Source organism: Tribolium castaneum, chromosome 10, assembly GCF_031307605.1.
Source record: "Tribolium castaneum strain GA2 chromosome 10, icTriCast1.1, whole genome shotgun sequence".
Lineage (NCBI taxonomy): Eukaryota > Metazoa > Arthropoda > Insecta > Coleoptera > Tenebrionidae > Tribolium > Tribolium castaneum.
The window spans coordinates 2,120,634-2,172,796 of record NC_087403.1 but is presented as its reverse complement, the minus strand read 5'-3'; the positions used below and the strand labels follow the sequence as shown (position 1 = coordinate 2,172,796).

The 52,163-nt window shown below is 38.3% G+C and overlaps 1 protein-coding gene and 1 long non-coding RNA gene across 2 annotated transcripts; both read left to right on the top strand.

Annotated features, from left to right (window-relative positions):
* Nucleotides 1-259: 259 nt before the first annotated feature.
* LOC655978 (ephrin-A4) lies at nt 260-44,857 on the top strand. The gene is made up of 4 exons (XM_008201813.3): nt 260-658; nt 42,584-42,894; nt 42,947-43,204; nt 43,264-44,857. The coding sequence occupies exons 1-4, from the start codon at nt 498-500 to the stop codon at nt 43,395-43,397; spliced, it is 864 nt and encodes a 287-aa protein (XP_008200035.1). The 5' UTR covers nt 260-497; the 3' UTR covers nt 43,398-44,857.
* On the top strand, nt 23,364-24,765 carry LOC135267234 (uncharacterized). The gene is made up of 2 exons (XR_010335608.1): nt 23,364-24,105; nt 24,162-24,765. It is a non-coding gene; the product is annotated as an uncharacterized LOC135267234 (long non-coding RNA).
* Nucleotides 44,858-52,163: the final 7,306 nt, after the last annotated feature.

Here is a 52,163-nt window from a genome sequence, read left to right as displayed (position 1 = left end):
GGCATATATGCCGTCCCCATAAACAAGCTCGCATTCTGATCGAACCGGCGATTGCAGCGAGCAGCAGCCGTTGCAGGATAGCCGTGCTGTACCATCTACCTGCAGGCTTTGGGCATCGAGAGACGGAGGACGGAGCCGGCCGCCGCCACCGGCCCTCACCTGCTGATCCTCGTCGATTTTCGTCGAGAAGCGACGACCGGAGGCCGAGGGCCGACCAACTGCCGCGTTGCCGATCAGCGCACCACGCCGGCGAGGCCGAGTCCAAGAGAAATAGAGAGTAAAGAGTAGAGAGTAGAACGCGTTGGGCCGTTGGAGGAAGAAATCACGTCCGCGAGCACTTCGGCACTTCCACGTCGCGATTCGAACATGTGCCGGGACAATGAGAGTTTCTGGTGGCGGTCGGCCGGTGATTGTTGAGAATGACGACAACCCCTCCATGGTAGAAGGGTGGTCTTGGTGTTCAGTGCAAGAGTGCGTTTTGGTGGCCGGCGCGCGAAATGGCCGTGTTAATAAAGAAGTGCAGTTTGATCTTGCCGGGGTTTAGAACAACCTCCTGCCTGACCGTTGTGTTGCTCGTCTGCATGGAGACCGTCTTCTTGTGCACGCAGTCCACCTGCTCAAAAACATTCCAGGTTCACTGGAATACCAGCGATAGCATGTAAGTCCATTGTTTTGCGAAAATTATCAATTTGGATAGGACGAGGGGTCCGTTATTCGGCCGCTGGCGACGTTACCTCTAGCTGTTAATTTCAAGAGTACAAATTTGCTAACATAAATTAATACTGCGTATTGCGGAATGGCTTCATTGTTCTGGTTGTGCCTTCGAGTTGCGAAGAACAATCAGGGGAAGCGGTCAATCAAATGGGGTGTGTGGAAGGCTCCAGACTGGCAGTCGCGGAAATCGCCTTTTTACACAACCGGCGAATCTTCAAACTGAAGAACATCTTGAAAGAATGCAGGTTTTGACATCTTACAACACGTGTTTTACGGGCGACACGCAAAAAGCTGCATAGTAATGAATTCGGAGAACATCCAGGTAGCTTTTTGTCCTGGTGGCCAGGGTGAAATTGAAAGTGTTGAATATCACAGTGCGGTTGAATTTCGTCGAGGATGTCTTTGTCCGAAAGTTGACTGAACCGAGAAAAACTATTCTTTCTCATTGATGGCGATAAAAACGTTTTGTCAAGTGCTCATTTAATAATAAAGCGCGAAATCCACTTAGACATTCAAGTTTTTCTTGTTCTCAGGCGCGACTCTGCATAATTTCGCGTTTAAACTTGGCCAAATTTAATCCAATTGATGTGGGTTATTCGATTCGATTTTCAGCGTTCAAATCACGCGCTAACATCTATATTCAATTCCTCAGACTAAATGTTATTTAAATTTCTTGATCTGTCTGAATCGATGCCTCTAGTCAATCTTAATTTATACCGTACCAAAACGAAATTTGACATTTAGCCTCAAATTTGCATAAATACGTTAAGGAAATGTATCATTTCGAGAAATTATAACCCCACCATTTACAATTTTGCATTAAATAAACACCGAAAACCCAATTCGCTGCCGGCTTTTTCTTATAATCACCACTCAACCCAGCCCTATCCCATGCAAATTATTCATTTCGCTAATTCTAGACGCCGTTCCACCGCAACATTTTTTTAATAAAACTTTTTGCGGTATTTTCAAATCACCAGCTTTCTGCTGCCAATGCACTATTTTAAGACAGACTATTTTGCCGTTATTGTTTGTTGATTTAGGCGATTTTAATGTTGTTCCCATATCTGAAGGAGTAATTTTAGATAATCCGAATGTTTATACCGTCACTAATGGACATTTTATAGGACCACTCCTGCGATTTTTGTCACACAAATGAATATAATCTTTATGCTATTTTCGATCAGTTTATTAGTAACCATAAAATACTTTGACAGATAATGGGTTTTCCATTCATTGCAACAAAAATCGATCTGACTACGATTCGGCAACTTTTTTGCATATCTTTGCAGGACCCAAGTTTAACAACATTTTATCATTAATAATAAATAATAATTATTCGTATTTTATGGAAGGCTGATTCCGATCCTCTGTATGAATTAAAGCGATTTTCAACTTTTTATCCTCAGCAGTAAATGCTACGGAATCATAATTTACGAGGATAATCTCTAGAACTTGCCAACTTCTTATTTAATTTAGACATGTCTAGTACTAAGTCTGTTTGATCAACAATGTATTCTGGGCTGCACATTTATTCCTGCATTTTGGATTAAAACAGCGTAAAGATTTCCTGTAGGTACAAACCACAACACGCGAACATTACACAAAGCGATTTTTTGCCATTAAAATTATTACAATTTTATTTCTTGTTGCAACAATTGCTTTCAATTTGAATCGACTAGCAGACTAGTCTTGGAGGCGATTTTTATCAGCGGCTTAATACTTCATTATCATTTGTAAACAAATAATAGTGCGTTGTTAGTCGACTGCTTATCTCATTCATTGTAACCGATTATTAATTAAAATAGTTGTTGTGCTGGGGATGACCCGGTGCGGAGCTGTTTATCTTAGGATTTAGCGCTGAAATATCGATTTTAAATTATGAAGTGCCGATTCGTCAAATTATTTACCGGGCGGGCAGGTCGAACAGTCATGAGATGTGGGTTAAAACAGAGTTCGTGAGTTAGCTTTCTCCACCAAGAGCTCGGTTATCGGCAAGAGAACATTGTTGATATCTGATCAATTGCCGTCAAGAATTTCGTCATTATTTAAATATAGACTTTCAAATTGCAGGGAAGTGTCCTTGTAATTTTTCACAGCACGTTTGGAGTGACGGCTGATTTCTGAATTTCTTTGTTCATGTTGGGACTATTGTATATGATTGTTTGAAATAAAGGGAATTTGAGATATTTGCAGGTAAAATTCTTCAATTAAAATCCAAACCCGAACCAGTGAATTCCTGAATACTCGAAAATGAGCGGAACACGCAGATAATTGTATTAAATTTTCGTTTATTATTCAGATAAATAAAGAGCAGCGTGGACTATAAAATTTACTCTATAATTTCGAATTCTAACCACAATAAATTTCTAAAATTATCAAATTAGGAGTATTATGTAGAGAGTGATCCTCAATAACGTTTTCAGTGAATTGAAACCCGACATGAAACATTTAATATCTCCCAACCGTTGAATTTACCTCATAATTAAAATTAAATTACTACCTGATGGCAGCAGGAATTAGGCCGAATGGGAGACAAAATCCCCGGAAACTGATGCCAACAATCTGAAAAACATAATTCAGCTGATGCTGGGCATTAACAGGTATTCCGAACGAGAGCTTAAATTTAATAAAAACTCTCGATACAAAGTTGTTTGTTTCAATTCAGTCAATTAAGATTTGCGAGAATTATAGCTATGCGAAATAATACATTTTTTAAATATGGTGCTGGTATTTATTACAGGCACAGTTGTTAAATACAAAATGTGAGATATGTGAAGCTTACGTTATTAGAGTTCTTTGTTCGTGTCCGCGCCCGCGACCATAAGGCCTTCTAGGTATATATTTCTATAGTTATGACGAGTTGCAAGCGGTCCCTTTCAATGGAAACAACTTTCCACCTCCTCATGATTAATAGCGTATTAATTATCTTCAGAGTTTGTAATATTGAATAAAATTTGACCGCAATGGCTCGAGAACAAATGTTTCCAATATGTATTGTCTCCAACTTCCATCTATTTTCTAGATAAAACTGTTCAAATCGTACAGATTTTAGTTCTTTTATTATATGAAACGTAAGCTTTGCGCTGTTTGAACCGTATCAAAAATCAGTTTCATCACTTAAATTTTTCAGCTAAAAATCGATTTATTCCATCCATCCACCTCCAAATCTGGAGTAATTAAATAATAGCTTTTTGAATTCTTTGTCATTTGCGATTATGTCTCCATGTTCGTGCTGCTTTTTGTTATATTGTAATGAGCTTCGCAGTTATTTTTTTATTATCTTTATTTTATCTTTTGACGCCATTTGTGTATTGATTATGACAGGGAACAGCAAATGGCGTAGTAACATAACTCTCCAACCTTTTGCAACGAATTTTAGCTTCCGCCCTTATGTTTACTGACCATCTAGTCCATTTGACCTTTCTAATAGCAAAAAGTCAAAGGTAGTTTGTCACAAATACACAGTCGTCGAGCATCTTCTATTATTCCCCTTTGGAAATATCAGACGCTTTAAATGAATTCATAAAGTTCGAAAGGAGCTTTTCCATCGCGGAAATAACATAAATTGAGCAAAGTCCTGAACGAACGAACAAATCGGTTGTTACGCGAATAATTTTAATTGTTGAGCATTTGTTGAGTATTCATACGTATACGGCGATGCCATTAATATGATAGGGACTTGTTTGCAAATCAGCTTTTGAGCTCAAATCGACTCACGATGATGCTCCGGGGAACAGACGTCTAAAAGATGACGTGACCAGATCCCACCTTCTCGAGATGCACACACAAATGCGAACAAAGCCAATCGAATCGCAAAATTGTTCTTAATGTACGCAGGGCATGCACCGTCAATTGGATTAATTTGTGCATTAAAAGTGCGGGAAAAAGTGACCAAGGCGTGTGATTCGCATAAGCAGCCCGCGGGGCGAGTCTTCGCGAAATCCGGAACATTGCCGGAATAATAGAGTTTAATTTCTCATTACGAGTGGAGAAAACCCGGTTAGACCGCGGTGCAGCCGAATACAGACCATTTGTAATTCGTCGGATCGGATTCACTGGCGAGGCATTTTGATCGACTGAATAAACATCCAGGCTGTAACTTGCTGGGAAAACTGCAAGAAATTCTTGTTTGTTTTCAGATTCCGACGGCTGACAATTCGGAGAGACAATGACGATTTTCATCCACAAATATTTTCCTCCGTTCGGAAGAAGTGTTGAAATTATGTTTGACTTTCACATTGCGGCCTTTCCAAATATTTAATTTCATGTCGGCCCGCTATTTTTCCATTTAAAATCAATAACGCGCGCATTTTTTACACACTTCCAATTTTCTCTAATAAAACCAATTTTTCAAATAATACTGTTATTTTCATCTAGGTGACACTCGAAATGATTTAACGTTTTTATCGCTTCATTTAACCATTTTTTATCCAATTTGCATCGCCGCTTCGGTCGAATACAATAACCATTTTCATATTACAGCTTACGTCGATAAATTACGATTCATTTGCAGTCATGAATAAAAGAAGCTCTTAAACATATACATTTTGATTTGCGTGATTTTTTTCAAATTAAGCCATTTACAAAATTTATTTCATACACCCTGGAATCAAATAAATAATAAAAGTAAATATTTAAATGCCATTTTCATGTCGTGTCTAAAATTTCACTTTGCGCCGAAACTAAACGTCAAAATTTAGCTATCGCTGGCGATTCTAATGTTTTAAGCATGCATAAGTGGATAAAATATAGAGGAATTCCATTTAGATTTTGAATTTATTTATTCATTACAAGTCTCCGGTTAGTATTTGCTACGCTTTGTATGAATCAGTACCAGATACAACAATACAAAATAACAATGATGCGGTATAAAGCCAAAAGCTACGAGCTATTGTTTTTAGATAAAAATACCTCTTAAAAGGATGCACTGATTTTTCAGACACCATTATGGTCGCGTGCAGCTTTTAATTTTTGATTTATGTCATGTTAACACCTTTTATCTTAAACTTTTTTAATTTCTTTTAAGCCTAACAGGAGAAAACTCGACCTGGCATACTTTTTTAAAATAAGCACTAAAAGCATACGTGTACACTGTTAAAGTGTGAGCGTGAGATAAATCAAAGATAATAATGAAAAAATGCTTAGTCAGTGTTGTAGTGTATGTAGCTATTTTCGTTCGATAAAAAAGTTGGAATAACACTTGTTACAATATGAAGTTTGTGAATTTACTCTTCCAGTGCAAAGTTTTTAAATGTAATTAAGTGTAAGTTTAGTTTCAAGTTGATTCTGAAAACAAATGAAACAAGTACCTATGTATTGCAATTTTACGGAAGTAGGCCAGCGAACACAAACTGAATCAACTTGTGCAGTAGGGAGAATATTAATTAGTGACACTTTTATTTATTTGGGAGTTGTTGTGTGTTTGATGTAGTTCAATTAATTATTTAACGAGAAGAAAAACGTAAAAGGTATTTCACTATTTGAGAAAATTTTTCACTCCACAAAGAAGCTAACTAATATCGAGTGGTTTAAATGTAGTTTCGAGGTGAGTGGAATGGTAAAGAAATTCCCATTTTATGAAAAGTTGTTCAAAGAGAGTGTGTGCAAGATATCTTACATCTTAGACACACAGAGGTAGCGGTATTTCATCTATTTTAAAAAGGAAGTGATGCTTATGGTACGCAATTACCCTGGAGACATGTGGAAGTAATTTAATTAAGTGGAGAATTATAAGCTTTCCAGCTTTGAGCTGGTCAAGCGTCGATTATTGGCTGGAGGGTGAAATTTAACTTAATAATGTAGTCAGTAAAATATTCAATGATTCTATTAGTCTTTATTGACAATCGACAAAAAATTAGAGGAGTAGTAAGCGAAGTTGATGGTGCATTATTGGGCTTGCATTAATTATGAAATTTCAAATGACTTGGTTGTAGAATCAAATATTGACCGGCTCTGGATTATCGACTGGGGTTTGTCAGCTCGGTAGAGTTATTTATTTAGAGCAGTGTGGCATTTGTATTAGACCAGAAATAGCGCTAGTATCTAGTACAAAAAGCAAAAGAGTCTAACAATGAATTTGGGCCAGTTTGCCGTTGCGTGCCTTTAATCTTGCAGGTAATATGTCTAACAATGTTCCGCGATAAAACTTTTCCTATCGTGATTGAACATTATAATAATTATGTCGACCATTATTTATTATGCCTTTTTTATGCAATATTTCTCGGGTTAAATGTGTTAAACATGATAATTTCGTTCCAACTAATTCGATTATTCAAAAGTGGAGAGCGCCGGAGTATCAGTTTCTAATGTGAGCTCGGGGTTGGAACATAAAATAATGAGAATGGGAGCAGTAACTCGAACTCGAGTCAATTTCCTCAAACACGAACGGTTAAAAAGCAATCCGTTTTATTAAATCGTATACGTAATCTTTTCCCTCGCTATCTGCTCCAGCGTTTATGTCCAGGTCGTCGATTTCTCGATCTGGATAGAGCGCGTTGGTGTGGTGGCAAGCTGGCAAGTAAATGCAAATCCCCAGGTGCGATTGATTCTGGATTATAGATGAGGCTCTTGAAGGGGAGTTCGCGTGGCCAGTGTGCGTGTAGAAGAGGCAATAGTATCAACTGACGGGATGTTTTAAACCCCACAATCCAGCGGAAGCCCCGATAGTACAAGCCTAAACCCTCCTCAACCTCAGATTACAACTACATCATCCGCATCATTCACCCTTGCTAAAGGCGACGAGGACAGACTCTGCTTCTGTTTATTTATTTAAAGGCACCCACCACCCGAGTCAATATCCCAATTATCAGCGACTTACTCTCGGAAGCGGGATTTCTACACATTGTTGCAACTTTTGTTCAGGCATCTTGCTTCTTTTGCTCGTATTGAAGAGCGCTATCGTGAAATGGCCGACAATAACTCATGTTATAATCTCAAATTTATGAATCATTTTGAAGTCACGAATGCTGGATGCCCGACTGGGACCGCTCTTGTACCGCTCGAACTAACTACACGACCCTTTAGATTATGTATTTAAATTTTGTACATCTTTTCTTTGATTATTGGTATTTATGACTTTACTCTTTTGTACTACTATATAAAAGAAAAAATATTGCCGCTACATTGCTTCATACCAACATTCTCAAATCGATGGCCAACTAAATTATTACCAAATATTAATAACTTGAATTATTACGTCATTCCTCACGAGACAGTAAACACTGCTCAGGACCAGTATTAACCAAATGGGATTTCAATAACTAATCCTTATCTCGCTCTAAATATGTATTACAATTTCTCCCCGGCCTTACACCGCGGTGCATGTAATAAGAGTCACTTACGGGAAAATTGCCGGAACGTATTTATTATTCTTGTGATGTATTTATGGGGTATTAAAATTATTGATTGAATTCGTTTTAATTATCCTTGTAGGACGACATGGTGTCCTACTCCCGTGTAATTGCTAGTTTAATTGAATACGCACCGAATAATTTACGAATGTCGCTGGAAAGGTCAAACGGGGGATTCTTAGATGTCCGTCGCCTTATTTTAAATTCAAAGTAACAAATTTAGCGTCGATAAATGTCAACCGATTTTACTAATCTCCCAAACCGAGGTAATTCTTGCATAGAAAGAAATGATTTACTTTGTGGGATAGCATCTGGGAGTAACGGGATTAAAAGAGATTTTTGATTGGTGCATATAAACTGGCTGTTTGCTGATTAAATGCAGTTTTACGCTCGTGAAAATTCGGCCGAATTTGTTTCAGCTTTCTAAACCTGATGCGGCACGGGCAAATATTTGGTTTTCTCGTGGTATGGGCCAATCAAAGCATCACCTAATAAGGCGGTCCACGTATTTAGTTCAAAGCAGAATTGCGTCGCAATTTCCTCGTTGTTTTGTCAGTGATTTACTAAGTGCATTACAACAGGTTGTCTGTCATTCCGGAATTAGAAATTCGTTGCGAATTTTTCCCGGACCCTGGCGGGCGGCTCACAATGGCGTATATGTTTGTTCTGTTTTTGGAAGTTGCGCATTTGCATGTTATAATTATGGCAGTTCTGTATGGCGTTTATGGTCCGTATTATAATGCATGTGATGTTTGGTGGCCTCCATTATTTATCCTCAAGTAGATAGTGTGGCTTGAAGATGTATGACAAGCCCTGTACTTTCCGGCATGTAACGAGTAAACAGAACTGTTTATTGCAATCAATATTTCAAACAGGTTGGAGAAGAATATCTAACAATGCATCGGGTAGCCTGTCATTACAGACGTTTATTAATAATCGGGCTCTGTAAATTAATAATTATAGTTAAGTAGTATTGATTTTGCGTTGTTCATTATTGACAATAGGCAAGTGATGCAACGTAATGAGGGTCAGGCCGAAGAATGTCGTGTCGTTTCTTAAAAACAATCCTTTCAATAATAGCCTTTCGCATAAATCTTTCAATATCACAAAGCCAGATAGAGTTTGCTTTATGATCCCACGAAAATCGACGAATAATAACGATCTTTTGCAGAGCCAAACTTGAGTGTATCCGCCGGAATAATTTTGTCGTTTCGTTTCGTTTCTTGACTTCATTATTCTTTTCGATATTTTCCTGTCAGATTTCGTGCCGTTTTTAAGTGATTTTTCTGCTGTGTGCCATTTTCAAACTACGCTAGTCTCAAATCGCTACAGCACACCAGAAATTTCCTTCGGTAGTAATAATGAACAGAAAAAAAATCAATCGATGCCACTGATTTTTACAATTAATTTTTGATGCACTTTGTTTCCGTGACAGCAAATTCAATCATACTGCTCTCTGCTGGATTTTTTATTGGCGCTTTTCTCGCCGCGCTTGAAATGTACCTATCTATAGGTAGGAATTTGTTCGAATCTGTTTGTGATTGCCTAATTATTGGCGATGAATGGGATTATTAGTTGGTAATACATTTATCACTTGCATTTCTGACAGTGATGTTGATGGTTTCGGATTCAATATGTGTAATTAATAACGTGCATACCTACTCTAATCTTAATTTCTTCAAGATATATTACCGCAGAACAATAAAATGAAAAAAGAGTAGTATTTTTTTCAACTGTAATTAAAGTGTATTATAAGTATCGGGCCGGAGTAAAAAATCCTCTAACTCATTATAATTATTGTTGTGGCAAGAATAAGGCATCTACATTATCAAATATAATTACTACTAATTGTATTGCCACTCAGCAAGATATTTTATTCTCTCAGTTGGAGCTCGAACGTGAGTTCTATTTATAATAATACTTTTGTATCTGCGTTGATTGATACTAACATATCATTACCGACATATGGTGTACGAATTATTCTTCCTAATGAAATTCGACAAACAAAAAACAGCTCGTATAAATCGCGATTATGCTAAAACGGCCTGGTTAGCTCGCTTGTTCGCTAATGAATTAATATTGTCAGGTTTACAGATCGTTATAACGAGTCGATTTATTAATTAGGTGATTTTCTAATGAAACGGTTCCACTTCTGATGGCCCATCAGCGGGTCCATTTGTGGCGAGCGTCATTTGGTTTTTATGATGTGACAGTCTTGGAGCGCTAAGCTACTTGTAAACATTTCACGCGAGCGCCGTGATGTTGAAACAAAGGGGTCGGTGTGAAAACTAAACAGAAATTCTGACACTTGTCTGTAAACACCGAGTCCGGCCTCTTCGAAATATGAATACCCGATCTATCCAGAAATTCGTAGAATCGCAACTAGCAACACGATGCGAGCCGCTAACAACACGAACAACACGGCTAACATGACGACGTGAGATCGGCCTTGTTTCCGATTTTACTGAGCTCGCTACTATTACCATACAATGGAATCGAACTGGAACTACGATTCACATCAAATCGTCTATATTATAATACGAATTATTTTGAATACCTCATAAATAAATCAGACCGTCAAAAAATCTGTTCAAACACAAAGGGAGAACCCGAAACATCGGCGAAAGCCAGCCGAAAACGACATTTTTGATAGTCGTCAACACCGACAACTCGCGCCTCCAGACTTGATATCTTCAGCCAATTGTTCATTTCTATTGCGAAAACACCACGGGCAGACCCACACTGGTAGGCGTACCAAAGCTCATTTGCAAAACATCGAAATTGGCGAAACTTGTTTGTGATAAATAAGGAAGATCCCCGAGCTGTCGCTCTTTCAATTTACACCTCGGCCAGATGGCCACGGACTTAGACATGCGAGAACGACATTATTACATTAGGGACGACAAAACTAATCACTCTGATATTTACTTGCTTGTTGGGACTAGAACTTTGTTATTTGATGCAAAACTAGCTCAAGACCATTATTTCTAATTTATTATGGTCAGGTTTTTTGCTCGTAGGCGTCAGAGTACAAATTCGGTTTCATTCCAAGTCTCATTTCACAATTTAAAAAGTAAAAATCGTAATTACTACTAATGCGAACCGCCGCCAAGAAGTAGTAATAATTGGACTTCGTCAAAAACACATTGTCATTACCACGCTATTAGTAGTGTATTAATTATCATAGCTCCGCTGCAGATGTCGAAATGTATACATACCTACAGATATCGTCTTTCATAAGTTCAGATACACGTGTTAAGAATTTTATCTTATAATATAATAACGGGTCAGCTTGTGCGGGAAGCTGAACAAGTCCGGTGTGAATGTTTTGAGTAGGAAATTTGCTGACTGTTTGACGACGAATGATTCTTTGTAACGAATAAGATCCAGTGTCGAGTTTTCCCAAGACGTGTGTTAGTTTATTTGGTTAGATCAGGTATAAGCGCTTCCGTAAGTTGACGGAGAGGATTTATAGCACAAAAGCGTAACGCTGAGTGGTCTAATTTTGGCCGATGTGAGATAATTGTAAACGGAAAAAACAACGAGCCGAAAACATTTTTGTTTGACATGAGATGGTAATTAAAAATATTTTATTGGAAGCCCCGTCTGATGTCATTAATTGTGGTAAGCAGGTGATTAAATGAAAAAGAAACGTTAATTAATTTAATAAAAAAGCTTAAATGTTGCAAGCTATCAAGTAGATTGTTAGTGAGTTTTTTCTGGGTGTTTAAGATCGACGCATTCACCACATAGGTAATAGATGAGGCATTCAACTTCGCATGCACTAGGTCAGTTTAATAATTTTGTCGACACACTTTGTGTAACCTCTCCCATGCGAACTTTTAACCCTGAAGAAGTTGTCAGCGTTTGGATGGAGACCACGACTAGCAATCATGCAATTTGAAATGATTTAGTGCATATTTTAATTGTGATAGTACAGCACGATCTGTGCCATACATTGTTGAATTAATTAAAAATCTTTCCCCTTCGATTAACATCAAGCAAGATAAAAAAGTTCCACCGTCGCAGAAGATTACCTGTACAGGCGAGCTTACTGTACTAATTCATAACTGACAAAATAAATACACTTTTAAGCTGCCGTATTTTTTAATCGCAGCATGTGATGACAATGTAAATTAGATGGGCGATTAGAATTTTCATTTACGAAATAAAAATGCTGCCCAAGAATGTTACTGGTTATTATAATCAGAACTTTTATCTAAAAATTAACATATTTCGTTTGTATTTTATTAATGGTCTTGTGCACGTTTTAGAATTGTTGAAATATGTTACCTGCTTTTACCCCAAAAATTTATTTCGGCATGTCGGCGCTCTAATCTAGATGTGTGGTGTCGAAAATTCCGGACAACCACCCTTTCTTCCACCGCCCACGCATTCTGTCTATAATAACCACACGAGCTAAATCTCGACTGGTTTAATTCAATTCAATTAACCTAACTCTAAGAAATGACTCAGGTCGGATAATTAGGTGCGTTGGATCGGGAAAACACTGATAAAATCGATATCCAGCCCCAGGGGCCCGAAATAATCATGCATTATATTATATTGTATTTTAATCATTATCCTTGCATTCGGAAATTATTTACCATGAAAACCTGATATGTTTGCTCTGTCGGCAGTTTTGAACAAGTGTTTAATTATTAATGTGGCATTCAAACAGTATTGCTAAATATTTTCACCGATTTTGTATCATAATCATTACACAGATACGACTGCGATACAGCTGTTATCACCGACTAAAATAAGCAACAATTCACACTCTCGGGGGTCGGGGTGGACGTTTTGAAAAACGCCACGATCAATAATTGTTAAGGCAACGATTTGTTTGCTCTAATCACATAATCAAATAATAGCTTTTTCCGTGGGTGTAATTGTTTCGAGTCCGACTTTTCTCTTCACGACACACATAATGAGCAAAAATTTATTATCTGCACTTTGGCGAACAGGAAAATACGGATCGTATACAGATGTTTTACAGTCACACGAAATAATCCGTTTCCGTTTTAATCTTAATTTTTAATTAAGTGGTTGGTGAAAGAGTACAGTTTTATTTCATTCTTTTCATTTCTACAAAGACGATTCATTTGAACAATCGCTTGTTCTCACCACGTCTTGATAACGCTGAATTCGACGAGAGGAGTCTTTGAATCAGTAATTATATGGTCAGTGAGTGCAGGGATCTGGAGTTTGATTCGTCAATTTTCGGTTTGATCAAATTGGATTAAATTACCCATTAAGCGTCGGTGTTAAGGGTGGTGGTGAAAGTTATGTTTACCATAAGCTAATTTTGGATAAGATGAGCCGGGTTTTATTGTCGAAACACCGTGTGCGGTGTACGATATTTATATATTAATGGCGTAATGAATTTATAAGGCAATAATGATTAATGATAATGAATAATAAATAAAACAATAATACGTACACCAGTGGAAATATATACCTATACGCCGTAAAATAATAATCTATAAAATACACATTTTATCGTTATTGTTATGGTTATTTATATGGACGGTTTTAATATGCATGTATTTAGGTGAGCATTGTGCAAATATTAAATATTACTTTGTTTTTGTTTCAAACACTACAATTCAATTTCGATTGTGTTGTAAACGCTACAGATGTTTCTTTCGTGGCGTTTGTAAATAAATATTCAGCGAAACAAAATTCTAACGATTGCTTTGATTATGATCGCTCCTAAAACCGGCATAAATTTTAAGAGTAACAACCTTATTACGCGATGAAAAAACAAGAGTCAAGACATCAGATTTAACGAGTTGTCAATTCATATGCAATGCAGATGTTATTCAGTAGCCGAAATTTAACAAAGGACATAAATATTGAAAAAAAATATTTCGTCGATACTTTTGATCTTACATAAAAGCAAAATAAACGATATTATGTCAGATCAAGCATGACAATTACAGACGTATACGTTTGTAATTTATTTCGGAGTCGAGTTGGAAGGAATGATAGCAGGATGGCTCGAAACAAGCTCCAGAGGTACGAATTATTTTAAAGCATCAAGGGAATTGATATAATCTTACCAAGTTTATACAGTCATTTACTAGGCCCAATTTGGGCCTCTTTATTCCCACCTAATCCTAATTGCCCCACTAAACTTCCCTAAATCAAATTAGTGGCGTCGTGATAATTGAATTTTAAATAAACACTTAATTGCACACGCAAGGCGTGGATCTGGGCGCGTTCTGGTCCAGCTTAATTCTTATTTTTCATCGTACGTTTAATTGTAATGATATGTTAAATGAGGTCGGAAATATTCGATTTGGGAGCAGTAATGGTCGAGCGAACGACATAAAATGAATTTATAACGAGAATCGTCAACGTCAATTTGCAGTGGAAACTGCTGTCCAACAGACAAGCTTCGGTATATAAACATTAGGGGAAAATTGAACGTACAACTACCGTCTAAGTAATGAAGATGAAGCTTTGTTATTAGCATTAAATCATTAATATTACCAGATCGATAACTACTCCGTACCTGGACACGTTTCTTTCACATACTCTCATACAAAATGCTTCCAGCCCTCACACATCATTTCATACCTACAAAAACCAACAAAGAAATTCATTAAAAACGCGCTTCACCCCCATTAACTCCAGTAAGGATCAAATTTATATGTCCACCGACAATAACCCCAGGCTAAGACGCATATATCGATCTATAACGAAACCACAAAATCAACAAATGTGCTTGGTCCTCCTTGATGTAGCGACGTCTAAGTAGGTCCGGGTCCGACTTGTGACACTTTAAGAGCGTATTTAAATAAAAACTCGAGAGATTTTTGTTGACAAAATTAAAAAACATATATTCTAGAAGAAGAGTAAATTGTTTCGACACAGGTTGGTTCGTGGAAAAGGTGTCGTTATGTTGGAATTAGAAAAAGGAGCGTTGTGGCACCGGAATAATTCAACCATCTTGACAACCACAAAACAATGTTACATATGCGAGTTAATGTACCGCATATGCATGATAGTTGTTTTACACGTAAACATAAACATAGATTTTCGTGGGCTATTAAAGCTCGTTCTAGCGAAATTTCTATCCGTACAACTGCGAAGCCTTGTGATTTAACGGTCTATAGTTAATTAATAATAATTCTTACGGTTTGGGGAATTGATGAGTTGACGCATCAGTCGCTAGGATCCAGCGGATCAGATAAAGTTGCATATTGCAGCGAGCTTCGGTTATTAAACGGAACAATAATTGGCAATAGACAACATGTAGAGATATAGAATTTAGCATTATTGCAGATTCTTGTGACAAGAGGCAGGTGGTTGCACGAATTATGGTACTTAACACTCATTACCACATGCAGCGGTACAAAGTAGAAGTTTATCGTAAAAACACCAAATCAGATTCCGCTGCTCATTGAATAAAAGATGAACGACAAAATCAAAGGCTGCAGCAAACTGGTTCAAACCTTCTCTCTTTTAAATCCAAATATTTGGAGAGTTGCAATCCTGACGTCAGTGATGCAGTTCAAGACAAACTTGGTAACTCGTTTCCTACATATTGGACGTTAAAATTCCACGTGATAATGAAATTGATTGTGTTAGTCAGAATTTATATACGCTGGGTGTGTTTGAACTTGTTGTTGTCTAATTTTTCAGAAGACTTTTTAATTAAGGGTTTGAAGGATCGGATATTGGAGGCAATAAGTTGACTAAAATTCAATTAAAGTGCAGGACAGGCAATGAGGCAAAAATTAATTTAAAGAAAACAAGTTGATGTCGGAGTTGTAGGCTTCGCCACCCTGGGCGCAATTAAGTGTCAACTTGTTAGTTCGGTCTGTTGACTAATGCGACACCTCTCCTAGTTGTTTTAGTAATCAATTAATTAACTTGTCTTCCGCGAGCAAAAATTCACTTTAATTTATTTACTCGTTGCGTTGCATGTTAATCCTTCAGGTACTGTTACCCATTCCGATTGTGCAATTATTTCAAAAATCGACACCAGTGTGATTTGTGGCGTTCTTTGCGCAATTTCGAATTATCTTACGCAATATTTACATAATACCAATATATTTTGAACAAACAGTGCAACAAATAGGCCGAGAGTTATATGCATGCGTGCGAATCGATTATTTTTTACTTACTTATAAATATATAGAGTGGAACAATTTAACTCTTTACCACAATCACGCGAATCGTAAATCGAAACGGTGAAATGGGGAAATATTGTTAAGAAGCGGAAATGAACCACCATCAGAACCAGGCTCCAAAACTGCAGAGGTCAACGAGAAGGGTCATGAATGACCACACCATAAGCGGTTGTCGTGACAGAAAGAAATAACCAAGTCCCCTTCCTTACAAGCCCAAAAACGGCAGCGATTCAAACTAGAACTCTAATAATAGGCGCAAAGATGACTTTCCCTTGCAGAATGTGCGATCAGATACACCAGGAACTCGAAAAAACAATGACCACGGAGCGAGATTCCCCTAGTATTTTAATTGGAGGAATAACCGAAATTAACATATTTCGCTTTCCCATTTTAATGATATCAAGTTTGTCCCACGCAAGACTGCACACCCCTTGGAAAATCTTTATTCATCATGCGAATTTTATCAAATTTGGGATAAAGACGTTAATGTAATTAAGTGATCAAGTTTTCGTACCGATTTTAAAGGGCTTACGGCGCAATCGCGACAAAAATAATTACATTACTAAAAACTTTAACTCACATACGAATTACCTAATAAATGTTACTTTTACGAGGGGTGTGTAGTCTTGCGTGCGACACCAGTACCTACTTTCAAATTTCATAAAAATGCTACTGTGAAATATGTTTCCTAGTTACGCATCATAGTCCACCGTAAAAACTTTTACGTAACAATGTCTTACAAGCTGACAGGCAGAACAGAATTATTCATTCGATATTTTTGAAGATTCTGATCAACGTTCGTTGTTTAAGGCATGCCAAGTTTTACCGTTCCAGTTATTGTTAATAATTGATCATCTAGTAATTATAACGAATTATTAACTATTGCAAATTGTTTTAAAAAGTCGATTTATTTAGCTTCCAGTGGCTTATATCGAATATCAACACTTGGTTTTTGTTGGACGGTTGTGTTTAAATTTGGCAAAACAGGATCTATGTTATTAGAAATTGGATTTGGTTGTTTTTTATTTAGTGCGCCATTATTATTATTAAAAGCCAAAGCCCTGTGTATAACAGGGGTCATTTATCAAGTGTTTTCAATTACCGCCAAAACTCCATACACCCATTTAATTTGATTATTTTCTGGCAAAACTGTCTAGAAACATTTCGCTTTGATATATGGATATTGAATAGAAGTATAAATATGTGTAGATAGTTTCGAAAGAGCATGAATCGTGAATTTATGCGTTTGAAATGATTCTGGTTGAAAGAATTCCTGAATCATGTTTGCGGAAAATTCTCTTGTCATAATAAGTTACGTGTGTGTGGTTGTGGAAGACAATCCTAATAGGTAACGTCAGTTGGCTATTCGAGTCCGTGGTTACATAAGAAAAATTCCCGTGTAGTAATTAAAGGAAAAGCCATCAATTAAGCGAACATAAAAGTGGTGGTGTGTATGTGACTTTTAGGTCTGGGTGGAGTTTGGGTCTCGGCGGTGTAAAATTGTAATAGCCCCGGCTGGTGGAGGTTTAACTGGTGGTAAATTGGAGTTGTGAGATTAGGGCGTCCGTTTCTAGGTGCATTAATAGCGGGAGCAGTAATTATGTATCGCCCCCGTCAGGAGAATGCTATATCCAGGATCAAGGAATACAATGCCGCCGGCGTCTGACACCCTAATGTGAACATTGTCACCGCTGGAACTACCACCCCCTATCAGGCCGTGCATTATTTGCAGGGTGTAAATAAAAGCGCCTCGCGTTTATATCAATTATAAACAATGCACACCCCGTCCCGGATCTTCTCACTACCGCTCCTTTTACACCTCTCGACGACGAGCTCGATCGGCACTTTCATTCATTGCAGTTCGCGCTATTCAGCCCAAGTAACACCAAACAAAAGACACTGCCTCTTTAAAGACGCTGCAAAACAAACGCGCCGCGTTTACGCTTATCCATATTGTATTTTAAACGAAATATCCATTTTCCCCAAATAAAAAGCAGGCCATTAACGGCGTTTTATGTTTCGCAGCCAACTTTTATTACCGCTGGACGGTACCACGAATCGCTGTAATGTCATCTTTAATTCGTATAACTGTATTATCGACTCACAAAAGCATTTTCTTAACTTTGCTGCTCTCTCGAATATTCAAGCTCAACAGGTGGCATCACAATGTGTGGAATCCATTTGTACTAGAACGGTATAAATTACAGCAGCAACTCCAAAATTTCAGGTCCCACACGAAACCTTTCGATACTTCTCCATCCTCCTATTAACTCATCTAACAGCCTGTTCCTGTTTCTGGCGCTTTTTTAACCAACTGCGGCAACGAACACATTTAAAAAACCATTTTTAACTTACTAGTCGGCAATATTTCCAAAAAGTGCCGTTCTCACGCTTCTTCAAAACATTCCTTCTCAAAGTTTTGTGCTCATCGAATGTTTTCTTACAAACCGTTTTGTTCAGAATAAAAGCATATTTTATTCGTTTTAAATAATCTGAATGTTTTTGGCCGTCGGTGGCCGACGAAATTTATGTTTATTTCTGTAACCTCATTGAAAACAAATCAGGGTGGAGGGATAAGAGCTCAAAGCGTGAAATTTATGTCGGAAAAGTATTAACTGTAAAATGCGGCCGCCGTAGAAGGATAATAATATTGTTATTGGGAGAGTTCCTCACACACCCACCACCGAAAATATTTATAGCGTCTTTTATCCGACTACCTAGGAAAGCCCACCAGCAGATTTGTTAATAAATTAATAACGGATAACTTCCTACATAGTGGTGAGCATTAAGTAATGCATCACGAGTTATTAAAATGATTCAAGCTTAAACAATGGACTTGGCGTTTTAAAAGAAAAAGGGAAAGCGCCGGTATTCAAATCAGACCGTCATACACGCTTGGCACAGTTAACATACCGGGCTTGAAATGTAATTATTCCGCTTCTTGCATGCGCATCTAAATTTTGCAAAATGATTCAAATATGAATCAGGCACTACACCCAATGGGCGTATTGAAGGATACAGTGTCGATAAATTAAAGATTAATTCAAGGTTTATGGACACCGACTAGTGTCATGTATGTGTGCAGGCTGTCCCACTCCAGCATCTGGAATGACCACAAGTGAGAGGGATTGTGTGTGCATTCACATGTACAATTGCACATCAAAGTTGAGTTTTTGAACAAGTAAAGGAAGTCACGACGCCGAGCACTTTGTAGTTAAATTTGGATCAGTTGTAAATTTTGAGACCATTAAGATTGTTGCTTTTAGTAGCTTAAAACACTTTTGTAAGGAATTTCTACTTCGCTGGCACGTGTGCCAATAGAGTGATTTTCTGGAGGGGCTTTAATAATGAAAGAATGTGCTTTTTATTATTATTTTTAGCGTGTCCTTTATGCGGAAAAAATGTTAAATTTTTCTATAGCATCTTAAAATTAATTGCTTGTTGACGTGGTATATTGAGAATGTAATATGAAATTTAATTTAAAATAAACACGGTCCATTGTAAACTTTATAAAGTTGCTGTCAAAACTCGAGATTGAGGATCCACAATTTAAAGGACCTACATTTTTGTGACGTAAATGAGAATATGTTGCAAACGGCGCTTACCTGGAAAGTCAACTAGAAACTCCAACATAAACTTGCCTTATGTGTGATCATTTGGCAGTGCGTGAGGCAATTTAATCTTGTTTCTATCTCCGAGATACAGAGAAAATCAGAAAACGTTGATATTAATTAAAGCTCTTCACAGCTAAGAGCAAATTAATTAAGTTTGTACTACGGGGAGACGAGGTGGAAGCTTGTACATTCCATGTTATTCATGGTAGTCTCTTTTTACGCCGTGATATACTAGAAGTAAGCTCTAAGTTGTATCGAAAATACGATTCGATTACATAGTTAGTCGGAGTTAAATTAAATGGTTTAAAATTTCATCATAACGAGGAGAAGTAAAGCGGTTTTCTATTCTACTCGTATTAGAATTTAGAAAAGGCCGTATTTTAAAATATCTGAGGCATTATCTGGGGCACGATAAGAGTTCCAAAACACAAATCATGATAATCTGTGCTAGAAAGTTCCAAAGTTAACCCCCTGTTAAATAGGTTGTAACTGCTTCCACCTACTAGTGAAATAAAGCGAAAACGTTAGTACGATGATAACACCTGCACCGTTTTCGGTCTCGTAAAAACATTTTTATTGCTCGTGTGTGTTTTCAGGCATGTTTCATGCTGTGTCTATTTTATTCAGGTCACCATTAGAATGTCATAAACTATGAAAGATAAAGGTGCGATTAAGGAAGATCCACTATCGGATGCTTTAAAAAATTCTACATCCTACACCAGAAAGCTGGTATGTTCGAAAAAAATTTACGACATCGGTTATAAAAGAATACTCGTAAACACAGTGGCATATGGTGGGTGACTTGCGGCTCCGGATGGTCCTTTTTGACAGTTTCCGTTCCGAAGAGAAAATGACTCAAATAAAACGCTATTTATTTTGTTTCATGTTTCTCGAGCGAATTTGCAGGTTTCCCTTAATATACCCGGAGGAATAAAGGGCGTTGAAGCCAGATTTGGTGATAATAGAATAAGCGGCCAGTATTGTTGCCGCGCTTGCCGTTACCTTAATCTCTAATTAAACCGAATCACGCAACGTGAAATGTCTAATGAAAATGATGTAATTGTCGCTAATTGCATTTAACCGGACATGAAAAAGTCAAACGGATCAATCATCAAATAAAAGGGCCACAATACTTGACATCCAAGCAGTACTTTTACATCATTAGCAAAATTAATTGTGGCAAATAATAATAAGTACCACATGATTTCACTCTAATTTCGAGAATTAATCTTTATCAAAAACACATCCACCTACGAGTTTTCAACCCAAGTGTAATAGAAAACTTGAATTTTGGTTGAAAACAGCGAAATTCCAGTTGGTTTGGCCGACATTTACAAAATAATCAAGCAACAGTTTTTTGCTCAGTTCTAATCGCTGTATGATTGGTCCGTTTTGCAGTTGGGAGTGCGATATCCCTCCCATATCCAATGACAAACGCTTCAATCGTCTTCCAATTTTTTGTGCGCCAGATAAATAAGTAGGAGGTGATTTTTATATTTTCATTGGTCAATTACTCATTTCTGAGACAAATGAACCGGTTAAGGGCTGGTCTTTCTCACAGAACTTGATGCGAATAAAATGGTCGATTCTGCTTAGGTCTTAAAATAATTTGATATTTTTTTACGAAAACATTTTTTTTAATTTGTGATTACAAATTTAGGAAAAACAAAAAAGGTGGTAAAGTCAACCACACATATGTTTAAATAATTAAGGAAAAAAGTTTTCTTTCTTTCCTGAAAAGATCCTTTGGAACTAGGCCCTTCACATTCATTATTTATTACATATTACATATTTATTGAATTGGTTCTCTAAAATCATCGCCCAACTTTGGGCCAAACGCCGTATTAACCATGTAGTCGATCAGATTTGCGTGAGGACTCGAAAAATGTGCAATAGCGTATCTTTTCGAGGAGGAGCCTTTTGCCGTTGCCGTACAACCGGTATCGGCAAGAACGCTATCAATGCCGGCGAAACCGATAATAGGCGGCATTAGCACATACCAGCAAACTCGAGATTGCAACCCTGCACTCCTATCGACACTTAACAACGCCCATAGCGCCTACGTCGAAAACCGCACCAATTGATTTTTAAAGTGTGTCCAGAACGGCCGATTAGATCGTGACCGTGTCCGACTACAGTCCGTAATTAGTGCCGTGGACAACGCGGCCACAGAGCCCCACATTTTTGTTTCATTCGGCATTAACTACAACGATTAAATTGCAACGACCACCAAATTATATACAATATTTGGGCCACTGTCGCTCGAAAACGTGGAGCATTTTGTTTTTCGTTGCATTATTTTTAATTTGAAATGAAAAATTCTTTCATTAGATGCAAAGGGTTTTTTGTGAAGGCAATTTATTATTGTCTGAAATAAAGGCTTCGCTTTTTATGACATTCAATAAAACGCCGTCTCTGTTATATTAAATAATGCGAAATTAGAACTATTGTTCGGAAAATACAATATTTGATTAAAATTTGACTCGAAAATCGCAGGCAAATGTGGATTTTTCAAGTTGGGAAAACAATACCTATTATTATTTTTTTAGTATTTTAATATAGGAATATTCGGAATTCCGGTGTACTAAATAAATAGGATTGACGAGATAGCCAGTCCGAGGAATTTCGCCACTGGAACATGGGAATTTTGACTTATAACTGAAAAATTAAAATTACGAAGATAGTGATCTGGAATTCCCAGTATTTCGAGTATCCACCGCGGAATTTTTGGGGAAACTGGATTTAAAAATTAGTGTGACATTTTGACAGCGCCATAGCTCACGTTCACAACACGGGCTTGTGTTTTAAGTAACAGCCTTGAGAGTGTATTAAATTTAATCAATTTCACAACCATAAATGACACCAGTCGGAGTATAATATTAATAAGTGATGTTGATGGTCATTTCTTCACTGCCAATTTACTCAAATGATCTGACGAGTGTATATATTCTTTATTGTGAAGTTTTATGGTCCTTTCTAACCTGTTTTACGCTAGTTTTATTCGTATATCATTTTTCTAGCGTCTTTGTCTTCTTATTAAAAATAATTTGCGATTGGGGATAGTGGGATTAGCATTTTAAATACAGCTGTCACTGAAGGCTTTTTGCTAATGGAATTCACAATTATACAACTTGCCATTTTAGTTAACTGGTACAAAGTATAGCTATTAGTGCGACACTGTTCTTCCGCCTAGTTTACTAGTTATTTAAATATTGATATGACAAACAAAGTGTAACTGTTTTTAGTCAAACGACATTACCACCTATATAGTCGCATTTGCATAACACAAAAATACGGAGTACGAATACAAAAATGCATCTTGGAGCAAACATTTTAGATTAGTTTGTTAGATATCTTATTTACTCCGAGTTTGACAGTTCTTTGTTACTGGATACGTAGCCGCCTACATTTAAAATTTAAATAGCGTAAACTGGTTAACATTATGAGGCGATTTTGAGGTTGATATTTATTTTTGAAATATCGTATTACTAAGTTAGTTCTGCTCGTTAAAAATTCAGGAAGGGCAATTTAAATAAAATTGAAATAATCGTCACAAATGAATTTAATTTTTAATTCCGACCCACGGCAGCTTCAAATTAAACGATTAATATTGCCAAGTGGAGAGAACCGAACTGATTTTTTATTTAGAGCAAATATTTTTCGTCACGCTACTTTGTTGTTTGGCGTCAAAGGGGTCATCTAAAATTAACCACAATCCTTATTACCGGTGCCCAATTTCTCGTAGTATTTTTGTTTGTTTTATAACTTCATTAAAATTTAATAATCGTGTTCTATTCTTGTAAGTGTCGCATTGTCTTTGACGGTCTCGTCGCTCTTTTGAGCGTTGTCACTTGAATGTTTTTTATGTTCTTGAGGTGAATTTTGTAGTCGTGTCAACACTCGACAAGGCGTCACTCCATTTCTGTCAGCTGACAATTTGAGTATGTTTGAATTAATATTCTGAATCGCTTTCGTAATTCTCGCAGCACGATCTTGGCCTGGCTCACTTCATCACGACTGTTTCTTTCCGTTTGTCATAAATTCGTCGCGTTGCCCACAAACCCCGCATTCCGGAAAGGATTTTTGGCTTGTGATTGCTAAAAGCGCACATAACGCGTCTGCCGTTTATGTAACGTGGATGCCGTCAGAAACTTAGACAATGGCGCTCCTACTTACTATTCTGAACAAATACCTACAATTAATTCCTTTACTTATTGTTGTTTTCTTTTGCAGGTACGTATTCTTATCCTGCCGTTCCTTATAAAGTAAATTAACAGTATGGTAAGTTGCATGCCTCCGGCTGTTTGAAATTATATTACATAATTATATGGAGTTAGGTACGTGTTAATGTAGCAATCTAAATCTCGAGTTCGGCCAAAAAATTCGTTTTGGGACAACTCTATCCCGGAATGGTGCTACCATTAATTATAGAAATTAATGTCTTATGAATAATTATTGTCTAATAATTATAAATTTTAATTAAACACCGTTTTATTACTTGCTAAAAGCCGAGATTAGATAATAATGTTTCGTGTGATTTATTATAGGCGGGGATCTCGGTTTCGGAACCACTTTGTGTCGGGGAGCTTGGAGCTTTTGGCTTTTTCCTGCGATTGTGGGAATTTCAAAATAAAATACAGGGTCATAATGGTAATCTAAAGTAGGAAACGGACATAAACGTAGCATAATGGCACAACATACACCACGTCATGTGAATGGTGTTCATGCAACAGAGATACAAAACAAGTCTTCTGCATTTCTAGAAAATGGTTATGATGTTGAAGTTGAAGCACAGTTATTTCAACTCTAACCTTGAGACAAGTTGCTTCGGTCTTCTGGGCAAATATTCCTGTAGACATCCACTAACAACCATAAAAACAAATTCCTTTAATATACATTAAAGTTTTAAATATAGGCAACAATTACAACATTCCAACCAAATATTATCTTACTTATTTAAAAAATTTCTACCATTTTAAACGACAGTTACATTCAAACAGCCACTAACAAATTTACAAGCTCCTTAAAAGTTCCATAAAAACTCCAATAAACATTTTATTATTAAATAAATTTCCCATCGAAATTTACAACAACACAATTATTCGTCAAACAAAATGCGTACATGCGGTGGTTCACCTTTCCTGCTGCATTGGCGTTAACATTTTCATTTTCGACTCGAAGGAAAAACAGCGGGTGATGAATAGAACAAATAGCGGAAATCTGTGTATGAAGAAGTGTATAAAAATTGATATAATAAATCTTGGACACGTCGCGGCCAGAAACTCTCATTTCGTAAGCAAAAGAGGGGCATGGTTATTTTTGAGGACAGGAGGGCACATTATCTGCTAAAACCAGACTTGCCAAGAGATATAATATCCATCCATCAAGTCAGCCGTGGTCTGCATGATCGACCGGAATTTCGCGTATTGTACACATACATGAAAAATCATATATCAAAACAAAAGCTCATCAATATCATCATCGCCCGCGCGCATCGCTGTTTTCATGAAAAAAATCAATTGTTTTTACATGACTTTCGGCTATTAACTCATATTTAACGATCCCTTCAATCTTGTTCAACATGGGGTTCAATAACACACAATGGACGCCATCTTGAAAAATGACAATGACGTCGGTTTTAATGCGGCTTGTTTGCCGGATTTTCTCAAGCTTGTGGTGGTGGACACCTATTCATGGCCCATCCCCATGGAAAAAAATTAAAAAGACGAGATAATGGCGCGTGCTTTTATGCTGTTTTCGTTAGGTTTTTCCCCCGATTATTGAACGAATTAATCGGTCGGAGGTGGCGTTGATGAGGGCGCGATTTTGGTTCTATTTAACTTTCCTCCATTTGGGTTCCAAGCAGAGCAATCTATCATCTGCTGAACGATTTCATTCACTATTTGAATGCGTTGAATTTTAGATTTCATAAATTGTTGCTGAAATCATGCAATGCCATTTTGAAAACGATGTATTTTAAATTACCTGATTTATAGATACGAGCTATTAATCAATGTCATTTGAATAGTGCCGTAATGCAACATCACTATTAATGATAGATACACACAGCCATACAATTAATGTACAAAAAACTCTCCCCCGATGGCTTCTGTTTTACAGCGTTTGGAAAAGTAATCCGCCTTATCACGGCAATCTCTATCACTTCTAGCAGTTTGATTAATTAGTGATTAAGCAGCATTCAAACGTAAAGTGCTACAGAGCGTTTGAAATTATTTTTTAAGTTTATAGCCCCCGATCACGTGCCACAGCGTTTACGTCCATGCCCTGTAATAAATTTTACGGAATGCTATTAATTACCGAAATAAAAAATAATATAATTTGAACTTTAGCGATTTTTATAATAACGCGAATAAAAGGGGAAATAAATTTCAGAGTGATTTATGACATAAAATACGCAATTTCTATGATGGTATTGTTAAAGCTAGTGGCATATAAGTTTTATGACGGATTATACTACATATTTTTACGGCTTATAAATTCATACAAAGTAACAATCTGCCTCTTATAGAGCCGATAACTTGCAATTTCGGTACTGCATGCTCTAAGCGCAATAATTGTCGAGCGACTGGTTGAATTTTATTTTTATTTCGTGTTGTCCAGCTTGGATGAAAAAGTGCGGCGATATATAATATAGTATATTGCGGAAAGAACGTGTGTCTATTTTGGCCATCAATAATCTCATAAATCACGAAGCGGATGACGTTTACAGCCGAGAGATAAACAGATTTTTTCGGAAGAGGAACCCTTACATTATCGCGACGTTAAATTTGAAATGTCAATTTTGGAAAATTAATAGAAGGTGGCGAAGCAGTATGAAGTTTTAGCACCTAGTGCGTATCGCGTCCGACAAGCGTGAATCGAAGTTCGTCGAAGACAAATTCGAACATTGTAAAAGATTCAATGAAGAATAAATTAGGAAGGCAGTCGATTTTCTGGAACCACAAATAACACCCTGGAGGACAGAGTGGAGCACGAAGCGACTAACTTCGGTATTTCCTTAACGATTAGCCGCCTTAATCGATATTTTCCCTAGCAATTACGACTTTTAATTAACGACAGATTAATCTCCTAATACTTAAATCACGAAATTGCTTCTCGGTCTTCATCGTTTTGGATGAATCTGTAGACATGTCGAGATAATCCACTCTCCCTTCGCATGGATGGGAATTGTGCAAGTTTTTATGGGATTTTGTAAACAAACTACACAAGCTGGTCCATGACCATTGGCCGTTCCTGATAGCCATAAAACTACAGCGAGTTCTTGCTACAACCATGTCTCCCACTTAATCTGATTTTACGCTATATTGCCATATTTTTCCACTCATTATCTGTTAGTGCTCCACAAACAAACAAGCAAGCAGCCCTTGATAGCGTGAAATACCCAAATATACTCGATTCGCTGCTAATTTATTACGCCACTGGAGACCATCCAAAAATTTTAACTCTTTTGCCTTGTTGCTACTATAATAATAGCAAGGCTTGTGTCTTATATCTTTTTAAAATCCTGCTAAATGGCGACTAGGAAATATTGCGATAAAAAATAAAACTATCAAGTTTACACTACATTTAACAATACTCTGGCGCCGGACGTTTCTATCATTTATTTGCGCATGTCCTCGTCCTGTTCTAAACGCCACTAATGATTCCATTATTTAGAACATGAAATCAAAACGCAAATGTAAACAGCGCTACTTTGTAATTAATTTGCAATTTGCATAAGTATAGACTGCAATAATTAATAGCTTTGACAGTAACAATTAGGTGTTTTTGTCGATTTTTGAAGTTGTTTGTGCAAAATTATGACGGATTATGGCGATTCTTTACACAGTTTATCCGCTTCACACAGCAATAAAGCGAGATTTGTTGGTGTTTCTGTGGCTTATTATAATTATTTCCCTAAGAACCTGTTGCCTTTACTACCGGACTTAATTCTGATACATTGAGATGTGCAGAAAACCTAATCCCGGCGTTTCTATTTTATTCCACCGGTGTAAGAACGGTAATGATAATAGATGGTGTTTGAATTGTTTGCAAACTCGGCGTTATAGAAGCGATTTTCAGGATTGGTTGATTTGGAAAATAATGCATTTGTTATTACGTCCGGACAGTGAATAATATGCAGCGATCAAGTCTGCTTAATTTGAAGTGGATTTGTTGAACCATAGGGTTCGTACGTATAACCATGTACCAATGGAGAAAGGCGTGTTCTTGCTTGAAGTCAAGAATTCAGTGGGTGTGAACATAATAATATAACTGGTTTTAATAATCGAAATGAATCTTTACGACTATTATGATAATGTGAGCTGTTGAGCCGTTTTCCTTGCCATTTACAATAGTGTACGTGGGGATTGAATTTGTTCAGTAAGGCCGCAGTTAATTAGGCGCCAAACTCGAGGACGACTATACACTATGTATGAAGCAAAACAAGAAAAAATCGGCCACACCATCATTAAGTAAAGTTATTAGTTATCAGCGCCATCTGTAGACTGCACAGCCTCAAAGAAGGTCGTTAGCCATCCACCCTGTAGATGAAAATGCGTCAAATGAGTTCGATAGTCTCGGCGCGTTGTAGTTGAAAAAGATTGACAGTCAGAAATTGGTACATTAGATACACTTTAGTGGTGGGGTGCAACGAAGTGGAATTACGGAAAAGCACCTTGTGCATCCGGGGATTACTCAAGCAGCTGTCACGACGACATCTCGCATTTTCCCCGCGATCTCCAATACAGTTACTCCTTTTTTATACAAAACCGAACCCCGGCGCAGAATAGGTCGGAATGCGACCCCAGTATAAATTAAAACGTACTGGAAAATCTGACATAAGACAAAACTGGCCAGGTATAATATAGATAGACCAGAAACCCCCATATTCTCGCTGGCGCGACTGCCCACAAACGTCATAATTCATTTGCAGTTAAGAATATGTCTGACCCGGTCGAAGAACGAGTAGAGAAATCCATCTGTCAGCTATGACAGGCCTATTGTCTAAGTTGTGCACCTCGTACCCAAGGATTATATCTTGTTTTTACGCTTGACCAACACACAAAATACCTTCGATATGGTCGGCGTCTTCCTCCATCCAGCTGATTTGAAAGAATTTCAAGAGCACCCGACACATTGTCAAATTTCACGCACCGGCATATTTGCTCTTCAGCCAGCTGCCGAGAAGACCACCACTTAACGATCACTTGAACGTGCTTGACACTTTCACAAATAAAAGTAACCGCCAATTTCTTCGCACCACAAAAGACCAATTTTTAATTCACTTCTGATATCTTTATCAGCCACTCATCTCATCCGCACAAATCTAAACGCGCCCAGAAAACGCTGCTCTGAGAAGTCAGATTTAATTAAACTGATGCAGAGGCAACTATTGCTTTCTGTGGATTTTCTCTTGGACAGAAAAAATTCAGTGCCTACTTTATCAAAAGTTTGCCTTACTTTCACTACAGAGGTTACTACTAGAACTAGAAACGGCTTTATTAGTCATTTGACCCCTGGGGTGAAAAATTATTGACCTATTAAAGCATTTGCTAACAGATATAATAACGAGGAAGTTTCGACAAAACGCGCCCCAAAATTACAAAAATAAAATGAAGCTGATGTTACTTTCGAAATTTCGTCAAGAATTTCGACAAATTTCGGTCGAGAAGAGAGTTATTCTTACTTTTTTCAAGCTCTTTAAACACGTTTTTGAAAGAGGCGTCATTTTCATTTGGGGTGACTGTACATAGTTTCAAAATATCTTCGTTATAGAAGTAGTGCCACACTTCACTTGGCCAAATCCGATAAAAAACAAAAGTTGTGGCTCCTGTATTTTGGATTTTTTGGATGACAAGCGTGCAGTTAATCCCCTTACTTTTCTACCGTCTTAATTAGTGTATTAAAATCGATTATGGGCGAATGCGGGTAAAACTGCAGCTTATAGACGTTAGATGTTATCCGCGAATGTATTAAATATTGGGTGAAACACCACTATTGGAGATGGTCGTTCTTTCAGTTCCACTCGATCTTGATAGAGTGGTAATTTATGGGCCGGATCGATGTTTCCCATTTTTGGTTGATAATTCAGTCGGTAATTGTTTGGTCGGTTTTGGGGTGAATTTGGGCAATGTTGTGGCAGTGGAGGTTCCACAACGGCAGTGGCATTGCGGTCAGTGAAGTTCGCAGGCCGCACTTCGCACCGGTCTATCGTTGGAATGCTTGACCGGAGGAAGGCGGGGAGTGGGGTGACAGCTTTTGTCAATGAACTTGGCCTCTTGAGGTAACACCAACCAGGTATTCAAACTTGTACAAATTCGTGTTATTATTATACTGCAATAATCCCCTGTGCCGGTAACAGTCACAGCCAAAATATTTCGAAAAATTGCGGCCAACAAAAATTGAAAAATGACCGTAAAAGTATGTTTCTCACCGAAGTCAGCTTTCGAACATATTCATTTAGTTTATTTTATCTCTTTGCTAATTGAAGCTTTTCGCGTTAATTGCACAATAGCACTTATGAGCCTCTTTATTTACCTCCACTTTCCTACAGAGTTCCTCATTGTTTGGCCTACAGCCAAACTTTTACCCAACCCTTACAATTAGCCGAATAATTTTTCAATCAATTTGTTTTTATTGCTTCTGACCCAAAACCGACCTAATCCTTATCCGCAAAGTTTGAATAGTCTCTAAGCCAGCCTCTAGATGTTTAGATTCGACTTTCCAACCCGGAAAAACGGCCACTATTATTGTTTGTTTTTCTCTCAGGATAAGCGATCTAACTACATCACCTTTACATTTACGACCACCCTCCTCATGCCACTTTATTCACTTTTATTTACTTTGCAATCAATACGATTCAGAAGTTTTTTCCTCCTCGAGGAAATCGGTTCGTTTCTCATCAAACTCGACTCTTTTTAGCAATTGTAATGTCTTGCTTAACTTCGAAAGCACAATACATTTTGATTCGGCTACTACCATAATATAAATCAGACTTTTATAAATTCCAAAATTATTTGTACATCAGATAAATAGATTTGGAACATTCAATGGATATGTCATAAATCAGGGGATAACGCTTTGTTACAAACGGATCACATTTGTTTTTTGTTTTATCTCTGAACTTAAACCTTTAATTGTTTTAATTAATATTTAAATACGCACATTTAATATTCGTGATACAATCAATAATTCGCTCAAACGCGACAGACCAAAGCATTTACCTGCGTAATATATTTCGCAGACACTAATACACTTGTAAGTGGATGATCGCAAGCTCACGTAAGATCTGAGTAAGACGGAATTCTTCCTCGAAATATGAGGCAAGAAGTTAATAAACACCTCATAAAAGGTAAATCGCCACTTATTGCGCATAAGGCCATTATCATAAACAGCGAGTACGGAATGGTTAATGCATACATAGGTAAATCTGTGGCAATAAATTTATGATTTCTACAAAAGTACATCATGTGCTGACTTTTAAACTCTATAATTTCGACGGCCAAATAAGAGTTAGCCTGTGATTTATCTGATCTGCTAATACCCCAATCAGGCAGAAACCATACTGTCTTGGCCGAGGTGAATGAACATTTCTAGTAGAACTGTGGAAGTCGTCTACCCAAATTGATAAGATCTCTAATAAAACAGAAATAAATTTTCCTAACGGTCCGATTTTTTCGTCTGGTCGAATGCGTATTATATTTCGGTTTACTGGAACTTGTTTTAATATATTCCATCGTCAAACAATAATAGACAAGGAAACGTAAAATAAATTTAGAACGTGTTTAAACGATTACAGAGGTGTTTGTTGCTCTTGGTTTCCTCAACCAGGCAGTGTCATAATGAAAATTTGTGTTTGCCGACTGTTTGCACATTTCGGGCACTAATCAAGGTTTAATTGCCCGGTTTAGTTTTTGGGTTTGTTGGTAGGTATCGTGAGGGTGGCAATAGAGGTTGATTGTGTTAAGACGAAGGCGTTCAATTTTGGGTTGTAATCAAAGTATTACCGCCTTTACGCCGAATGGTGGCACATGTTTATTGTTGTAAGCCACGTGATTCCGTTCTCTTGTCGCTTCTGGCGTTTTAATGCCGCCATCTGGCATGTAACGTTGGTATTTTTTGGCCCCTTTGCGAGGTGGTCGATTTTCGTGAAGCACTTCTATCAGAATCTATGCATGCAGAAAAATTCAGTTCGATTTCGTTCGCGGGAATTTTACATGTAACTAGAGTAGAAAATTGTTTCGTGATAGGTATGTCATAGTCGCTGGTTGCGCTATCTTAACTATTCGTGTTCTCGTAATGTAACTGCTGATACAGAAACATTTTCAATTAAAAGTCGCACAATTACACGCTGATATTAAATTTTCAACGTTAATTAATTGCCGATGATTGAAAGTTGTATCACTTTGTTTAATGTCGCGATATTATGTCGTGGGTTTTACGATGTCGTTTAGCCATGGCGCGTTTGCTTGGTCAAGAATCGCGATTTTAAACGCGCCTTTATTTACAAATTTAACAACCGGGGTCATTGTGTAATTTCGAAAGAAGCGGGGAAATTTACATACAGTGATGCAATTCAGACGAACGGCAGAAGTGCTATAATTAGTTTACTTAACCAATTTTAAAATAAATCCATTGATTCTCCGGTCCTTTGAAGTCGCCGTACTCCATTAATTAAATAGAGAATAAATACACAAAACTTCACGAAACTTTGACTATTATTTCCAATTAAATATACTTATAGCGTGCTTTAAAAACAATTAATCTGACACTAAAATCCATTAAAGGATATTGATGTGCACTTTAGACTCTTGCACATATTTCGAGCGATGCGGGTCTAAAACACAAGATTTGGGGGTTTTTCGCGTGAAATTGTAAACCAGATTGAATTTTTGGTGATGATATGAAAGCCGACGGAAACGTGTTGTTTGGCAGTTATTTACGTCAAGGAAATGTTCAACATCTATCACTGAAACCATCTAAGAATTTGCGATGAAAATATTGGGTATTGGCCGTCGATTTTTATACGGTTCGTTACACCCTGTCGAGACGGATTGAAAACGCCTCAGTTATCCCAAACCATTTAGTCCTCATATATATTTCGGCCAAAACAAAACTGCAAATGCACCGCCTGTCAAAATATCAATATTTATACACCGACACTTGTGTAAATATCCCGACTAATTATAAAATCACCACAGGACGTCAAATTTTTACACAAATATTTAACAAGCCAAAAAATCTCTCACAATTTAGATTTCAAAGATAACTCCTTGAATTATTTAGAAACCATCGTCTATAATGTGTTCATTATGACTATCACGGCGACTATCAGCCTTTTCGCTGAATACATAAACTGTGAACATCACTTTTGAAAAAGACCATAAATAAAACTGCCCAGTCTATAGCCATCCATATTTCTGACCTGTCGTAAATTTCACCGGACACTGGAATTTCAAAGAGCCTTTACAAATCCGACAAAAGTACGAACAATGCAGGTAAAGCCTTGACAGGTATAGCCCACGACCGACTCAAATTTTGGCCGTCACAACAGACGCAAGAGCGTTTTTATAAACTCGCGCTGATAACGCAGTGTTTGAAATTTTAAACCCGTACACACATATGACAACTATTAAAACTTTTCTCGCTGCGGTTCGGCGCGAAAGCGCCTCAATTTTGGCGACGTTTGGGCGGAGCCGCATTTACATAAATAAGAACTCCAATCAGAAATCATACAAGGATGGGTGCGAAGTTTTTAGCACCTTTATCGATGTGTCTGTGCCGTTCCAGATCGGTTTCGAAGAACCATAAGGTCGGCTCGACCCATTAGCAGGCTGCCTCTAAAGCCATCAGAATCACCAAACACATTGTTTCAACTTTATGACATTCACCTGTTGTCCCTCGAAATTCTTGGCACTGCTGAATCTAAGACCGATGTTATTTTCGTGAAGCGCTAAGTCCTGCCGGTTTAATCTTTGACGAGTGTTTTTGGAAGTGGTTTTATCCGATGCAACACTTAGTAATTTAGTGTGTCATGTTGGAGGAATCGCCCGAAATTCAATTTCTTCTGTACATAATTCAAGAAATGTGACCGACTAGATTATAGCGACTTGATGCAAATTTGGCCATTGATATAGGGGTAGGTCGAGGAATTAATAAATTTTGATGTTCCCGTGAAAACATTTCGTTTAAATAAATCACTACACTGTGCTAAATTAAAAGTGCAGGTCGGAAATGAATTTTGGAATGGCCGCACTGCTAAACACGCAATATTACACTCAAAGTCAGGAAACTAGTATTGATTTACTTTATTGGTTTCGTTATGGCGTTAAACCGTTTGTTTACTGTTCGGAACAATTTGCAATTATTCAGTTGCCGAATCATAGTGCGACTAGAATTTTTCCTGTGCCGTCAACTCGCAACTTCATGACAAACAAGTTCGCACTTCATAAAGTACCGACAATTGAGATTATTTAGCACTCAAATTACTATCATATTTAATGTGCTAATGAGTTGAATAAACGCTATGATTACTGCATTGTCAAGCATGTCATACATTTTGAAGTTCATTAAGTATCTTACACATCAATTTAATTTATTAATGTCGGTTGCCTTTTGATTAAACAATTAAATTGAGTATTCGTCTGTCGAATCGTGAATCTCTTATCGCCAAGACGAGGCGGAAACTATTGTTTCCCAGGTCAAAAATCACGAGTGGCGGAGTCTTTAACCTGATTTTTCCCCGGTTTGGAAATTCTGGAGTGCTTGATGTCATTTTGCGAATTTCGCACAAACAGATGTAAATTTCTCTTTGAGTCCAGCTAACGTTAAATGTTGCCGTGCGAATACTAACAAGTTCAAGTCTCGATGTCCCTCTTCCAATAAAAAGGGTTTAGTAAGTTTAAATAGCGCCGGTCTTTAGTGAAATTAGAGATCGAGCGTGGAAACAAACAACACGGAAAGGTTAACGAGATCTGTTTGGCGATGATGTCGGCTTCCATCTCCGAGTGGATTAGAGTCAAAATCCATTTCACCATAAGCAACAATTAAGGGGTACTGGTGAATTTGTGAGTCATGATATTATCTAGGCCCAATTTGGAATCCCTGCTAAATAAGGATGTTGTCGTGGTCGTGGCAGTTTCGTAATGAATTGATTTCGGTTTTATCGCAGTGGGTGCACAAGTTCACTTGTGGAAAGTCGAGGAGACTCTTTATGATAAATTATATGCAAGTATGTGCATACGCTAGGCTTGGGTAATTAATGAAAAATGAAATGGCAAAGCCTTCTAAGTGGGTTTAATTCGCAGTTGGTCTAACGGTCTTGCTGGGTAAAAATGCCGAAACAATTTATTGAAGAAGGGTCAGAGAGCAAATGTTAGAATTTAATCTATAATTATCCGTCGAGAAGAGCAAACCCGATAGAAGGTTAATTAGAGAAATTAATAATTCCGACGTGTTGAAACGTATGAGTGGCTGAAAAGCTGGAATTTTGTTCGGAGTGACCTCGGGGTTTGGCGGTCCCGTTGCGAGGATGCGAGGAAGAAAAGGAAGCAGTTAGGTGAGAACAAGAGCACCAGAGCACGGTCAGAGACATTTCGACCGCCGCCGGCCTCGACGAACACTTTATATCAGTAGATAAGTTCAACCCGTTTTAAGAATATAATCAAAAACATATTCGGTGGAGTTTTCTCGGCGTAGGCAGTGGAGTGGCCGTGTAAAACTGCAACTTATTATCTGAAGGGCATCGACCGGACATACGTATGGCTATCAACGTGCACAATACTGCACACTGCACGTTCCTCGTATTCGTGTATTCTCTGTGTCTACTTCGCTTCGAGACTGCGGGAATTCTTCTCTGACTGGGATCGACGAGAATCCGGTCCCAATCCAGTACCGGCCCCGTTCCCCTTACATTATTCAGGTCAGGACTCACCACCGACAATCCAGACATCCCGCTCCGCAAACCGTACCACCACGACCAGAAAACGTTTGCTTAATTAACAATTACACATGAAATCTTCAAGAATGGCGATTTTTTACTTTACTTTACGATAACATGTGTATCTTTTGATTTTGACACACAATCAAGTAAATAAATCTAATACCCTTAAAAAACTGACGTTTCTTTGTCTTTATCCCCTGTCGTTGGCCTAAATTAAAATCCGATTCAAACGTCAAATCAAGCCGATAGTTCTTATCTTGACGTGCTGGCTTTCCCAAAATTGGGTGTTATGAGCAATTTCGGCTCTAATGCATTTCACCAAAAACATTAGAGCATGGAAAGACTTATCTGTGTCTTAAGAGAATTTATATATTGCTTAAGTGTCAATTCGCGAGTAGGTTCGCGCTTTCGCCAACCCCATTAGTCGTCATACCTTTAATTTGAGATAACGCAGTTACATTGAACCGCGATTTAAAGTCATTAATGTAATAATAGTTTATCACACGTTTAACCCACGAACATGGAGGAGATAATAAAGACATAAAGTGAAACAACATAGGTTTCGAAGGCGTAAAATAATTGCGAACACTTGGTTTTAGAGATAGAAGGTAACTAAGACGTCAAATATTTCAAATTGTGACGGCTCTACTATTTAAAGGTTCCGTTTAATGACTTGTTAGCAGCAGCATGTATTTATAGAACGTTTCAACTACTCCTTACACACTGAAATAATAAACTTATGAGCATAATTACGGAACGTTGGCCGTCATGTGGCAGTTTTGAGGATTTTTTTCAAAATATCAGATCACTCGCGACGATATTGTCTAGTGCGGTGCAAACCATTAAATAATTGGATGATATTACACATCAAAAATCTCAATAAGACCGCACAGTCATGTCATGATTAACCGGTGGTAATGGAAGCGTGTTCCGTTTCCCATTATTTGAGGGGACGGGAAGATTCAGATGTCCGAGCGTTTCTCCCATTACGGCTCGTTCGGAATTATGGCAGAGTTGCAGTTTTAATTATTTGCAATGTTTTGTGGCTCATTAGAATGCGTTAAGATAAGGTGAGAGTGGCGTAAACAAAGTTAACAACAGTAACCACGACGTAACGGTTGTAATGCATATGCAACAACTCTATCGGCAAGCCAGTAGCCTGATACGCTGATCCCAGATACTAAAGACAATTCCAACTCTTCCACATACGCTGCCAACTATAAATCGCGTTAGTTGCCCAGAAGACGGACATTTTAATAAATAGCTGCGTTTCCAAGCGGACACATATGGGAAGAAGCCAGTTTGTTGCGGCAAATTTTTCCGAGATCAATAAGGAATTATATTTCATTGTAAAAGTTTATAAAGATGTGGCTAGCAGGTATTTGTGGGTGTTTTAAATTTATGGTGGCACACGTGGTAAAATGCTCTGATGCTCTGAAACCAAACTTGTTTTCCACTTGTTGAATTTAACGGTAAGATACTGAGATGCTAAAAAGACGGCAACGCGGATGCCGATATTACGGATCAAGATTCCTCTGTCCGTACCTTCATAATGTGTATGTGCGTTTAGATATCGCCATCTGATATCGAATTGAATAGGGCCAGTGACATTTATATATGTGTCAATTGTCTTTTATAGTGTGTGGATTTTATTTTCCGCAACAAATGGCTTTATAAGATATCGTCCACGGGAAACGAGAGATATCGGCTTCGATATTCCCGCGAACAAGCAGCCATGTGCCGCATGCTGGATAAATTTTTAGATCGCAGAACCAGTCGCGACTGGTAAGAGAGATACTCCGGTGAAATCCCGGAGATTTTCGGCTGTTGAATGACAAATATGGAGACAACTTGCTTGTTGGTTGCAATGTCTTTTGGATGTGTTATTTGCCTTGGCATTCACCGAAGTGAAGTTAGTGCATTGCGTTGCCTACCGCCCGCCGGCTACACATCTCCGGTGTTCGGTATTCACACGTCAGTCAGGCACCAGGCAAAGCCGTTTGAATGCGTGCGTGTACATATTCATTTGTTCTTTCTCACTCCGGCCGCTACGGCCATTGTGGTGGTTGTAACCGGAACCCCTGAGTCCCGATGCAATGCACCGATCTGTATGCTTTGTCTCGGTTTAGCGAGTTTGATGGAGAGAGGAAAGCAAACACCGAGTGCCAAGTGTGAATGACGAAGTGTCGTAGTGTAGCACCGTAGCACCGATGCCGATCACACCTTTCGCATGAAAGGTGATACTGTCAAGAGTGTCGAGCACCGTGCGTTTTATTCATCCACCGACCCTCCACATCCCCAGCTTCACTTATTAGAACGTCATGGACTCGTTAATTAATCATGTTTGCTTTCCTTTCTTCCTGCGCGCACCAATAACGCGGAAAAACCCTCACACGCACTGAAACTGCTAAATTAATGCCACCTTCTACGCCGCGCCATTGAAGACGATCTCAACTGCGATATCCTTCTGCTGTTCTATTGTACTACGAAGCAAAGGGAAGCCTAGTCTCTCGAGTAACCCGATAACCACAGTTTATCAAGAGTTCATAATGGCCAGCATCCTCGCTAATTTTTATGCTACTCTTGATGCAAGTATTAGGTTTTACCCTCACAAACACCACGATTTTCCAATTGTGTGGCACCATGATTTATTGTAGATAGAAAGGTATGAAGGTGCAGAGTGCGGAGTTAGCAGGTGGTGTTATTAGGAAGAATAATTCGTTTGGAGATTGCGAAAACATGATGGGGCCAGTCCATCAATTATGGTCCAACTAACGCGTTGTTAATTGTTGTGTTAATGAAGAACGGGACTGGGGCCCTGTTACCGGTAATTAACGATCACTTTTGAATGACATCGAGCCGGCGATCAAAGCATTGAAAGCGCCGAGGCAGCGGCACCCTGGCAGTAAGCACACGTTTCGTGTTGTCGGGGCGAAGACTCGCGGGGGCGACGGCCGGTGCTGGTGCGCTGGTGCCGATGCCGGTCCCTCCTCCGCGGAGAGGTCAAGGATTCCGGCTCTTCTACCGCCACCTCTTTGAGTTACTTCTCGTTCGGGTGAAGTGTTGTTCGCACGGACACCGATGACCGCAGTAACCCATCATGGTGTGATTCACTCAAACTTCCGACAAAAGATCTTGATGCTTCCGCCTCGTTGTCATCCTTGTTGACGCTTGGTCTATTCGAGCGAGCCGGCACGGCTCTCGCCCGATAATCCATTAATTGAAGCACATCAGAAAACAATAACGGGCGTCGAGGCCGCGGCCTAATAATTATTGCCGTTCGGGATGGAGTAGTGTCACTGTGCTGCCACGATTAAATATTGATGATTCCGCTATGTTTTTACAAATGTGATTAATCTGGTTTAGCCCGGTCTGAAGCAATAATGCCACCAGTCGCACAGATATGAAACAATCAGATATATGTCAAATCCAAACCTCAGCCATCAATAAAACTCGCAGGTTGCTGCATGTACTAATTAAAACTTCAGAATCCTGCTACGGCCACCCCTTCCTGATTAACTCCGACTTATTACAACACACAGTGAACGACCTTCAATTGTCACCGGTACATAAATCAATTAAACCACCTACAATCGCTGTCAAACGCCAATTGACCTACATCAATTTCATAAAAACATTGTTCGAGTTTCCGGACGTTACAAGAAGTTTAATTTGGTTTTATCAGGTCCGGGAAATGACTTTGTTGGTCAGAAACGTTCCAATACTATTCATGAATATGCATTTCACTCCGACGCAATTTGCATAGTCGAGATATGCGGTATTTGCAATATTAGATCCAACTATATGAAAACGGTGTCTTCTTCAGCGATTTCCTACGCATAGCTGGCCGCTATTAAAGCACTCTCCTTTATTGCTTAACAAGATAAATGGCTTATGCCACACATTTACTCATTTACCAACAAAAAGAGATTGATAGGGAATTTATTTTCGTTAGGTGGTTCCTCAACACCGAACTCTTCTAATTATCGGGCAATTTTCTAATTGCGCTACATTTGATTGATTTAAGCAAGTTTAAGGACGCACCTAATTGTTGAAAGCCCTTCGAGAATTCGGACAGCTCCGGGGCGTTTCTACATCTCCATTAATTTCAGTAATCGGCTCGGATTACACGATAGCCTAGCTGAGGACATTGGAGGAGCGGAGCCAAGAAGTGAGTTATAACGCTATGAAGTGCTTGCGGATTTGGTGGACCTTTTCGTGGCTCCGCCACCGGCCCAACACCCATTGATGATGTCGGCTCAATCAAAGTAGAATTATTGACAAATCTCATGTTTTAACTGGATGCTTGGTTGCTCACTAGGCTCGTTTCGATATAGCGTTGCCAAGCAACCCCCCTGATACGCTGAATAAGAGACTCTTAATACGTTACGGATTTCCCAAGATTTCTAATTCAAAAACTAGTGAACCGATTTGTAGTCATACATCTTTGGTATTAAATCTTGGCGGTAACTCCGAGCGTATCATCGCGGCCCGGTCACGCCGCTAGCACCCTCACTGCCTTCTCCGCCGCTAAAAATGCACAAACGAAAAATTCCTTCATCTAATCCGCTCCTCCTTTTACTCCTAATCGCGCTCGCTCCGCCGTTCTCTAGCCGCCACTTAATTAAACCAATTTTTGCTACCGCCAACAAACTATTCCACTTTGTTATCTCATTACACGATGCAAAAAATAATTAAACTTTCATTTGCGTTGCCTATTTCCTGGGACCACGACTCAAATCTAGAACACAAGCCGTGTGCAATTTTTTATCCCCCTTCCCACTTTATAAAACATAAGTAACAAGTTTCAAATGCCCGAGCTAATTACTAGAAAAATGTACCTAATTTGATACATTTTTGAGTTTTGTTGAAAAAAACAATCGATTCATGATTTTTTAATCCATGTGTAACACCAGAAAAATGAATTTTTTCTTAGAAAACAGCGAAATTCCAGTTGGTTTGGCCGACATTTACAAAATAATCAAACAACAGTTTTTGCTCAGTTCTAATCGCCGTATGATTGGTCCGTTTTACAGTTGGGAGTGCGTATCCCTCCCATATCCAATGATAAACGCTTCAATCGTCTTGCAATTTTTTGTGTACTAGATAAACAAGTAGGAGGTGATTTTTATTGGCGAATTACCCATTTCTGGGACAAATGAGACACCAGTGAATCTAGAACTGGTTTTAGGGCTGGTCTTTCTCACAGAACGTGATTTCGCCTTAGATGCGAATAAAATGGTTGATTCTGCTTAGTTTTTTACCGGACTACTTTACTTTTCCAATCCGGTAAATTATATTTATTGTGCCCTAGGATTGATCACTTTGGTTGGTAAAATCAAGCCGAGTGGATTGTAAATATGCCAAGGTTCTTATTAAGCCAATATAGTTCTCATCGGCGAGTCTAACATTCTTTCGTTTCTCTTCATAAGGCACATTCCTGTCTCGAAATAAGAAAAAGCAATTTTATTAGGAAGTCTTTATTGTTTATGAACACCTATAGCATCTTTGTATCAGTATCAAGAGTTATTGGAAAGGAAGAAAAATTCCGCTCGTTTCATGTCGAGCTTTAAAAAGTGTAATTAACGTATGGTGTGTTTGAGAGTGTAGCGGCAAATTGTGTTTTGGAAATTGAACCAGCTCGAAGTGGGATGATTTAATTACAAGTGCAGAAGCGTAGAGTTGAGTAATAAATTGTATTTATGGTCTTGGTGGACGGCTCGTTGCGTTTTTATTTAATGCGAGGGATGATGTCGTGGTATGACGGATTGATGGGCGATATGAGGTCAGATTAGGGCCGGTCCCAAGAAGCTGGTCCTAGATCGGGTGTGACGTTGACTGTGGCGAACGGTCGGAGGTCTGTCGATTCTGTCGGCCGCCTGGCCCTGGCTTTGTAGTCTGCAGCTCGCAGCCATACACCCGCTGTGCTAAATAATATGTAATCCACATCAATCAACTCTAGATTAGTTTTAATATCGCTGCCATTGGCCGATCCCATCAATACGTGGATAAATTACGACTCAAGCACAACTTTGTCAAGCCTCCAAAAATCGCCAATTAGCGACGATTGTCTCAAAAAGGCTTCCATTGGCATTCCGTGCTTCCGCAGTGATGAACTAAACTCAACCAGAGGAAGAATTTATCTCTAATACAAAGACACCATCAGTTGCGGTTTCCCTAACACGTGGGAAACCGCCACTTCGGTTCGAGTGCGCCAATTAAACAAACAGAGCTCGGAATATCCGGAGATGGAGTAAAGAATGGCTGGTATTTTTGAATATGGAGAACAATTGGCGTATGTAAGCCCGGCAATATTAATTTAGAGCGGCTAGAGCAAAGGGCGGCTACCAATATATCTCACCACGGGACGGAGTAGTTATTAGACCCCCTTCGGCAGAAACCCCCATTACGCCTTTCTCCCCGTTAGTCGTCGACACCTACCAACCTACCGGTGAACCGTCCTGATCTTATGATGTGAAAGCCGACACTACAGGTGTATTTTTCGTACCTCTTAAAAGTAGTTTAATTATTACAACGCTGGGTTTCTTTCTACGACCACTTGGTACATTTTCTGCAAATCATTGTTTTTTATACACAACAATGCGACTACATGTTTATTTCATTCATATTATTTACAAAAAATTATTAATTTCCATTGTGTCTTTTCCGCTCGTTTCTTCTCGCAGAAATGCGTTCGTATTCTTATTATTGTGTTCAATTTCATCACCACTTATGACTTGCTGTTTCCCCGCCGATACCCTTTAATTATTGTCGCGATCCTTGCAGCATTCTGACGTGGTCACTTTGTTGTTTCAGATTTCACATCGACAACACTGACCACATCATCGACGTAAATAAGGGCAACGCCCAATTTGAATACGACCAAGTCAACATCATCTGTCCGGTGTACACGCCAGGAACGTACGGAGATGACTTAGAAAAATACATCATTTACAACGTATCGAAGGAGGAGTACGAAACCTGCCGAATAACCAACCCCAACCCCCGAATAATAGCCATATGCGACAAACCGTACAAACTTATGTATTTCACAATTACATTTCGCCCTTTTACGCCCCAGCCCGGCGGCTTGGAGTTCCTCCCCGGCAAAGATTACTACTTTATATGTAAGTGAAATCGAGTTAGGTTCGGGTTTATGGTGGTAATACGCAATTTCAGCGACGTCGTCAAAGGACGACCTCCACCGCCGGATCGGGGGCCGGTGCTCCTCCAACAACATGAAAATCGTCTTCAAAGTGTGCTGCGCCCCCGACCAGAGCCAGGCCAACTTCACGACGAAATTAACCTCGACCTCGACGACGACGCTGGGCTGGCCGGACATCCACCGGCCCATGGTCGAAGCGACGTCGTCGTCGACCACGCAATGGGCCCCTCGGACGGACGCGCCGCCGACGCGGAAACCCACCAAGAAAATGAGTAAGTTTCTCGCGCGCTTGTCGCCAGATCGGGCGCTGATTCTGATTTATTTGATGTAGACGAGTACGAGAAGCATCCGAACGAAGTCATGAAAAATGAAGAGTTGACGTACAGCAAAGGAGTCTGGCTATCGGCGGGCCCGCCGAGTTTTCTAGTTGTCATTGCCTGCATCGCAGTCATCCGATGGCGGTGAGCTAAAAGACAGGAACGGGAGCGGGGCCTCGTCTCCAGCTCCACGTTCACACATGTTGACACTTATCTGTAAAATACTGTAAATTATTGGATGACGTGTCCGCGAGTGCGTGAATAACGGCGACACTCTAAATAGTTTGTTTATAAGAAACTGCGTAAAAGCCAATTTTTGTAGATAAAAATAGTGCGTTAATTTAAGTGATGGTACGATTTTTCAGCGCGAAGCTGGTGTGATAAAAGTATTAAAAGACTCAAAGAGACTCCTTGTCTAATTACTCCTCGCAATTACGTAAAATACTGTGCAATTTTTATCGAAAAGTTTCCTCGACTACCGCGAGGAGTAACTAGATTATTTCGTACGTGTACATAAAAGTGATATTATTGTCATTGAAACGCTTCTTGTAGTCCTTAATTCCCAAAAATGCCGACTGAAACACTTAAAAGTTTGGGAATCGCAAATACGACACTGAAATTTACCGGCTTACGGAAGGTATTATTTCATTCTTCCACTCTTCGAGTACTTACGACGTACATTCCCGCTAATTCTAGGCTGTCTCTACGCAATTACATAGTTCCAAGTCCAAATTTGTTTTATCCGAGCTTTTGGGTGTGTCCGTCTTAAAATGTATTTTATTATACTATGAAATATTAGTGTGTGTCGTTTAGCAAAGACTTGTATAAAGTGTAGAGCGTACGTGCTATATATTGTATGTTCATTTAATGGATGAAATATTTTGTACTTCTCTTAAAAAATTGTGTAAACAATGCAGTGTAAAAGTAAATGGTTGTCTGATCAGAATTGTCAGAGCTCTACAGTAGTTCATATGAAACTTTCGTTGTCGAAAATTGTTGGGGCCAACCAGAAATTACCAAATCAAGTGCGTTTTGTAATCCGGGCGCTTGATTCGCGTAATTTTATTATTTTATAATAGTTTCTTCACAGTATTATATTTCATGTGCTTTTTCTTACGCATAAGTTTGTGTTTCCATATTCCTTGGTGTCTAATTTACCTCACATTAATACGATGCACCTCATTATTGTCATGCCAGTATTTATTTTACTTATAACATACATCCATCAAAATTTCTCTTATTTCCTCTCTTCGTGCGAAATCATCGATCATTCGACGTGTAATTTTTATACACACATTTAACCAGATGTCATGTTATGTAGCACCTCAACTCCTTATAATCCGGTGCTTACGAAAATATTAATGTATATCGATAAACTTACCGACTAAATTGAAAAATGATTCATCCAGTATAAAATATCTCTTCATGATGCCTTGTTGTATTTACATCACCGATAATCTCAAAACGTTGACAGATATTTTGTTAATTAACAACTCGCCACGTAAATCTTTCGTCCAATAAACAATTCGACGTTTTAAAGTTATCGGTGAAGATATATGGACTAGAAGTAGGACTGTAGAGGCACTGAGAATAAACAGGTACACAATACACACTCTTTTATTTAATCCACCCAATCCTCTCCTTCGCCCGCGTAAGGTAAGTGGACCCCGAAATCAACATTTTCCAATGTGAATATTTAATAATGCATCCTTAATCCGGAAAGTACGAAAGAGAAATATCCGCTTATGTCCATTACCGTGTCGTCCTTTTTGTAGACCACCCCTAATTGCCATTTCATGGCGAAGTTTGATGTATCATTTTTAGATCCTTTGTAATAGTCGAAATGTTTGTGAGGATTGACGGTTGCTTTAGCAACAAGCAGGACAGGTATTATCGGTTTCAATTTATATAATGATGCTCTACTAGGAAGTCGAGATACACGCATCGGGAGACTCCCCATAGTTACCGAACTAAATCATCTCGAAAAAATACCAACTCATACGCTGCGCGGCTACCGAAGTTTGCATCGGCGATCGGTCCAGTTTTCGACTCCCAGCTCCATAATTAAAAGAAATTGATGGTCTAATATGTTATAATAAACATTTTTATCCTCTCGGCGATTAGACACTTCCTGCCTTTAGTATCAGGTTTGACCATCAACAATGACCTTTTTAGGCATTCTTCACTCGTATGTCAGACATTCGTCCAATCGGAGTGCTTTATTCTAATCATGGCTCATTGTGGAAGTCATTAATTACGAGAAATTCGTAGATCGAAGCGTCACAAAGCTTCGATTTCGATAAAAATTAGGTGATGAGCAGATGCTGGACGGGCCGGGATGAGTTGGTTCTAACGGTGCCTTTGAAAAGTTAATTGTTTTTTTGTTTTCGCGAGGAAGGTTTCGTTTTTGTGGCGGTTGACTATTGACCTGCTACTAGATAATGGCCTCTTAACGATCGCCGATCGATGACGATCGGTCTCCGTCAATAAGAACTTAGCAGTTTGTAGTACATAATGCAGTAACTGGTCTATCTATCATTGTCAATTACCAATAACAAGCATTTATGCAGAGTGGCTCTTACATCCACATCCAAAGCGGGCGAATTGTCCATCTGGCTGTTCCCACCCTCGTGGCGGAATGGTCGCGTTTGTGGCATACCCAGGCCCTTGACTTTGGAACCGTCGTTAATGAGTCGGTATCTGATTGCGATATATGAGTGTTGCTCGGCTCCGATACGTATTTAATTCTTCCAAGGCCACTCAACGTCGAGCAATATCAAGCCGAACTGAATGTGCGCGTGAGATAGATGTGAAGGGCGATAAAGGTGTGAATAGCTGTTAATTAGTCGAGTTATTTGGCGGCAATACTCTTTACGTGCTTGTTGAGGTTTCATTGTCAGATCGATGCAGCTAAATGCACTAAATAAAGCTACGCCAGAATGCACTCTTCCCCTAATTGAGTGTCTATTGAACGGTGCTCTAAGACCCGAAAAAAGCCCGATGCTCTCAGCGAGCCCTTTTTTTGGAACATTTGTCACTGTTCCTTCAGCCCTCGGTCATTCGGGGTTTTTAATACCGACGAGATCCCACTTTAAGAAATGCACTCAAAGCGGGCCAATGTAACCCGAATTCTATCAGCGATAATTGGCGATGTATCATCGAAGGTCATCGTACCTGCAGAAACGCCGTTTCCCGAGCTAATTTCACCGATTTCTCTCCGGCATTTCACGTAATTCCTGATTAATTCTCACAGTCAAATCCGATTATAAATAGTAATGAACAAAATATTCCTTTTCACTTGGAGGTTTTCCGCCTCCGTCCTGTGCCTTTGCCGATGTCCCCCTAAGTCTCCACAATTGAAAGTGGGCCGCTCCTGCCTTTTCATTAACACCGCGATCGATGCAGATCCTGCAATGCAAAGGTTGCGTACGTGGATGCGGAAAATTACACGCAAAAAACACCACCACAAAGTGCAGAAAAACGAATCTATTTAACGAGGTTGTATGCGCCACTCGTAATTACTGGAAACTTCAATATGTTCTTCCAACCCTTCCGACGTTACCATGAGAACAACAATTACTTCAAACCACCCAAGACTTCTCCACACGCGTTTCGACCAACCTATAAACCACTACCCGGTTTTCAAAACATTTATTAAGAAATTTAATTACTAACTACGACGCGACACCCCATTTATTGATTCTCTTCCATAGCCTCTTTTCAGTGAGGGTGATGACGTTCCAAACTTGACCAACAAATAAATAAATGAAAAACATCGGCAAAATTACTTTTGTTTGCAGTTTCGGCGCGAAACGGCTCGTACCTACGATAAGACATTACGAGCCGATAGTGCGTTATTTGTTGGAGCAAAGTCATAAATCCCTTGTGTGAGCGTTTCCGCGAGTGATTTCATTTTCATCCTTGCTGTGCTTTTAATATTTGCTCGCACAATGTGCATGAAAAGACACGAATTCTAAGAATTAATGCACTTGTAATAAAAGGGCTGCGAGAGTTGAAGGAGCGGCTAAATAACACGGCGAAATATTTTTTAATAAAACCTTTATTGCGCCATAAATATTGAAATTAAATTGTGATTTGGGAAAAGTTGTGTGTGGTCGATCGCTGCTCGTGTGCCTTGTTAGGGCAATAGCCGTGGGAGAAGGTTTCCAGCAGGAAAGCAGGACGTCATGTACGCGTACGTGTAGTGCGTGAATACGCACAAGGGCGTCCCTACCATCGACCAATGGGCTTCCTGCAATCCTGGCAGCCATATTGACAACCGCCCACGTTGCCACAAAGTCCTGGAGAGTCCCCGATCCTTCGGACGGTGGTTTCAGCGTGAAAGGGTTATAAGAAATCATTAAATCGCTCCTCGAGTCTGATTAAGGAATTTTCGGTGAATTCGAATGAAAGTGAGAAAAAAGGAAAAGGCGAAGCCAAATGTTGTAATTTGAGACCACAATGGCGTGGTGACGATGAGGACCAATAGACTGCAACTTATTGTTTTACATGCCCCCTTAAAACAAAACAATGCAGACAAGGTAACACTACCCTCCCCGTTCCAGCAGCGATACATCAATATACACATTCCGTACCCTAGCTAGATGCCGGCTTTTGTTCTTGGAGAGTCGCGCTCTGATGTGGTTGCAAGATTTATGAAAAACTTTAAAGGGTTAGTATTGATGGAGTGGCCTTAAAATGGGGTCAGTCTATGAGATTCACCCTGTCTGATATTAGTGATGAGCGATTTGATCGATCTTCTTGTTAAGGATTAGCTCGGAAATGACAGGTGTCAGGTGCCAGGACGTCAGTCAAACCATTGAATTGCGCTGGAATGTTTGTGTAGTAATTTTTTGAATCTGTTGTCGTTTAATCGAGAGGGGACGCTTTGTGGGAGTTTCCGCTTCGTGTAATAAGCAGAGGCGGCTCTGGCCCCACAAAAATGAAAATCTCGACTTTCATCAAAACACTCAAAATCCTGTGCTGAAGATAGTCATATATTTAGCTTTTCTTATTTAGAACTTTAAGCTGGAAATTTGGGATTGGGATTAGGTAAACATTTCAGAGAATTTTGATGATTTTGTGTTCTTCATTTAACAAACTCAGTTAACTAAAAATTTATAGAAATAAATTTAATATTTTCGTTTAATTTTTTCTTTAATTTAAGAAGTAAGTCATCTAAGGATTCAACGCTAAAGTTCGAAGATATGTTTCACCTTTACGTTCATCTCTTTTTCTCTCAAAACAAAAGGTATTTTCTCTTTATTAGGATGTGCTCTTACATGTACAATTTGCGCCTTTACGTACTTTTACCTCTTGCCGCATTATTTTCTTATTTCTCTCTGTTTTATGCTCCGCTTTACATTTATACGTCTATGTGTTCTCTCTATCTCTTATTTTTGTTTACGTGTTGTTTCCTTACCTTTTCTACACTTTTTTTCATAGAAAAATTGTTGCCGTGATCCGGGTGCGAACACCCGACCTCCACCGCCGAAAGTGGCGCTTATACCACTGGGCCACGAGGCCTCAGGTACTGACCGTCTTTTGCAGATATTTTAACACAAACTTTTTAAACAAATCAACATTACAAACTATATAATTCCAATAATTCACCCAAAACGCCAATATATTTAGTTAAAAGTCGGCGAATTAGCTCGAGAAAACATTTTCTTCCATTTTTTTTCCAATTTAATTCTCTAATTTTTCATTTAATTTTTTTTTTAATTTAAGAAGTAAGTCACCTAAGGATTCAACGATAAAGTTCGAAGATGTTTCACCTTTACGTTCATCTTTTTTTCTCTCAGAACAAAAGGTATTTTCTCTTTATTAGGATGTGCTCTTACAAGTACAATTTGCGCCTTTAGGTACTTTTACCTCTTGCCGCATTATTTTCTTATTTCTCTCTGTTTTATGCTTCGCTTTACATTTATACGTCTATGTGTTCTCTCAATCTCTCATTTGTGTTTACGTGTTGTTTAACTTACCTTTTCTACACTTTTTTTCATAGAAAAATTGTTGCCGTGATCCGGGTGCGAACACCCGACCTCCACCGCCGAAAGTGGCGCTTATACCACTAGGCCACCAGGCCCCGGGTACTGACCGTGTTTTGCATATATTTTAACACAAACTTTTTAAATAAATCAACATTACAAACTATATAATTCTTATAATTTACCTAAAACGCCAATATATTTAGTTCAAAAGTCGGCGAATTAGCTCGAGAAAACATTTTCTTCCATTTTTTTTTCCAATTTAATTCTCTAATTTTTCATCAGATTTATTTTATAATTTAAGAAGTAAGTCATCTAAGGATACAACGCTAAAGTTCGAAGATATGTTTCACCTTTACGTTCATCTCTTTTTCTCTCAAAACAAAAGGTATTTTCTCTTTATTAGGATGTGCTCTTACATGTACAATTTGCGCCTTTACGTACTTTTACCTTTTGCCGCATTGTTTTCTTATTTCTCTCTGTTTTATGCTCTGCTTTACATTTATACGTCTATGTGTTCTCTCAATCTCTTATTTTTGTTTACGTGTTGTTTCACTTACCTTTTCTAAACTTTTTTTCATAGAAAAATTGTTGCCGTGATCCGGGTGCGAACACCCGACCTCCACCGCCGAAAGTGGCGCTTATACCACTAGGCCACCAGGCCCCGGGTACTGACCGTGTTTTGCAGATATTTTAACACAAACTTTTTAAATAAATCAACATTACAAACTATATAATTCCAATAATTCACCTAAAACGCCAATATATTTAGTTCAAAAGTCGACGAATTAGCTCGAGAAAACATTTTCTTCCATTTTTTTTCCAATTTAATTCTCTAATTTAAATTTTTTTTAATTTTTTTTATTTTTTTATTTACGGCTAAACTATTCTAAAAAGTGGAACTATTTTGATTCAAACCTATGCAAAATGATCCGGGGAATCGATTGGCATCAAGAAAATTGCCAAATTCCCAATAGTTTTTTAGTTATGAATTTTTGAGTATATGATCTAATTTTTGCTTTTATTTGCATTTTCTCGAAAACTATAAGTCGGACAACAATAATTTTTTTTAAAAAAGATAGATAATTTAAAGAGCTTTCCAACGATAGTACACTTCATGGGGTTATCTCTAATAGTTCCGGAGCTATAGCTCGAGAAATGTTCCGGGTACCCAAAATCGACAAAAATTGCGACGAAAATTGAAAAAATCAAACATCAAAAAATCGAACATATGGACTTTTTGTGGACTTTTAACAACTTTTGTGGGTTGTTAAGACATGTAGAAGTCCATAAAAAATTACTGGAGTGAGTTTAAAAAAAAAAAAAAATTTTCACCTCTTTGAAGGTAAGTGTATTACTCAGGAAATTTTAGCAAAATAATTGAAAATTTTAAATCTCGTGAAAAGTTGGCATAATACAGAAAATGAGCCGCTGAATTCAATGGAACAAACCGCATTGCTCTACGACTTTTAGTTTTCGAATTATGAATTTTTTTTGTTGAATAAAACTGTTCACCATAAATAGCTACGCAAAATTTAGGAAAAAAAATTTAAAATTTTTAATTCGTGTGAAAAATTGATATAATATGTAAAATGAGCCGTAGAATTCAATGGAACAAACCGCAGTGCTCTACGACTTTTAGTTTTTTTTTTATGAATTTTTTTAGTGAAAAACTTTGATCGCCTCTGTAGCCGGAACCGTTGCCCGGAGCGGCTCCGGGTTTAATCGAAAAAATAGAGAAAAATAAGCGCTATCAGATGGTTTTTTGTTCGTTGCTCTAAGTCTTACAGTTTCCGAGAAAAACGCAAAAAAAGGTTTCCATTTTTGCTTTTTTTCAATTTTCAACCGCCAATAACGGCCAAACTATTAGAGTTATCGAAAAACGGAAAAATCGAGGACAACTGGAATAAAAAGCTCTACAAAATAGCATAGGACTCAAGGCGATATCTCGCAAAAAATTTTTCAATTTTCAAACGCCGATTGCGGCCAAACTAAAAGAGCTAAAAGAAAACGCTTTTTTAGATCGGAAAGAGCACATCAAAATCTATAAGATAGAATCGGTTTTATTTGATTTTGAGACACTTTAAAAATTGACCAATTTCTAATGGGGGGGTGTTAATTTTTTTTTAATTTTTTTTATTTTTTTATTTACGGCTAAACTATTCTAAAAAGTGGAACTATTTTGATTCAAACCTATGCAAAATGATCCGGGGAATCGATTGGCATCAAGAAAATTGCCAAATTCCCAATAGTTTTTTAGTTATGAATTTTTGAGTATATGATCTAATTTTTGCTTTTATTTGCATTTTCTCGAAAACTATAAGTCGGACAACAATATTTTTTTTTGAAAAAGATAGATAATTTAAAGAGCTTTCCAACGATAGTACACTTCATGGGGTTATCTCTAATAGTTCCGGAGCTATAGCTCGAGAAATGTTCCGGGTACCCAAAATCGACAAAAATTGCGACGAAAATTGAAAAAATCAAACATCAAAAAATCGAACATATGGACTTTTTGTGGACTTTTAACAACTTTTGTGGGTTGTTAAGACATGTAGAAGTCCATAAAAAATTACTGGAGTGAGTTTAAAAAAAAAAAAAAATTTTCACCTCTTTGAAGGTAAGTGTATTACTCAGGAAATTTTAGCAAAATAATTGAAAATTTTAAATCTCGTGAAAAGTTGGTATAATACAGAAAATGAGCCGCTGAATTCAATGGAACAAACCGCATTGCTCTACGACTTTTAGTTTTCGAATTATGAATTTTTTTTGTTGAATAAAACTGTTCACCATAAATAGCTACGCAAAATTTAGGAAAAAAAATTTAAAATTTTTAATTCGGGTGAAAAATTGATATAATATGTAAAATGAGCCGTAGAATTCAATGGAACAAACCGCAGTGCTCTACGACTTTTAGTTTTTTT

Coding starts and splice junctions, on each gene's coding strand:
- LOC655978 (XM_008201813.3), top strand. CDS start 498: ATGGCCGTGTTAATAAAGAAGTGCAGTTTGATCTTGCCGGGGTTTAGA. Junction 659..42,583: donor TGGAATACCAGCGATAGCAT/GTAAGTCCATTG, acceptor TTGTTGTTTCAG/ATTTCACATCGACAACACTG. Junction 42,895..42,946: donor CAAAGATTACTACTTTATAT/GTAAGTGAAATC, acceptor ACGCAATTTCAG/CGACGTCGTCAAAGGACGAC.